General features: G+C 31.8%; 3 protein-coding genes across 13 annotated transcripts; all 3 read left to right on the plus strand.

The window, feature by feature from the left end:
* Nucleotides 1-2,764: 2,764 nt before the first annotated feature.
* Nucleotides 2,765-38,181, plus strand: LOC106643887 (wings up A). 11 transcript variants are annotated; one of them, XM_089590020.1, is made up of 10 exons: nucleotides 2,767-2,880; nucleotides 8,023-8,066; nucleotides 12,557-12,574; nucleotides 12,930-13,058; nucleotides 13,155-13,278; nucleotides 14,972-15,072; nucleotides 30,852-30,895; nucleotides 31,792-31,933; nucleotides 36,809-36,826; nucleotides 37,509-38,181. In XM_089590020.1, exons 2-10 carry the CDS (start codon nucleotides 8,052-8,054, stop codon nucleotides 37,578-37,580), a joined length of 663 nt encoding a protein of 220 aa, XP_089446146.1. In that variant the 5' UTR covers nucleotides 2,767-2,880; nucleotides 8,023-8,051; the 3' UTR covers nucleotides 37,581-38,181. The 11 variants fall into 11 exon arrangements, with proteins under 11 accessions (XP_089446148.1, XP_089446146.1, XP_089446147.1 ...); XM_089590022.1 differs by lacking the exons at nucleotides 36,809-36,826; nucleotides 37,509-38,181 and adding an exon at nucleotides 34,229-34,659 and having other exon boundaries at nucleotides 2,765-2,880; XM_089590021.1 differs by lacking the exons at nucleotides 14,972-15,072; nucleotides 36,809-36,826; nucleotides 37,509-38,181 and adding exons at nucleotides 23,546-23,646; nucleotides 34,229-34,659.
* A 6,225-nt stretch (nucleotides 38,182-44,406) lies between these two features.
* Nucleotides 44,407-54,022, plus strand: LOC106643877 (uncharacterized). The gene is made up of 7 exons (XM_089589990.1): nucleotides 44,407-44,415; nucleotides 44,678-44,798; nucleotides 46,139-46,183; nucleotides 48,945-49,085; nucleotides 50,152-50,397; nucleotides 53,705-53,827; nucleotides 53,934-54,022. The coding sequence occupies exons 1-7, from the start codon at nucleotides 44,407-44,409 to the stop codon at nucleotides 54,020-54,022; spliced, it is 774 nt and encodes a 257-aa protein (XP_089446116.1).
* A 3,425-nt stretch (nucleotides 54,023-57,447) lies between these two features.
* On the plus strand, nucleotides 57,448-59,343 carry LOC149375202 (uncharacterized). Its single transcript, XM_089590065.1, has 4 exons — nucleotides 57,448-57,568; nucleotides 58,369-58,440; nucleotides 58,673-58,768; nucleotides 58,843-59,343. The coding sequence occupies exons 1-4, from the start codon at nucleotides 57,517-57,519 to the stop codon at nucleotides 59,286-59,288; spliced, it is 666 nt and encodes a 221-aa protein (XP_089446191.1). The 5' UTR covers nucleotides 57,448-57,516; the 3' UTR covers nucleotides 59,289-59,343.
* Nucleotides 59,344-60,948: the final 1,605 nt, after the last annotated feature.

Raw genomic sequence — 60,948 nt, forward strand, 5'->3', positions numbered from 1 at the left:
ATGAAATTTATAATTAAAAATTCTTGCCAATATCATTGTTGTATGAGAACTAGTATCAAAATAAACACAAAAGTTTCTACTTTCTGAAAAATTTTTAACTGAATTCTGGCAAAGAATATTTTATAAGGAACAGAAAAAGCCCGAGAACCATTTTTTGGGTATCTCGGAGGGAAGAAAAAATTTTGAGGATTTTTATTTCTTTTGTAATTAGTTGTTTTTTTTACAGTCACAAAATGCAAATGATGGTTAAAGAATTCAGAAATAATAAAGATTAGAACTAATATTCAATATAAGGAAGAACGACTAATTACGGAAAAATTGTAGCTTCTAGCCGAATCTGGACAGAGGGATGTGCCCCAAGAGTGACCAGAATCTATAACAGTAAGAAAAATTTCAAGAGAAAACAGTGTTTATAACATAATAGTGAACGAATTTTAGTCATCAGAAGAAGAAATTCGTGAATAGAACAGAAAAAACAGGATCAAGGTTTTATAGAATTAGGAGGAATGGCATTCAGATATACATTTTGTCATGTATTCTTGAATTACTAATGCCCAAGAGTTATAAAACAAAGAAGTATAAAAAATTTGTAATATCAAATCATGTTTACGCATTATAATATTTTGAATGATTTAATCCTTTCAAACCATCATTAACTTTCTACATAATGATGATTTTTTTTACCCATACATTATTTGTAGGCTCAGTTCTTTGATAATTATTAGTGAATATCAATTCAAACATTAGTTTTTTTTATTAAGTTGAAATATGAAAACAATGTTGATTAAAAAATATTGGAATAATAATATTATGCAATTCCGATGTTAACAAAATTTTTATTTCAACTTTGACGTACTGTAGAGTCGACAGATATAGGCATAATAGCAGTTTTAGTACCTGGTGGTGCATGTTGCCTGGGCAAGCATCGAGGGTCTCTGCGTGCTTGCCCCGGGTGAAAAAATGTTATAGAAAATTTTAGGTCTCTAGACCTCTCTTAATAGGTGTTATCAGTTAATTTTTTTTTTTTTTTTTTTTTTTTTTTTTTTTTTTTAATTTTTTTAATTTTTGCGGTTAAGTAAGTAAAAAATTACAAAAATGCACTTTTCAATAAAAAATTTCAAAAAGTTGAAAAAAAATATTCTAGAAGAAAAACATTTTTTGTGTACAGAGAAAGTTTTTGCTGAACTATGAATTTTTTTTAGATTTTTCAAAAAGGTAGAACAGGTAAAAAATAATAAACAAAACTGCGATTTTGGCACTTTTTGCATTATTACTACAAAAAATAAATGCAAAGCATTTGTAAAACTATAATCACAACTTATTTAAAAATAATTTTACGGACCATTTTGTGCAATTATTAGTCGCAGTGATAAATCAGAAAAATGCCAAAAATTGCCGTTCTAAATTTTTTTCGACCTGTTCCACTACTTGTAAGAAACTGAAAAATTCATGGCAACACAAAAAAATAAGTGCTGTGTTAAAAAAAATGTATCCGTTATTCTACTTGAAACAAGGTTTTATCTTGAATTTTTTAAAAACGTCTTGAACAAATTTTCGAACGTCTCTGAAAATTTGAATTTAGCACCAGCATTTGAAAAAAATTTGTTATTTAATTTTCATATAAAAGTGCGTTTTAAAAATTTTTCTAGATTTTTTTGCTCACTACCTAGTCAAGAAAAAAAACAAAAAAAACAAGAAAAATGAAAAACACGTTTTGACCGTTCACACTTACCTTGAGACATCTAGAGACATGGAATTTGGCATAAGAACACTATTGTATAGTACCTTTCAATCCACAAGATTAAAAATCTTTTGAGAACGCTGATCCTTCCCCCCTCTCCTATTCGACTGGATCGTTTACTTGTTAAAAAACACTCTCAGTTTAACAAATCATTAAAAATTATATAGTTAGAGTCCCTCCTTTAAGAATATGTATTAATGAATTTTTATACATGGTAAATCATAACAGATCTTTATTATACGTAACGATAAAAATAAGTTTATTGCTGATTATTCTGATTTAACACTGGAAAAGGTCTAGTCTTCAAATGCCGTTAGAAGCTAAGTTTGCTATTTATGCGTGAAAGATCATCTATAAGGGAGAATCCATTACAACACCATTTATTGGTGCTGAAGCGTGATGGCCAGCTTTGAAAAAAATAAAAAAATTTTCATTCATTTGCAGATGAATCAAACAAAATCACAGGTTTTAAAATCAACTGTAATAAACGTGACACTTATTTTATGAAATACGAATGCATGCATGATAAAAGCTATTATTACGATGTGCAATTGGAGTAGTGCAATGATTGTTTTGATTACCCAAGTAGATCGGTCTTGCCAACCAAATTTCTAAACTTAATACCATATCATAACAAGTCATAACGTGTTATATCATAATGTATGTTGATACGTCATGATAACGTACGGCTGATGGTTCAATCTCTCTACATAGTCCCCGTATAATCTCACTTCCAACAGCGGTAATAATTTTCCCCCGAGAGAAAAAAAAAAAAAAAAAAAATTTCTCAACTCGCATTTTTGGATCTTAGTGGACCAGCCGCGTGCAAACTCGAGCCAGCCTACTCGCTCCCGTGGTTATCCCCATCACCTTGTCTCCGTCCGCTGGCGCTGTTACGTTTCGAGATCGGCTATTTTTGATCCAAGCGAGTAAACCAACGGAGCAAGGGAGAGAGGGGACTAGGGATCACCAGAGCCTAAAATCGTCGCAGCCAATCGTCGTGGTCGGCGCCGTTCCCTCCTCGTCCGACTTCCGAGCACCAGTGCCAGGCGCCGCTAGCCACTGACTTTTGCAGTCAGCTGCGGAAGGCCCGGGTCGACTAGTCACACGCAGCCAGTAGTTCGGCTTACATCTTTGAGGTAAGCGAGAGGCAGCCACTGAACCGATCCTCTCTTTGATTAGGTAGCGTTAATTGGCTATACCCAGCCTAGTGTGATAAGAGTGCGAGCAAGTGGTTGCGGACGCCTGGGTGGGGGATGATAACCAGCTGTGCACCTTAGGACGATTATTACGCAAGAACACCATTACGGACTAGCCTGTGTCCCTTCTTCTTCTTCTTCTTCTTCTCTCTGTTACTCTTTGGTATTTCGCCGATCTTGCGCGTATGGCCTCTGAAGTTTGTCTTAACTCGCTAGCTACCAAGGCTCCTCGGATGATGGTTGGGAATTTATGTTGGTTTCGCGACTTGGTAATGTTATACGTTTTTTCACAGACATTTGTTTAGTTTACTATCTTTCACAGTTTGATACACGACTTTTTTTTTGAACCTCGAGTTTGGTATGGATGATGGATATTTATCCATATTTGATTAACAAACGTGATTTTCTAGCCCACCATGATAAGTTGTCGCACATCGTTCATCTGAAATCATTTTTTCTGTAACTGCATACGTAACCTCGTTCAAATAATTATCATAAAATTCCGCCGTGAAACTAAAGCGTATTTGTGCGGACGCCCCGTTGGTTCATTCCTTGCCAGTGGTTCTAATAATAGTCCCCGTTACACGCCACTCGGTCGTTTTATATTTAGCTGGTTACGATTCTCCGCGGAATTCTTTTTACCCGACGGTTCCTTCTCCAAGCCGATTTTCATGATTTGCCGTAAAACACCTATTTTTAGCACCAGCTAAGCTATTGACTTTTTGACCATCATTGCTGACCTCAAAAGTGCTCAGGGTTCAAGCCAAAAGCCGATCCATCGCGCAATTCGCGTAAGTGTCGCAATTATCGAAAAAGCGCGCCAATCAATCAATGGATCCTCGAACCGCCAACGGTTCCGGATTCGCAATCCATCTCTTGGGTATGTAGATCGAATGGCATTAGGGATGCGAAATCGCGTGATTGGGACGCGAAACAAATATTTATCAACATAAGCATCAATTGCCAATACTGTCACTTTGCAGCGTTTGCCAATAGGTTGATTGCCAGACTTTTCAGCAGGTATTTATAAAACTCAAGTCGTAGAACAGACGAGACATTTCAACCCATCGAGTTATTGATCTTATACGCTGAATAATAAATCTGGATGATTTGAAGTGGTCTGAAGATTCGGTTGAAAGAAAAATCGATTTTTACTGCGATAGTGAGCGGAAAATCGGTACGATGGTTATTTAGTCAACCCTGGATTTGCATTTGTGCCTATAAATAGCGACCCCGATTGCTCGTTTGTTTTTTTTACTGCTCAAATGAATTTTTGTGGCACTCAGAAGTCAGAAGATTACTTTATTCTTCATTTAAAATTTGTGTAAGAATTATACCAAACAAATTAATTCCCAATCTGTTAAGGTTAGATGAAAATTCGATACTTATACGTAATTTTGTAATAAAAATCTAAAAATTAATACGAATTTTTCAATCTGAAAACATTGCTATGCTATAAGCATTCGTTGATATCTTTTTGAATATTTGGTAATGATTTTTTTATAGTACAGTAAACGTCACAAGTATCGAGTTTTAGGCTCAAAAGTAATTGTCATCCCTAACATGACTCTAATGAATAGTAGTGTAGAAAAAATAACACAAAAGTGAATTAACAACGGAGTCAGTATATTATAATTTCAAAATCCCTTATCTCAAAGCCAACAGTACATTTTACGGTTGGAAGACATTAATAGAACGGATATTTATATTATTGCTTGAGAATTTTTCATATACAACTCAGAGCCTTAGGTATTTTTAAAAGTTCCGACAAAAAAAAAAAAAAAAAAAACAATCTCTATTCACATTAAATCTCCAAAAATTGTATTTCTACGGCAGAGCTAACTTTGTAGCACCACGACTCAATGGTTGTACCATATGATTTATCCATACCAAGTAATCTAAATCAGAAAAATTATAAAATTCATTAGTTTCCCCTATTTTCATGGGAAAAACTCTTCTGCCCCCGAAAACGCCGAGTGCGCTCCAGAGTTCTTCTACTCTCCACTATTCCGAGCCCCGGATGTACCCGCCCGTCCCAGGTGGACGGTAGTATTTCAGCCTCCATCCTCCCGCGCTCCCATCTCCCGGTAAGCGTCAGCGGCCGATGCTATACTTAGGCGGGCGGATCGGCCCGTTAAAAATAAAAGTCCCGAGCGAGAGAGCCGCGCGCAACGGCTGCGGGATGGAGCTCTGACGCTGCTGATCATTGTTTACGGGAAGCCGCGGCCGTAATTCGATAGGTTGGCGTTGAGTTTTTTTCTTTTCCTCGTTGTTTGCGATGCCGATGATGATGATGATGTCAGCCGTTACTTTGGATCCATTTTTTTCATTTTCAACGTAGGCTGTTTTTGACGAAATTTACTTTCTTTCGACGGTATAATTTCGCTGATTTCCCTCCTGAATTTGAGAACTTGGGATGTTAACAAGTAAAGATGGAATTTTGAAAAAGCTTAAGCTGGATAGTATCCCTCAAAAATGATGTAAAACAGTGAACAACGTAGAGGCAGTAATCAAGTTTTGCGCAACGAAGTAGTATCTTTTCGCCGTTGTCTTACCGTATCAGACCGTTTCTACTTGCCACTACCAAGTGATTAAAACCTTATGTGCGCGCATTTTAAATTCTATTTTTTCCACTTTAATTTAAGAACCTGAACACTCAATAAAATAATACAGGAATTGTTGTTTGTGTTATTGCAAATTTGAAAAAATTCTCTTGGACAATTATTATAAACAGTTACAAATAGATGGATGAAGAAAAAGTATAACATACTGAGATAGAGCAAAATATATTTCGTTTTGTTAGTACGTTTTCCAATATTTTGAGTCAAAAGCAGAATATTCCCGCACCCTCGTCTCGCTCACAAAGTTTGCTCTAAACGAACAACCCACTCTTGTCTTGTCTTCTGTCCTTAAAAACCAACGTGAAGAATTCCAAATTGTAGTATTATTACTGTTATATTAGCTAATTAATTAGTACAGTTATGTTTGTAACTCAGAAAGGACTTTTTCTACACTTTGCTGCTAAAATTACAATGTCTACCCAGATAGTAGGCTAAATGCTTGATTTCCGCATTAGTGTGCAAAATAACCGTTTTGCACTTTGCTTTTTTGCGCCCAAGTGCGCAAAGTAATTATTTCTCACACTTATCTCGAGTTGAGTACAAAAGTGGTTACTTCTACACTGTAGTGCGCGAAAATTTACTATCAATACAAGTATGGAAATAAAGCACTTTGCACACTTTAAACAAACATATGAAATTGGATTTCACGTATACAGTGCTGACGAATGATTTACGCAATGTACTATTTCCGACGTACAATATTTTTTTTCGTTAACACAACAAAAATTTCGACCACCCCAGAAAACAAAATCATTGCATACTCGTTTTTTGACTCAATAAAAATAGTATTTTGGTAGTGATATGTATATTTTTCTGGATGAAATATACAGTAAAAACAATTTTGGATCAGTCAAACAAATTTCTTTTGTAAATATGCTTTTGTTGTTGAACGGAAGCACATACCTTGATTGCCAAATATTCTGCGATCACCTTCAGCGTGTAAAAATCTTTTGAAACTAGTGTTTTCAGTAATAATATAAGGATTAACAAAAATTAATGCTTTGACTAGCTCATATGTAATATGATTAGATAAAAAAGTAGAATTTAACAGTATACACAAACAGTAATGAGTATTCCGTCTTTTATATTGCAAATTGAAAGGACTTTTTTGGTGCATATTCTTGCCCAAAAATGTTGTCGCATAAATTCATAAACATTGCATCTCTAATCCACGTGTTTGAACTTTTAAAGATTTGTAAGAGTGGCTTTTGCAGGCAAAAAGGCAAGTAATATCTATTCATAAATTGACAATAACGCAAATTGTCTACCAGTAACCAATTACTTAGTAATAATCATCATTTTCATGAGAAATAAAACTTGCTGGTATTTTTTAACCGAATAGGTAGGAAAAAATGTACTTTTGATAGTTTTCAGTTACATGTGTATAAGAGGACGTACAAATGGTTCTATGAAAGAATGAAATAAATGATACAAACGGAATGAAAATTTATGTCCTTTGAGCCCCTTTATAAATGTAGGAGGAAAACAATAAAAATTAAAAATAATAAAACTTGTGAATAATCAAACATATGTACTTAAAAACGAATAAAAATTTTGTCTTGAGTAATCATAAAAGTGTCATTCCAGCAGCAAAGACGCGTTGTACGGAGGCGTGGTTGGGACGCGCTGCCTCCGTAACCAAATTTGGATCCCGATGCAGTCACTGTTAGCAGAGTAGCGCTTTTGAGAGCTGTAATGGTGTTTGAGTATGCAGAGAGAGGAGGGGTGCGTGTGTGCGTGACTTATTTTTGAGCGAACCGGATATTTCGTACGATCAGGTCCACAGCTGATTTATGCTGCGTGATTTTTCGCGCCCACGTTATCTTCTTTCCATCTACTTCTCTTTTAACTTTTTCGTTCATCGTTTGCCTGTGGTCTCGAAGTGGATCATTTCACAGAGTAAGGTGTCGACTTTTTTTTTAACGGGAAACGAAATATTTTTCAATCCAGGGACCTCTCAAGTAAAAGGGTTTGAAAAACACTGGCTAATGTTATTTTTCATTCTATTTTTTATGCAACTTTTAGTAAAAAATTTAGTTTGTGTATAAAAACATCAAGGTTGTTGGAAAAGGGTTTTTCGAAAAATAAAGACATCAGGTAGGAGTCGAGCTATTTTTATAACTTGTACCATAATTTCTGTCGCATGGTAAAATTTTAGTCCTGACAGCACTGAGTGACAAGATTTCCTGCATTATTAGATGAGAATTTTCCTAAAGGTTACCGCATATTTTAAGTGGAAAAAACTTAACAGAGGCATACGATGGTGGGGAAAAAAATCTTCCTGAGAGTAGACTACATAGTTTTTAGACTCTAATTAATATGTGTATGAATTGTTTTATATTAAGGCTGGTGCAAAAATAAAAAAAAAATTTTTTAATTTCAAATTAAATAGTATAGAGTAATTATTTATAAGACATATATACATTTTTCAAATGATAAAAATACAATTCCATTTTTACAGGAAGAAGTTCATAACAACCACATATCAAAATGGCTGACGATGAGGTTAGGTATGTATCGATCGATAAGTCAGATCTTTGAATTTGAATAGTTACAAGCTTAAATATTTATTTTGTATGAAGTATTTATCTCATGTCTTTCACTTTGCAGGTCAGAAAAAGGTCTTAAAACATGCAATATAATTATTTAAAAATACAAAATCTTTTTCGTAGTGCTTTACATTTACCGTAGATTTTTTATGTCCCAATCATAACTGAAAAAAAATTTGATTTTTGCACACAGTTCAAACTATTTTCACTTGTCGTATGAATTAAAAAAGTTCTACCAGTAGATAGAGTCTCAAAGTATTAAAATTATTATTTGGATAATTTTGGGTACCTTAGTGTAATGAAAAATTTATATTTATAAAAATTTTTGCTGATCCACCTATTGCAACAGTGTTTATTTTGATTGTTATTTTTTTTTTACTTTTAATAAGTTACCTTAAAAAATCAAGTAAATAATTTAAATACGTTCATATTATGTTGAAAACCAAGATCTACTTTTAAAATTTTTATTTTATTCCAAATAATAACAATTAACAATTCGTACGCGTTATATTGACTGGGATTTTAATGAAAAAATTTTTGTGAGGCACACCCTTGACACCAGACTCGTTTTACTCGTAATGTCATGTATGTTAAGAAAGAATTTTTATCACGGATTTCAATGAGACTGACACCCTTTTTCCGCGATTTACATGTTAAAATTATATTGATTTCATGAGCTATGTATAGATATAATAATAGCATGTAAATCAGGAAAAAAAGGTATCACACTCACTGAAACCCATTTTTAAAACATTTTCCTCACAGTACATGACATTACGGGCAAAATGAGCCCCATTTCGAAAGTGTGCTTCAAAACGATTTTTTTTTATCCAAATGGGGGACAAAAGTAGGATAATTTTTGTGAATTCGATCGTATATTTCAGTACAATATTAAAGATTCACTGATTTACAATTGAAACTCTAATTAATGCCACTCCATCTATTTGTTGAATCATTATGTGATCGATTAAAGACACTACAAGATCGATATGGTTTTTTTTTTTTTTAAACGAATATACGACAAAAAAGGATCATTTTGAACATATAGAACCCAATTAAGAATCACCAAGTACTTTTGATTTATCTTACAAAACGACCGAAGACAAGGGAGGAAAAAAGGATAAAACAACTAATTTCTCTACGTTTCGCTTTTTTCATGTTCCCGTGGATACTTCACACCCTCCCTATCGTCACTATCCACCGAAACCATCGACCGATGTATCAACGAAATTCTCTAATCCTGCAACACTTGACACCGGCAGTATGCAAATGATTAACAGGTACGTTGCTTCGCTTCGGCTTTTTGCCCATCCACCCCTTCCCCTCCGCAAAAGCTCGTGATCTCTTGACGTGCAACGCGTGCATTGTGTACACACAAGGAGATATATTCCTCCTCCTCCACCACAGCTCTTCTTCTGGCTCCGGGTAACTCTTTGAACTCTCCCTGACACGCATATACAAACGTGTCGTGCTCGTGAGTCTCGAACACGTATAAATACCGGGACCGAAGGGACACTATCACTTTGCGCCACCGCGGGGCAGAATCTACGACCCACAAAGTGTTTGTTGTTGGCTGTATATGGTAACAACGAGTTATCGCTCTGCATGGCCGGTACTCTCGCTTACTTTTTTCCATCAATTGTCTGACTTTCGAATGCATATGGCTTTGGGATCACGCAAGTATTTCCAAACACTTTGGTTGTTACACGTAAAAGTAACGACCGCATCAATCATTATAATTTTAGACAAAGACACACCGACAGCATTTGTCTTCAATGTAAGTATCCACGTAATTATCGGGTACGCGTCCTTCGGTAACAAAGGGTGGAGTTTCTACGGTATCAATGTCCACAATGCATCAAACAAACATCCGCGAAAAAGCGATGCATTGGCTTTTTTTGTCAATCTGGTCATACTCCGCGTTAATATGGGGGCTGGGCGTGTACTCACTAACGAGAGATGGCGATAAAAGGTATCTCTAGAGACACGAACACTTCCTACCGCTTAAAGCTGACTTGGACAACGAGTATAGTCTCAACTTGAGTTGTAGTCCGGCCGAGCTTGCGAGTTTAACCCAGTAAACGGATTTAGACCATCCGCACACCTACATCTACGTTGTTTCCGCGTCTTCGCGATTTTTATACCAAACTCATGTACACCCGGAGATGTAACGAAGATCACGCGTGGCCAGTGGAGAGAAAAAAGAGAAGGACAGAAGAGCTCCTTGGTGCTTACAGTAAACACATACATATGAATATTCGACGACTGAATGTATGTACACTTACACATGCACGTATCGTCCAGAGATCACGGGAGGCGTAGGTGTGTATCTTTAGAAGGTATCACCGGCTCTCTCTGGTGTATAAGTGTACATAGGTATATATATATATATATATATATATATATATATATATATATTACGTGGTTGGAAGCAAAGGTAGTCTTAGCCGATGCTCACCCACTTTTGTGCTTTTTATAACTTACGAGGGAGACCGGGCCAGAGAATATCGTACTTTGGACTCTCTTTCTCTTTTTTTTGTTTTTTCTCTTTCGGGAGGCTCGTGCGTAAAAGCGACGACCTCCATGTTTCTAAGTTTATATTTCTGACTGAAAAAATGTACAGAAATAGATTCCTTTTTTTTTTGTTTTTTTGTTGTTTTTTTTTTTTCTGAGAAAAAAGTCTGGAAACGACTCTTAATTTCATTTTAAATTTCTCCTTTCGGTTGCTGTACGTATATCTGTATACAACTGAGTTTATGAATCTCACTCTATTTGTCACTTCTTTCTATTTGTTGTCTGTACTTTCTTCTGTGTTTATTCACTACGTAGGCACGACACCTTATGCGAATTCCCATGGATTTCGATTTACAATATCCCGACAATTGTGTGTCGGTTCGGATTACATTTTTTTTGAAAATTTCCATAGGAATTCGTGCGCCAAATACTACGTACATGTATATAGATAATGTGGTTTATCCGTTGCAGAATACGAAAACTACTATTCTTCACACCTTTGCAATTAGTATACATATCGATGTAGTTTTTTAATACTAATTTATTTTTTTTTTACTTTATGTAAATACAGTTGAAGCACCTGTATCTGTGAATAATTATTGTACTCTACTGTAAATATCTCATATGTGTAATTAATGAACACTTCTATTACAAGACCATACAGCTCAAAAAAACCAAAGTACTTTACGCAAAAAACGTTTAAGTTTCAGTCTTATTTCATTCGTTTTTATTGTTATTTCTGTGTATGACGCTCGAAAGTGTTTAGAAAAAAAAATAATTGTGTCGCTAAACACTTTTTTTTAAATGTGATTTTAAAGATTCTAATGAAGGGAATCATTACACAAAAATTAAAAAAAAAAAAAAAATTTTTTCAAATTTTCTTTCTACAAAGTAACTTTTGATACCATTGAATAAAGAAAATAAACAAAATGCCAAAAGTAGCAAGTATAAAAAAGCAGTTTAATAAAAAAAATAAACAGTACTTTTTTGGTTGAGATAATTTAAATGGAGAGTCAATGGGTGGGGGGTAACACAAAAAAAAATTACTCAATCAACATCAGCCCCCAGGATGACACTGTGGTAAAGTACACACTCAACTCACGATGTACACCTAAAGTTATGTAAGCTCTGCACGCCACCACTGCACATATCAAACCTCCTGCTCACGCTAATTTACAAAGCAACAAAGCTGCGAGGCAAATTTTACTAATGCTAATGCTGTTATACACAACTTTGACAAATTAATGTGTATGTGCTTTGCCTCATTTGCAAATGTCGCTCTTCTCGCTTGCTATGATGTAATTCTCTAACTTGAAACAAATTTGTTTATTTTTTTTTCAATGAAATGTTTTACTCTTGTGTGACACTCACGTGAATTATGGTACAAAACAATTGAATTTTCAAGATGATGTTAGATTAAAGCGATATTTTTTCGTGCCAAAATTCCTTTCTTAACGCTATTATATGACTCTGTCGTTGGATTATTCCGTTCTGATCTTTATATATAACTAAAATATTGAAATAAAAATAAATTAATAATATAGTCCAAGTATAAGACCATTCAGAGGATGCTCTCGTTGGTAGAAAAATGCTTTAGGCAATATTTAATCATTTTATCAGAATTTGGATATCAAAAAATGTAAATAAAACCATAATCTTGACTTCATAGATTTAGTCGATGCAAAATAATGATTATAACAATGATAACAATAATAATAATAATAATAACAATAATAGTGATTATAGTCATAACAATATTAATATTAGTCATAATGAAATAATAATAAAAAAAACAATGATAATATTAATAAATGTGGGATTCGAAAGTTGATGTCAGAATTGATGCATCACGAAAATAATCGAATTTCACTCCATATTAATTTTTATTATTACTTTACAATATTCTGATTTTTTCCGTTTTTTTCTTTACAGAGGAAGCGCTTGGAGGATGTACGTAAAGTGGGCGGACTACGCTTAAGGATAATTTCAACTGAACATTTGATAACACTTTTAACACTTGACACTATTATAATTAACTGATTATCATATCACTACAAATACAGCTAAAAAAATGAATTTTTACGTTTGGATGAATTAATGTTTATAAATTTTAATTTTAAAAAAAATTTTTAAATACATATATTTTTTTTATTAATGTTACGATTCGAGTTTAGCATGCATAAAAAATTGTATCTTCAAAACCTAAAAAAATTTTTTGACACTTGGGCTTAAATTCGTGAAAATTTTAGCATTTACTTAAGATGGTTTGCAAATTAAAACAAATTTTACACGCTGCGACATGTAGGAAAAGAAGAGGAAACAGGCCGAGACCGACCGGAAAAGGGCCGAAGTCCGCGCTCGCCTCGAGGAAGCGAGCAAAGCTAAGAAAGCCAAGAAGGGTTTTATGACCCCCGACCGCAAGAAGAAGCTCAGGGTAAGTGCATCCAGTGAATTACCTTAAAAATTTACCGCAAACAAAACGACATGGGATGAAACTTGGAGGATTGTTATTTTAAAATTTTTCATGTAGCTCTTGTTGCGTAAAAAAGCTGCTGAGGAATTGAAGAAGGAACAGGAGAGAAAAGCCGCCGAAAGGAGGCGTATCATCGAGGAGCGCTGCGGAAAGGCTAAGGACGTCGACAACGCTAATGAAGGTATATTTCCGTGTCTGACATTTTTTGACCGCGCATTTCTCTCGATTCTATTATTTTCAGAGTCTTTTCATTTTCCATAATCTCATTTATTTTCAGAAACTTTTGTAATTCTCAAGTAAACTTCATTTTTATAATTTTCTATTGTATGAGTTATTTACAAATTAAGAATTATTTTATCAAGTTGTAAAAATTTTTTTCCCAAAAAAAAAAAAAAAAAAAAAATGAACTTTACTTGTGGGGCTACAGTTAGGTTCGGGGTTACATTTGCCTTTAGCAATTTTAAAGTTTTTTTATAGAGAACTGAAGTCGATTACTAAAAGATTCTCTTTTGCTAAATTGCAGATTCCAGTTTATTTCTTTACTTTAAAAAGTCATTTTTAGCTGTTTCATCAATCTCGTTGGGTTTTTAAATTTTCTAAATACTCATTAAGATGTATTTGTAGGTTGAATACATGCCTAAGCTGTTTGTAGCTATAATTTCATGAAAATAATGGAAAAAATATATATTCCGATTAAAAATCAAAATTTAAAAACTACATATTTAAGACGAATTTTCCGTTGAATTTAAGAAATGTTTTTGATATCACATGAAACGCAACAACATCAATGAAAATGTTGAAAAGTGATTTTAATTTTTAAAGATACAATCTTTTAGTATTTTATTTTTCTAAAACAATTTTTATAAGATTTTGAAACGTACACTTTAAAAAATCTTAAAAAATCTTATCTCATAATTTAGACTTTTTAACTCAATTTAACTTAAGCATTGTAGGTTTTACAGCTATTAATAAGGGTTGAAATTCTGAAAAAAACGCCCATTTACTTTCACACGGTAAGCATTTGGAAATCTGAGATTTAGTAAGAGAGCATCTTTATATAATATTTTTTGATTTTCCAAAACAAATGTTTAAGCCTGTTAAAGTAGACAAGCCTATTTTTTAACCAGGCAATATGTTTTTAATTTTTAAAAAATTTCCACTTTAATTAATTAAGACTGTAGCCTATTATTTATTAACATTATAACTAGTAGATCCATGGAATTTGCATCATCATTTTGTAACTTTTAATATTTTTGGGTAGTTTTATGGAGGTAAAATTTTTAACTCATTTTTATTTTTACATTAAAATTTTTTAGTTGCCAAACATTGAACTATAAGTTTTTTTTTAGCAATCTATTTTAGTTAAGAAAAATTGTTTAGTATTTTAAGTATAATACACGGCGGAAACGACTTTTGAACGACATTTAAAATTAAACCGTGAATAGGAACAGTACACTAAAATTCAATTAAATCATTTTTTTTCTTAATTTGCTTTATTCTCTATCATAAAGTGCATCACATTTTTAAAAATACACATATTTTCTTGTCCTCCATACAACAATAGTGCACACTGCATTGGATAAAGTTTATTTCAATTTTTTACAAACTCAAACTATTCTCACACTGTTGAACGTGTAGGTAACCAAAAAACAACTTTTTAAATTGAATAAATTGATTTTTTAAAATCACAAGAATATAATAAATAAGACCCCTTTATCGACACAACGACAACACAAAAAGTATCTCTAAAAACGTTTATAAGTACCATAACATTTTTTGAGATCAAGTGGTTCAAAACAAAAAAGAAAAAGAAATGAAAAAAAAAAAAAAAAACACGATAAACAAAAACATACACTTTCCCCATGAATGCCCAGAGCAAGTCAAGCGGGTGCTACGCGAGTACCACGATAGGATCGCCAAGTTGGAGGATAAGAAATTTGACATCGAGTATATTGTGAAGAAGAAGGACTTTGAGGTACATTTTGTCAACATGTGCTGCTTTCCTTTCGTGCCGTTTACACGTGTCTTTGTTAAAAAATACTCTCTCTCTCTCTCTTTCGCTCTTTGTTTAGTTCTTTGTCTGTTTGATTAAAATTTCTTTAATCTCTCATTTTCCGTTTTAAATCTTATTTTCATACTTAAACACAAAATCTATTTGTTCTTTGTCATACGTTCTCTACGTGGTGTTTTCGTGAAAGAACTATCGTAATTAACGCGTTATGTCTGGATTGCATATTTTTGAGTTTCTCTTGGCTCTAAAATTAATCTCTCATACTTTCGTTACTGTGATAGCTTTGCGTTCAACTTCTTAACAACACTTTCTTCGAAATCCTCTTGTCTCTTCGGTTTTTGTTGTCTATGCTTGTTGGGAAGCAATTTATTTTGACAGCCATTGTTTTAGTACATGGTTAATCAATTTAACTAGTTATATTTCATTGAGTAGTCGTTAAAATTGTTCTTTTTTTCTTAGTTTCCGGATCAACTTGAATTTTTGCAAAACAACCATTGCTTTAGAAAAAAAAACTTTATCTGCAAAATTACATACACCCAATCACGCACACGTTAACTCCTTTACATACGTGCATTCGGAAGTATACTATTTGAAATAAATTAGCTTCTCAACATGGACTATTTTGTGAAGTGTTTTCGTGTATGTCTACTCATTTACACAGAAATACACTGCGATTATTAATACAATCTTACAACACTCAAAACGATACAAAATTGTAACTAACAGGCAAAAAAAAAAAAAAAACACATTTTCTTCCAAACAATTCTCGTCCTCCAACTATTATGTACTTTGTAAAGATTCTCAGACGTCTACTTACTTACTTCCGCTGCTGCATGTTGGTCTTACCATTTTCCGACTTTCTTGTTCGCAAGGAAAAAAAAGTCTCGTGAAAAAGCAACAGAGTGATGCACTTTCTTCGAGTGCTCGTCCAAATTAAGCTTCCTTGTCTGGCCATCTCTGCGCCATGTTTGTTTCACGACTGTTTAGAGGATTGTTCACAGCACACTCACACTCACACATCCATATGAAACATATTATTCGCTGTATGCAAGTGTTAAAAAAAGGGTTTTATTTCAAAACTTTGATATGTTAGAAAAGAGATTGTAATGAAGTTGTAGACACGTTTCACCATCGCTAAAAATGCTCACTACTTTTTGGGACTCATAACCTCTTTTGGATCTCTATGTAGGGACAAACTGATGTCACCATCTGAATAATAACAATTAGAATTATTTTACCGGAGTTGACTTGTGATGGTTTTCTGAAATGATGATATAATGAGTTATTCATTAGAATGATTATAGTAAAACTACTATAAAACGATTGTGACTCCTACTTTACATCATCCGGATGGTAACACAATTGTCATGTCATTTAAATGCTAATCAAAGCATAGCAACTCTTGGTTATAAAAAGCAGCAGAAATTTCAGACGTTTTTACAACAAAGTCTAATGTAATACGTTATTAGTAGAGTTTAAAAAAAAATGTCTCTCCCACGTTTAAATTTTTTGTGTGCTCTAAGGGCAGTTTGAAGACAGAATAGTGTAAACTTGAAGAAATTTTGAGGACCCAATGCATTGTGGGTCGAAAACGACACAAGGTTTTTGATTAATAATTATATTAAATTTGAACAATCACAATAACAACTAACATCGCACTTGCAATTTAGTAACATAAAATACTGGGAAATTACTTGTCACTCACGTTATTCTATCCACTACCATTTATCCATTTTTTCGTTAACCATAGTTGGCTTTTCAAAATTTTTAAAACCTACACTTGTTATAATTATTTTTAATGTTTTTACATCTGGTAACTTAAAAAGACTGAAAAATGTATATGTACAATCAATAATTATGCATTGAGTCTTTAAAAATTCTACAACCTTACACTTTGCTGACAGCACGAGGGCTCCGGTTATATCTCCTTATCACTTGCATGCAGCGAATTGGGAATCAAAAACTTTCCGTCAATTGTACAAGTTATATTTTGGTGTACATAATTGAAAAATAAAAATAAAATACATTACGATAAGTTCGCGTAAGACTCAGTGGTGTGGAATTGTAACCGTTTATCGCTGGTATTCCTCGTTTCTCGCGGCACGCCGCGACTTTTTCTTTAATTGGCAAGAATTTCAGCCACCGCGCGACCGCGTGGGGCTCAATAACACAGTTTCGATTTCAAAGCAATTAATTGGGCGTCGTGATTTACGAGCACCAAAACGTGGCCTGGAATTTCGGCCCACCGTGGAATTTCACGTATGCTTTGACGGTGGCTTTTAATTGACCACGGGATTCTTAATGCGCGAATCGCGTAATGACTAACAACTCCAGGGATGAGTCAAGTTGTTGTTAATTGGAACGAGTTTTAACAAAACAGTTTTGATTGAGAGACACAAAAATAGATAATGAATTAACAACAATACCGTAAAATGATGAAATCATGGCTGGACTGATGAGGCCATTTTACATTCGACAGCAACCGTGAAGTCAATCGTAAAAGAGTATCATAAGAGGATCAGCGTCCTCGAGGAGCAGAAGTACGACCTTGAGTACGAAGTGTCCAGAAAGGATTTTGAGGTCATTTTTGTTTTTTCAAGCTGTATTCAAGGGCTCGTTAGTTAAAAGCAGTGTAGAAAAAAAAAAAATTAAATTTGATTACGCATAATCTCGCGATGGGTAGTGCAATTAATGCTCGGCAATCGTAGTTTCTAATTATTCTATTGTCTCTTTACAGCGACTATCTAATTGTGATGTTCTTTCTTCGCACGAGCATACATAGAGCGATTACTTCGACGCTAGAAATTTCTTTAACACGAGTTTACCAACTATTGCACGTTAAATAATCTCAGTTAAAGGGATGTCGTAGCTGCGTGGTTTAACTTTAAGCTGTTTCTCATACTTATACCTGCTTCTGGCTTATCAAATAGATGTCAAAAAATTTATGAAAATATGAAATTAGTCACAAAATTGAATTAAACTTTTGAACCATATTGAAACACCAAGTGTAGTTCGGAATGGTCATTATTTATTTTTTTTTTTTTAATTTTTCTGATATCAAGAGCTAAAGGTTAAATTTAAATATAGTTTTATTTAGTTCATTCTACACGTAAAGTTGTACAAATCAAATGAAATGAGATAAGTCAAGGTGGTAAGGCAGCTTCGGCATCCCCTTAAGAGGAGACTAGCAGCGTATTTTCGAGCTTCGAATCATACTTTCATCCATATAAGCGTAGCATTGCAGCAACAGCAAGCAGTATTTATAACATACAAAGTCGGTCCTCAGTATTGCAGTACATAATACTCCGTAGTATCACACCGTAGTATGACTTGCACACCACCATGGCTGTCGCTCACACCATCCACAGTATAATTTTTACACGAGCGCCTTTAATCTCTCTTACTTTCTTCTCTCTCTCTCTCTCTCTCTCTCTCTCTTTTTCTCTAATCGTACATAATTGTTATTTTTCTCTCTGTATTTCTCTACTTTTTGCACTATCTTTATTTTCTTGGCTCTTCTCTGTACGTGCATTTGCGATATATTTTTGCACTCACAGCTCAAACCATCACTAGCTCCATCGTATCCAAAGCTGAACGATTGGCTTACGCAGTTGCGTAGCTCTTATTTCGCGCTTTTCTCTCTGTCTGCCATACACTATTAGATTATAAATCCATACTCTCTTCAATCCATCAAATCTCTTTCAAATTTAAAAAAATTTTAATTTTCGATGAATCTAATGGTAAGACTTTAAAGGTGGTCCGATGAGACTAAAAGGAAAAAAAATGAAACACGGTAAGAACCCTTTAGATATCATGAATAAGGTGCTATCACTGTTGAAAATTTATTTTTTAGATCTAGGTTCATACAAACACTACACTTTATATTCCTGTACAGTTTATTGATCAATGATCTTATGAGGGTTTTTATAAAAAATTTCGACAAATTGTATAATTAATTTAATTGGAGTCATACGTATTTTTAATAGATTATTTTTCCACTGACTTCCACATAACCTGTAAAAGTCAGCACAAAATGCACAGAAACAGATTTTGTTATCAGAAATCAAAAAAACGTTGGTATAGAAGAAAAAAATTCAAGGAACGTAGCGTTATATTTGTACGACTAATCGATGTGCAAGTTAACCTAAAAAATTTGAAAAAGTCGAAAAAACGTTTTTTTTTGCGATGAAAAAAAAAAATTATCCGTTAATCTCCAATGCAAAAAAGTTAAATAAAGTAGTTGTAGATTTTAAAAAAGCCTATTTGTGTTCGGTGAATTGTATTCTAATGCGTTGGTGCTGAGGAAACTGGAAAAAAATCAGCAAAAACAGTAGTTTTTTTGTTTGTTCATAACTTTTTTCACTTGTGAATTTTGAGATGATACTAAGTGGAATTATGAGTTATAGTTAATAAACCATCAGTAATTTTTTCAGCAAAAAATATTAAACTTTTTTTTTAAATATCGTGTTTTTCTGAAAAAAATTACTCATGGTTTATTAACTATAACTCATAATTTCACTAAGTATCATCTCAAAATTCACAAGTGAAAAAAGTTATGAACAAATAAAAAAACTACGGTTTTGGCTAATTTTTTTCCAGTTTCCTCAGCACCAACGCATTAGAATTCAATTCACCGAAAAAAACTGATAGACTTTTTTAAAATCTACAACTACTTTATTTAACTTTTTTGCATTGGAGATTAACGGATAATTTTTTTTTTTTCATCGCAAAAAAAACGTTTTTTCGATTTTTCCAAATTTTTCAGGTTAACTTCTACATCTATTAGTCGTACAAATAGAACGCTACATTCATTAGATTTTTCTCTTTTATACCAACGTTTTTTTGATTTCTGAAGAATTTGGTAAAATTTAACATTCGGCCGTTGTAGATTGATTAGAGACAATTATGTCGTGTAATCGGTGACATAACCTTCTTTTAGTGGAATTGAATAGCCAATCTTCCTAATTGACAGACACCTATCTTACTGATAAAGTATTTTATTTTAATTAAATCAATGTCATTTAAAATAATCTTTAAAAACGCTAGTACACATGTACTGAAAGTACTGTCTGGTAAAGTTTTGAGTGAATGTATGAGTGGTAGCTCACGTTATTTATCTAAAAGTATACACTTTTTTACATCACTTTTGGGCCTTTTACTTTTAAGGCTTATGTTAAAATATTTCCTCAAAATTCCACCGTATTTTAGGTTAAAGTCTCAATACATCACTCTTGTAGGCACTCAAATTCTGTAAAACTGACTCTGATATTTTCTCGTTCATAAATGTAAATGATAAAAAAAAATTCTGTCAGTAAGATGGATTTCTGCTTTATTAATTGATCAAAACACACAATCACCACTGTACGCCCTGTATAATTGTACTTACTTCCAGTACAAGAAAAAATTAAACTTGCTCCTACTTCTATTTCATATTCGATAAATTCCCATAATCTGTGCGATATGGTAAAGAATCCACGCACGCACGAGAATTTTAACCTCCCTCCTTTTCTCCCAAGTATGCGGCAAGGACCACCCATGCTCGTGCATACCATATTCACGGGCGAATCTCCGGCTTACAGTGTACGCTAAGTTTGTTGCAGCTCAGAACCAAACCAGAGTCACGTCGACCCGTCTCCGCAACTTTCGCGTTTCTCGCTCGAAACTTCCGCACGTGCGAAACAAAACGTTTCATCATGCCTCTTTTCCTCCCAAAAAATCTTGCAAGCATTTATCCAACTTCCCCCGCCCAAACGGCGAGGGCGGTACACTTTCAAGATTTACGAGCGTTTTGTGATACATTACACGGCGTGTCGAGTCTTTTAGCGACGATTTCTCTTCCCCGCGGACGTGGACGCGAGTCACCGCTTGTTAATGTGATTTTCAAACGGGACATGTTGCAGATTACATTTTCGGCTGATTGTTTTTTGGTTCGCGCTTTTTTGGAGTAATTTACTGATGGGTTTTTGCCATATGGACTTTTATATTCAATCAAGGGATTAAGAGTTTTTAAGTTTTCGGTGAATGGGGGCACTTCATTTTAACTTCACCACGCGGATGGTATCGGAATTACGGTTACGATTCAAGATAAACTGTTTGCGTACGTTTTATTGCAGTTTTTTATGGAACATGAAAAGTTCAAGTGGTTAATAAGCTTTCAAAGTTATCACTTTTAATTACAATTGATCCACTTTTTTTGGCTTAACCACTAACAATAAGTACACACATTCCTACACACACACACACACATGTGCGCGCGAGAAAATCTAATTTTAAGTATCCCGTATTGTCACCGATTTTTAAATAAAAATTACATTACAGAAAAAGGGTGTCACCCTCACTGAAGTTCGTGTTCATGATTTTTCCCTCATAGTACATGACATTGCGAGCAAAATGAGCCCTATCTCGAAGGTGCGCCTCAATAACAATTTTTATTTAAAAATTGGGGACAAAAGTGAGATGTTTTTTGTGGATTTCCTTGCAAATGTTATTGAATTAAGCAGTATACGAAGAGTTGGATAATTTTGAATCTGTCTGGACTGGTGCAAAACTGTCGTCTTCTACGGCAGAAAGCAGTCACAAGTTCTTGCAATACATGTGAGAGTATGGAATTAGTATTGTGAAAGAATAATTTATTGATATTGTTAAACAATCAATGTATTCACAAACAGCAATATATGACAAAGCTTGTTATGTTATTAATGACAAAATTATTTTTTTCTTGATTAAAAACAACGTCCAATGGTGTTACTGTCATATTTTCTTATTTATTAGAAAACAAAAAACAACGTTTCCGCAGTTTGGACAACATCCCGGTCTTCATCAGGTACAAAAAGCTCTGACTCTAGAGTAAGGGATATAAAATCGTAATGTGATTATGATTACGATTACGATATTTACGTCCCTTTCGTAAGAGTCAGAGCTTTTTATACCTGATGAGGGCTGGGACGTTGTCCAAACGGCCGAAACGTTGTTTTTATTATTTAATAAATACAAAAATATGACAGTACCATGAGTGGACGTTGTTTTCAATTATTTACCAATTGTTATTAGACGACCTATTTGATAATTTTTTTCTTGTACATTAAACATCTTAAAATTTCTTAGTAATGGCTCTAAAGATCATTTGTATTGTTTTATATTGTAGAAGATATGTAGATATGTTTTTATTAATGTAGGTCTCACCCTTATCACGACTACATTAAATTTTGAGCATAAAAAACGTATCAAGGGAAATCGTTAAATATGTTGCATGTTCAGAGAGTTAAAGAGGTAAAAGCAAAAGGAATAGATGATAATTGGTTGTTGAATCAGTACTATCAGGACAACGAGTATCATCCTTACCGAGTGAATTTATAGATGAACATTGTAAGAAATAAACGATGGGCTTATTTTAAAAAATAAAGCTCTTCATAGTTATTTTTAAATCACGTTTAATAGTTAATATTAAGCAAATGCAAGATGTTCCTGTATAAGGATATATTATGAGGCGAGATATTCACTTAGTAACCATACTTGCTGAAACTTATTATACTTACAAGTTGCCGTGATAAAACAATCTAAAATGTCTATTCTTTTCACTTTTATCTCTAAAATTTTTTAAATATGTGAAAGATATAAATTTTTCTCTTTAATACGTTTTTTACGCTCATAATTTATTGTATGCAAGGTTAGAGGAGGTCTAAATGAAGAAATACACGTTTTATCTGATTCAAATAATCGTTAAGGACAAAATTGGATAATGTATGACATTTTAACGAGAAAAAAAATTTTTTTTAGTACTATTAAGGTTAAAAATTTAATTATAAATTACCGATTGTGTACCCACAAAACCCAACACATGTTATACACTCAAATCTATTGCAAAGAACTTTTAAATTTTGACTGCTTTCTGCTACAGATGGCTCTACTCCCATGATGGCTTAAAGCGAATGCAACTACCCATTATATGATGAAATCAACATTTTAGTCTATAATTAATTTCCAATGTTAATAAATATTTATTGCGGTGAATGAACCTCACGTAAACAAATCAGGAATTTTATTATAAATCCAAAAGTGTACATTCATACCTTAGGTGGATCTGCTTTTTTATTCTGCATGAGGCATGACAACAATGGTTGTGTCCATTAGAGAAATAACTAAAAGGGCATTTTGTCGTTTAAGTATGTATTTATAAAGAGTTAAACAATTATTATTTTATTGTCGATTGACCAGATGTACAAAATTGCCATCACATCGTTTGTACCATTGTGCTGTATTGAGCAAACGCGTAAAAATAAGAATGATGCTTACACTTGGATTTATAATGTAGAAAATTTATGAATAGCGATCAACATACAATTAGGCAAGTACACGCGAGTAGATCCTAATAAGGGGGTCGTGTGTAAATTCTTCAGTTTCGTCAAATTTTTTGTTCGTGAATTTTTTGTTTTTTTAGCCGAGCTGCAGACGATTTGCCAAACTTACTGGCAACGAATGTACGATCTCGAGGGTGATAAGTTTGATCTCGAGCGACAAAGTACATTGAGAGCTTTCGAGGTAATTAGACCCCTTGTGAACTAAGAGAAAAAAAAAGAAATTATAAAAATACCACCAACCAACCGAATCCCACAAGTGAAGAGTCCAGAACTGACAAGTGTCCCTCACTGAAATTTTTAAGAAACAAGATGAAATTTGCAATGGCTTTAGTCCATCCGAATATGAATAGAATGTAGAAGCATTTTTTGTACAAACCACTACAGTATTATATCGGAAACTTAGCCAATAGCAAGTCTCACCAATCGTTGTACTTTCGATCTTTTGAATAACCACTGATTTTATAATTTTGTGATTATTACATGATATATATCCAAAAACTCAAGAAAAAAAATACTTTTTTCCACCCGACTCACGTTTTTCATGTTTTTTTTTTTGGGATTGACCTCACAAGAACGTTATCGTGTTTTTTTCTGTCTCATCCCTCTGTATCTGACAATTTTTTATGTTCCTCATTAATTTTTGTTACGATTTTTCACCACCGAGCTCGCCAGTAGTTTGTAGCAAGGGCGACTGATGCAGTCGCCCTGTGACCTATTCCCAGTTTTTGACGACCTTTTTTTTTCTTTCTTTAATACACAGCTCAATGGTGCACGCCTGCATTACTTTTTTTTTTTTTTTTGGAGGAAATTTCAGTCACTAAGCACTAAATGCACGATAAAAAGAACCACACACAAACATACTTATCCACATTGCCCTGTGATGACCCCTGTTTTTTTTTACCCGTCCGATACCCTGGAAGAGAGAATTTTCAGAGCAGCCCGCGTTTGTTTTTTGTTACATTTTGTTTTTCCTAGTGAACCAAACGTGTAAACAAATCCATCATTTTTTTCATTAAATCTTGTTTCTACATAAATTGTATATGATGTGAAATTCCAAAGCAAGTGGTAACAAAATATTGTCTCTTGCGTGTGGAAAGCTTTAAGGTTGTGCGATAAGGTGATAAGTTATTTCGCCAATAAAATAGCGTCTGGGTAATCATCTTAACGATGTTTTATAATGTTGAAAGTGACAATAAAGAAAATGTAAAATTATTAAGAAAAAACAAAAGATTACAAATCATTAGTCTCGTCTCTCTCCTTATATTCTTTGTAGCCGAATTGAAGCGGATTTGCACACAGTATCATGAGCGCGTCTACATTTGTGAGGGTCAGAAGTGGGATTTGGAGCGTGAAGTTCGAAAAAGGGACTACGAGGTATATTATATAACTGACAAGCAAAGCAACGCGTGCATTTTTACATATATCTGTGTAAAAAGAAAAAAAAGCAGAATCAGCAAAAAAGGGTTTTTAAACAACTGTACAAGGTTTTTCGCTCTCGTCACCTCAAAAACCAAAATTCCTCTTTTCCTCCTATAAACTTTTTTTTCCAAAGATAATGTAAGGATCTGCTGCCTTTTATTATAAAGAATATTAATAAAATTCCGTTAAGTAATATCCTTACATTCTTTTTGAGAATAATGATGAATATTAATTATTTTCCATAAATAATCCCTTCAAGGAGAGACAACGAGCTTACCTTATCTCCATGCCGAGCTAGTTTTTACCCGATTTTAAACCGATAGTAACACTTTTTTTGTTTTTACCAAGAGTACAATGACAGGTTTCCTTGTATTCTTGGTGAACAATATAATCTCTGAAACTTACAGAATAATGAATCTCCAAATAACCGAAAATTAGTTCTATTTTTTTCAATTATCAAACCTCGTGTGAAAGTTTGGCGATGAAGAATAAGATAATATTTGATGATGAATAAAATAATTATCGATTTTATGAAGATGAAAATCCACAAAATATCAGAATTTCAAATGTACATAAAATAGTAGTTTTTTGCTACACGGACGTAAAGTTTGATTTTACTCACGGGTGGTGACAGCATCTAATAATAATTGCCACTGGATCGCACGAGTAAATGAAACGCCTGAATAATAAACTGTGAGTACGGAATACGAGTTCGCAGAAAATAATTCACTACAGTGATAGTTTTAGTGAAAGTGTTCTTAAAATGTTACAAATTTTAATTTACATTCGAAAATAGAACATAATAAATATCTCATTCATCGAAAACTGTACATAAATTATTTGGCACTTTTTCTCTATAAATTGTACGTAGAAGATAGTATTTATGGTAACGTATAATTTTTACTTTAGATACTAAAGACAGTAAAGAAAGTGTTTTCTTACTTGTACTTTTGTAAAATATGTTTTACGCAAAACAACCGTACGTAAAGTAAAATTTTACTCTCTGGGTGGCAAAATCAACAACCATAGAGAACCTTCAAGATAATAGTGTTAATTTTTCAGAGCAACTTCTAATATAATTATTCTTTACATTACATAAACAGTTCGGCTAGATGGGGTTATATTTTTTTTTGTTTTTAATTGAAACCAACTAAAGGTCCGTATCTTTTGAAACCTGTATTAACTAATAATTATTAGTACGTAAAATAACTATTAATTTTATGAGAAAATTACTATAAAATATATTAAACTACATAAGCACGAGTCGAATGCTAGAATAAAAAATCATCTATAAGTTTTTTTCTTGATGAGCTCAAAACCTTCGACCTGATAAAGACTTGGGCTCTCATGAGGTTCCTACGGTATGCAAACTTAGTATAGATGGCGTACTGGAGCTAAGAGAAAAATTACTTTACATTGACAAAAATGTTAAGATGTACTATCCATGCATGATTTCCTAACGTCAGCGTGACGGAGATGAGGTCACAAAAGTACGTCCACATTACCGTATATTGTCGTCACTTATAGTAAAAGTGTGTCAATAACGCCATTTTTCTCTTAGCTACAGTACGCCATCTATACTGAGATTACTGACCGTAAGGACCTCATTTGTTTGCTAGTTAGTAAAGTACTTACGTCTGCGAATGATTAATCTAGCAATGGGTACAGTTTAATTTCTGGGAAAATAATGATAGAGAGGTGATTCTATTAAAACTTGTCTGTATACTGCAAAAATAGCTCTCTGATTTTTGGTGGACATCTTCAAGTATGTATATCATACACACACTATAAACTTGGTCAGTCCTGCCACACTGTCATTTAGTATTTCATTGGTTGTTTATATATTTAAATGCATTAAAATAGGTTGAGGGTGCGCGAATCTGAAGTAGTTCGATTTTTATCACGAATCATATGAAGTGCCGTTACTTTTTATTTTTTCTAGCTATCTTTCTTTAACGCTACTTATAGTCAATACACATGTTATTTTTGCTGCATTTTTTTAATATTTGAAAGATGTTTTTTTTTCAATATCTTTACCACTATCATTTATTTATGCTATTTCTTTCTCTCTCTCTCTTCCTCTCTCTCTCTCTTTCTGTCTTTTACTTGCCATCATTATTTTAATTTTTTTTTTACGATGTATATTTTTGAAATTTTTTTATTATTTTTTTTTTTATTGCATCATGCCGCTGAATTTTTCAGCTTTATACTAACTTATTAAGAGGAGGCTGAAACGATAAACAAGTAAACTTTTTTTTCATCAGGGCTGAGCAAGCTTATAGTTGATATTACGAAGCTTTCAGTAGTGGCGAAAGCAGAGACTGTTTCTTTCTTGCTTATTTTTGCCAAGCACATGTGTTTCGAATTTACTCTATTTATTTAAATGAACACAAACCTGAAACAGAAAATATGAAGTTATATTTTGACACGTCATTCATAGAAAAATAAAGGCAAGTACTTGCACACGTTAAAAAAAAAATTTCTTGCAATAATTCAAAAAGTATTCTTTATCGTGCTTTCACCTATTAATGATTTAGCTGTTTTTATCATGATAATGTAAATTTATAAAATGCGAACATTATTTGTTAATGCAGTAGTAATTGATCAATATATTCAGAAAAAAGAGATCAAATTTTCGGTTGCGAGGATCAAACTACGTTATGGGTGTATTGTGTGTACGCGGTGCAAAATCGTAATTAATATACATGGAATCACTGATTATTCAAATTATTGCTCAAATGAACCATTTCTACAGAGAATTGATAAATATTTTATTGCTCAGATGAAATATTGCTTCTTTGCTTCAGCTAACATTTGCATGGCTTGTACAAATAATGCTTCGTCGGCAAAGATGAAAAGTAAAAAAAAACAATGAAACGAAAACGACACACTTATTATATGCTAAAAACCATGAGACGCATGTTTGTCAGCGAGCAAGTTAAATTTATGTTCAAAACGTCAATCAAGTAATGATCGACTTTTTAACGAAAAAAAAAAAAATAGTTTGAGCAAAATGGTATTCTTAACAAAATGCATGGCCAACAAACGTAAGGTACGTCGGAATCGCCAAAGTTCAACGCTGCCATATTATCATTTTGCTCGAAACGCTTCTTTTCGGCAACCGGAATGGACTAAAGTACTACGCCAAAGGTATTAAGTATGGCACTTCATATATTCGTCGTTAAGGAAGCACCATCGTGATGTGGTATTGCTGTTATATTCTGCTACGTATTGGAAGATAAGAAGATTTGAAAAAAGAAAAAAAAAAAAAAAGATATTGTATGAAGCCGAATGCACCAAATGATTACGTGGTAAAGAAAGGAAAAAGAATGTTGCAATAAAAGATTTAAAAAAAATTGAGCTACAAGTACTAATTAATTAATTGCTTACATGAATAGCACTATATTGCTAAGCTAGTCGAGAGACGAAATTGCATACAAGAATCACATTCGTGCTGTTATGATACGCGAAAAATGCACTTAAGACTCTCACAAAAATGGACGCGTCTGTTATTTGTTAAGATTGTTGACTTTAATATGATAATATTGCTCATCGTGACTTGTGACGCGGTAAAGAAGTGCCATGCTGTGAAATTCTCTGTCATCCGGACAACTGCCGTCCAGGCGTGATGCGTCCTCGGCTTACACAAACTCAGATGCGGACCCGATCGATCGACATCATCGTAAAATCGTCAATGGCATTGTATTTTTCGGGTGTTGGCTTTGTTGCTAAATATCATTACCAAGTATCGATTGATCTTCGACTATGTTGTTGTCGTTATTTTACGATGGTACGATTACATGCAAGCAAAAAAGCAAAGCAAGAATAATAATGATAATAACAATAATAATAATAATTTAATAAAAAAATTCAACACAAGAGTTTTTTAATCAAGACTTTATGATAAAAACGTGCAAAGATAAAAAGCGCAAGGAGAAAAACATCCTGATTTATGACTTGATGCCTTAAAAATAGTTTTTCATATTTTACTATTTTTTTGTTCCTTACTTTCAAAATCGATTTTGCACCGATCCGCACGCCACCAATTGTAAATGTGTTTTCGTGTTGATTAACCGGTCTGACAAACAAAGAATAAATCGATCCTTTTCTAGATACAAGCGAGACTTTGCTCTCAAAAAAACTAAGAAACTGAAATGTGCTGTGGTTTTTGTCACCCAATCATGTAATTGAACTCGCTGTATCGAAAAAATTCAAGAGCAGGTTTTCATTTTTCGATAGATCTTTGCACAACCATTGATCGTAATGATGATGAGAAACATTCAATCAAACGTGCTAGAAGAAATAGACAAAAACAATTTTAATCACAGCAAGACAATAAAAAAATGAAACTAACTAATGCCAAAGGGAATGTTGAAAAATGAAAACTCGCGTCCTGTACAGTGGCCATTTATGCAAATCCAATGGAATATTTTCACAGCTGATCACGACCAGTCGGTTTGACTCTCTCTTTCTCTCTCTCTCTCTCTCTCTCTCTCTCTCTCTCTCTCTCTCTGTCTCTCACTATACCACGTCTGACTTCGTGAAAGCCATCATCATTCACCATTCGCTACCCCCAACCGCCCCTCTACTTGACGTCTTTACCAGTGACGCTTTTTCGATTCACCCCAGCTGGTGTGGACCAGCAACTTCCCTCGCCCTAGCCCCAAACCCTTAGCCCCATGTGCGAGAAAATTAGAAAATAAAAACCAATTCATATTTGACAGCGTGGACTCGATTGTGTCGGGCTCGAGGCATTTACTAAAATTTCTGTTCACGAAATAGATAATCTATTCCACGCTTTTAATTCCAAACCACCATGACCCTGACCTTACTTTTTAATGACATGAAAGCTTACCCTTAACACTTTTATAGATTAAGCTCCAAGCATGGGTTATTCCATGGGGGTTTTCTTAATTGTTAACGATGTTATAAAACATATCGATCGTTTATTTATGTGACTGAAGCGTAAAAGGAGTGTCGAATCTTTTAAGTATTTTTGTTTTATCTTACCATTTAGTAAGTGTTCTACGGTTGTTTAAAGCAGAGTGTTTTTCTTGTTCTTTCGTGTTTACATTTTTTTTTTTTTTTTTTTTTTTTTTTATGTTGATACCCATATTTACCTGTCATCCCGATGATTTATGTTGGCAAAGATTATTTTGTTATTTGTTTGTAGAGAAAAATCAAGTACTACGAAGAGTCGTTGTGACAGTGACTCAATCGATATACCTGTTGATGATAAGTGTACATTTATGTAGCCAACAGTCAGCTATACTTCAATGTCGCATCCATATCGTTGGTCTACGTCACTGATCGTTCATATACTATTTTATTACTTCGTTCACGAATGGCTATAAAGTTCATGTCGTACAATCCTATCCCATTTTTCGTACATCCAGTACTACTTTCATGATTTTTCGCAACCAAGACATTATCTGCTCATAATATCCATTCTTACTCTCATTATTTCTTTTACTCATTGTAACCCTGCACTGTCGCACTCTTTTGCCTGACAATTTCTCGAAAAAAGCTGCTTTGAGTACCTGCAGAGGCAGAGTGAAAAGAAAAAAACATGCTTGTTGTGCTTTGATCTTTTTTCTATGTACGGCTACGTTTGTGAGATTTATGTGTTCCTTTTTTTTCTACTAACCATAAATACCACTTTTATGTATTATATAAAATCAACACCTTGTTGTAGTGAACAAATGTAATTCGTGTTCCGCTTCAGCCTTGAAAAAAAATACATCCCTGAATATGATTACAATAAGATGCTTTGACGTTTTATTTTTTTTTTTATTCCTCAATAGCCGATTTTAGTGTAGAGCACTTTACAATTTCCAAATTTCCAAATCAACTTGAATGCTTATCAACCTTACAATATTCCAATCAGCTTTGAAATATGGTAGATTGGCTTCGCTGCTCATCGTCAATGAACCAAGATCACATAATGACATATTTCTTTATTTGTAGATCGCAGACTTAAACAGTCAGGTCAATGACCTTCGAGGAAAATTGTGAGTATTACATACTGTTATTACAAATTTTTTCTACCAAGCTATGTGAAAATCGTATTTTTTTCTTATCAATCTTTTAAACTCATTACGAGTGTCATGATCTCAAAATGAACCAAGAAAACTATGTTACAAGCTTTAACTCGTGAATTTAAAAGATTGATGACAAAGTTGTTGCTTACGAAAAGAACTTTTAAAAGTCCTTAAAAAAAAAAAACTGTCTTATGCTCTGAGGTAATAAAAATTTTCTAAATGTTAATTGAAAGAATTAAAGAAAATGGGTAAATTGGAGTGTCTTGTAAAATCTTTTCGATTGTCTTAATAAGCTAGTAACAATACATTCTATGTATACATATTTAATACATGTCGTATGTGGTTTGGAATGTAAAGTAAGTTGTCCCCATTGTTTTTAGGCCAATGGCAGTAGAAAATTTATACACTGTAATACAAAAAGGTAGAGCTATACAGATCAGCATCTCTCAAGGGATGTTAAACGAAAGATAATGAAGTATACTGATTCTTTAAAATGTTTATTAAGGTATACAGGTTTTCCTTAAACATAAAAACCGTGACAATAGTCACACATCAAACATTTGTTTACGCGTATGTCACAGACTGTGTACCATATTCTTGGAGTGATAAGATATTTGAGTACAAAAAAACCTTAAATTATGGGAGCAGCATCGCGACAACTTTAGAAAGGAGCTTCTTTTCTTGACTTAATTAAAAAAAAGAATCCTTCTGTTGTACAAATTGTATAAAAACAATGACACTAAAAAATTGCTCGAGTACTCGCATCTCTTGTCTTAGTTTAACGCCTTCTCCTGTTGTGACTGTACTTTTAATTTTTACTACCATAACTTTTCATAAATACCCCCATCCTTTTTGTTTCACTGTAGCATGAAGCCAACTTTGAAGAAGGTCTCAAAGTACGAGAACAAGTTCGCTAAGCTGCAGAAGAAGGCGGCTGAATTCAACTTCCGCAACCAGCTCAAGCAGGTCAAGAAGAAGGAATTTACCCTTGAGGAGGAAGATAAGGAGGTAAGGATGATGCAAATTCATTTTCATTTCATACCTTTCACACAGTCAACACTGTGTACTTATGTACATTTTCATCGTACATACTTTTCCTTCAATTTAGTACTTTTTTTCCTTTGATTCTCTGACACGTCGTATTCTCTTTCTTTGTGGAAAGAGAAGAGGCTCTTGGTTCTCAAAGAGATCCTCTCAAGCGCGCTCTTTTTTCTGCCCTTCCGTACTTCAGACAAACGGAAATGTCGCACCGAGAGACTCTGGAATATAAATTTTATCGATCAACTAGAGAATATTATTTTTTGTTTCTCTGCTTTATTTACTTTCTATTCTTAAGTGGCATAATTTCTGTGATATTTCAGTAAATTTTTTTTTAGTTTCAAGATTAAAATACTTTTGAATAATGTGGTGGCGTAAAAAATGAGTTTTGTGGGTGTAGATTAAATTCGCATACATATGATTTTAAATATGTAAACCAGATTAGATATCACGCAGAAAAGAATTACAGGAATTTTTACCGTAAAAGCAACGGTAATGTTGTGATAATTTGTCATTACGTAAATTTTTACCATAGATGTTCATGAATTTTTACCGTAGTTTACAGTAATTTTTATGGTAACTGTAAAATTTATCCAAAATTTACTATGATTTTTACTCTACGGCAACGGTAAAATTTCCCCTGAAAGTGAATATAGCTATAGGCTGCAGGGTCACGTGGGCTGTAGAGAAGGGCTGACCAGATGTCTCTGTTGTAGTGGGCTATATAACCCGTATGAGAGAACGAGATAGACGTAACATCTGTATTACCGAAATCAACGTATAGATGAAAGTACGGGTATCTTTTATGAATGGCTATAAGCGAAGGAGTACTGCATCATGTGTCCAACAATTCGTTAAGTACCAATTCTATTAATGCAAATATCCGCACAGGTCTACAATTTGTAGGTTAGTCCGCGCTTTAGCAGACAATTGATCAGAGGTGTTCGGCCTTCCCCTCCAGCTAACGTGACCCTGTAGCCTATAGCTATATATACTCTTTTAGGGGAAATTTTACCGTTGCCGTACAGTAAAAATTATAGTGAATTTGGATTAAATTTTACAGTTACCATAAAAATTACTGTAAACTACCGTAAAAATTCATAAACATCTACGGTAAAAAAATTTACGTAATGACAAATTTTCACAGGATTACCGTTGCTTTTACGGTAAAAATTCCTGTAATACTTTTCTCCGATAGATGGGAAATGTATGATAAAACTTCATTGATTACAGATGCAAACCAAAAGCGTAAATTGTAGACAGACTTATATTTCTCGGTCTCTCGGTGATTCAGATAATTGTTTTTTGTGTTCATTTTTTTTAAAAACGTAGGATTGACTCACAAATTTTTATATTTTGTGTTTATCCGTATTTGTTACTTCTCACAGTTCTAAAGAGGATCAATTTTTTACAAGAAAGATCTCTCATTAAATGTTGGTAACATGTTTAATACTTTCTGGCCTTTTTAAGGAATCGCTCGAATACAACTGTGATATTAAAATTTTTTTTGCATCTAATGTAAAAAAAAGTATGAGTTAGCAAATAATTTAAAATTATTGGTGTAATTTAAGTTTTAATTTTTTTATCATTGTATGAGATTGTCATACTATTCGCTAAACTATTTTGAATATATTTTCTTTTATAGTAAGCGAAAATATACATACTCATAAGCGATAGCAACAACCCCCTTGATCACAAAGAGTTTTTGTTTTTCTTTTGTTCCCTTATTTTTTTTTTTACTTATAATTTCTTTCTGTCTCTCTTTTATTTAATTCATACCTTTTTTACTTATGTTTATTCCGTCACTTCTACTCTCCATTTGTTTCTCTCCTTTCTCTTTCTCTCTTCTTCCCTCTTTTTTTTGCTACTTCTTTCTTTCTCTCTTTATCTCTCTCTTTTTCCGTTTTCTTCTTTTCTCTCTCTTCAATTTTTTTCCTACCTTTCTCACTCTTTCTCTCTCCACACACACACACCCATCTTTATCTCTCTTTCTTCACTTCTCTCTTTTTCTTCTCCATGTTAATATTTTTCTTCTGATTTTTTCTCATGTTTCTCTTTTCTTTTCTTTATTCATACACTTTCTATCTCCTTACATTTTGTACATGATTTTAGAGATTTCCTTTCACTTACTATAAACGGAAATTCTTTAAGAAAATCTAAAGAATGTAAGAGAAATGATGAAATAATTAACCTTCAAAAGGCTGCACATCAATAAATACAAGTAGGATAGTTTTAGTTTACTAGGCAATGTGTTATTCTCCACAGCCCAAGAAGTCCGAGAAGGCAGAATGGCAGACGAAGAAGTAGATTACAAACAAACAACCTCAGATCACTCGAAAATAATTTATTTAAAAAAAAGTAATCGAAAAAAAAAAGGAAAAAGAATTTTCGAGTTGAGTGATGTTACAAAATCATCCAAAAACGTCAACACTCACTCACACGTATACAATACTCAAGTTAATCACACGCTGGATCCATATATTTTTATTACGTTTTTTCCTCCAGTATCGTGTGTTTCTATTAATTTTTACACACTACAATGTTGTCGCGATTTAAACAATATTGAATAAATAAGTGTAATTTTTGTTGAACCAGAAAAAAGAAGTCGTATATAAATGTTACGTTATAAATTTTGATAATAGTCAAACTGTCATCTCGAATATTAAATAAGAATAAATTTAATACATATTACTTCAGCACTATTTACATTTTATTGGTATTAATATTTTTGTAAATGTATGAAAACAGCGTTTTCTTTTTTTGTAGATGATATTAGAATTTTTATTTTTGCTTAATTTTTTGACGTTTTTTTTTTTTTCTTCAGGAATACATTTTTTGACATTTTTACAGCCTTCGTGAACATGCCAATCTGCCAGGATTTATATGTGTATTTTTGTAGTTTTTGACAATATTTTTGTTCAACTGTTCGTAAATTTTTTTATGTTTAACCATCTTTTTTCTACTACTTGTATTTTTTCAATTAAAATTCGTGGTTTTTGCCTGGTAAGAAAGTTTTTACTTGTTCGTATTTTTGTGAAGAATAAGTGTATCCCTTGTTCTTTCCACGTCTACATACTACTTTTTATCTGTTGCTCTAATATATGTACTTAATTAATCATTTTTAATTAATGCAAAATCAAAATCAATCTTTAGTTGTTTTTCTGTTTTCAAACTTTATCTAACAATTTTCGTCAACGTCTAAACTTTTTTCTGTTCTTTTCGTTAACAATAAATAAAAAAAGTTTTGATCCATCTTATTTATCTGAAATGAGAAAAAACTTTGAAAGAGATAAAGTGCCGGTAAAAAGGTGAGATTTACATTGCAGTGCATTTAACTTATTTAAGTATTACGCGCTCCATCTTACAAATTAAAAAAAATAATCACAGACGCGCTTAGCTCACTCTTGCTTTTCTTTTATACACTCTCTTGTATCTGAATGATAACTTTATTTACGATCATTTTTAATCTAGTTCAACTTCATTTGGATTAAAAAAAAACGTACCACTTCTTGAATATTTTCAGTTCCAGAACCAAGTAAAATTTATTTGTTTTATTTGCCTTGATTTTCATATTTCAATTCAGGAAATATAGGTTATGTTGTATTTACCACAAAAACCTTTTAAAAAATGTACAACTTTGGCAAATATTTGAGAAATTCAAAGTCAAACTAAATTGAGTAGAAAAAGATCGTGAACAAAGCTATCTTTTTTGCGCGTGCGCGCAATTTCAAAGCTGAAAAGAATCAAAATTTCGACAAAAATGACATAACACCAATACTAACGGCACAACCGTAGCAGATCTTAGTTTATCAATTATGTACACGTGCAAACACCAACTCCATACACGGAAATTTTTTTTTTCTTTTCACTATACGTGTAACCAGATAATTCATATTACTTTTCAGTGTACTCTGTTGCCAAGTTTTTCGACCATATGTGAGGAAATCAACAAAAAATATTCCATTTTTGTCTCCTATTTTAATAAAAAAATATTTTTTAAGCACAGCCTTTTAACCAGGGTCATTTCAATCGTAGTATCATGTACTATGAGGAAAACATTTTGAACACGGGCGTCAGTAAGGGTGACACCTTTTTTCTGCGATTTACATGTTAAAACTATATCTGTACTGATGATTTGCAATTATATAATTTAACATACAAATCTTGGAAAAAGGGTGCCACCCTCACTGATGCCCGTATTCAAAATTTTTTCCACATAGTATATGACATTACGAGTAAAATGAGCCCTGTCACGAAGGTGTGCTCCAAAAAAATTTTTTTTATTAAAGTGGGAGACAAAAACGGGATATTTTTTGTGGCTTTCGTTGTACATGTGTGCTGAAATTTCATCCTGATCATCTTTACATATAAATTAAAATACTTTGTCAGGGAATAAATTTTATAGATATAGAAATTGCAATCTTACTTAGGTCAAATACTATCTCTATATAACTTGGAAATATCAGGTTAGATTTTCTTGTCACGCTTTAGTATGTGTATGAATTTTTATTTATGAAATTACATATATGTTGTATTATAAGTATAAAATATGTACAACATCAATTCAATACTAATGTAACTGTAAAAGAAATTTCTAGAAACAATTTTTTAATTTAACAGTCCCCCAAGTACTGTACTTTTCTAATAATCATGATAAAGATGTATTCATGATCCTGTATAGTTATAGATTTAGATGATACTAAATAAATCACGGAGTTTTTGATGGCGCATAAAAACATCAAAGAAAGCTGCAATCACTTCTCCGTTGAATTTAAAAGCTTTGTAAAATAAAAAAAAAATTTCCTGTCTTGTCTGACGTCAACTAATGTTGCTTAATGTTTGCAGAATGCATCGAAAGATAAGGTAAAAACCTAAAACAGAAGATTTTTAGATAAAAAAAATTCAGCTAGTCGGTCGATTAGGCGCGAATGTCTGCTTGCTTGTATAGCTTAAGCGCTTTGTAAAATATAGCTGTGTTGTGATAATGTGTCTCTGTCTTTTTGTAATATTAATCGTACACGATTACACGTTCCTTTTGTTATTCCCACAAGTTTTAACAAAACTAACACTAGTTGAGGTTGACTTTATTGTAGATTCCTCTCAACTTACATGAATATTTGAACTTTATTTCTATACTTTTTATCAACACCAATATACTTACGTTTCTGTTGTTCTTTACTCTCACGATTTATGCCAATTACAGATTGATCTATACACTAACTATAAAATTTGTAGTTACCAACTCAAAATATCAAAATAATAAATATTTACCAAAAATAAAAAAGAATGATTTGAAATCTTTATCAATTTCTTTACGTAGCTTTTTAGTACCTGCGAAAGAAAATGGTTCTGATAAATGCAAATCACTCAATATGCATTTATTGTGTTGATTTAGTTATAGAAGCCCCAGTTGTTTTATTAGTACTATAACTCAATTTAGATACACTTAAAACAGATTTAGAATAATTAGTTGCAACACACACGAAAAACATATGATTGGTAATAAAAAATTCGAAACTAATGCTCGTTCGATTTGCATTTGCAGAAAAAGCCCGAATGGTCCAAAAAGGGAGACGAAAAGAAGGTAAAGGAAGAGGAAGCGGCGGTTGAGGCATGAGAACCGTGCTACCCAGCATCCAACTTATACCTCGAACACACAAAATCACACAGACACACAGATCACAAACCGTTCCATTTGCAACCGAAAACCAGATGTTGGAGCGATGGTCACACTTTTTATAACCTATTGCACGGATCGGTCCCTTTTATCAATTTTTATTTTCAGACTATACCAAAGAAAACTATCGCTAACCATGATATTTTGTTTAATACTACACTCTGATTCTGTAACCAAACAAACAAACGAACCAAACTTTTACTTGTTTTTGATTTTTCCCTGGACTATTTTTGAGCTGTTTTTTTCCAGCTAAAATTTTTTCGTTTCTCTACTAAAATTCCCCACGAGAATGTATTTTATTTTTTTATGTCACCTTGAATTAATATTTTTAATAAACGAAAAAATATTCCATACACACCTTGAAACCTTTGTCTGTAACTATCAAAAGAATGTATGGTGAAAATAACCTAAAGATTTTCGGTTCAGATCCTGCTTGCGATCGCGTGTTTCGTAAGTGCATCAGAAGGAATGATATTTAAGTTTTATTGTAATTTTGAATGAAATAATAATTGACAATGAACAATGCTTTGTATAAATGTAATCTTCCACAGTGTTATTTATTATTTTCAACCTGAAATTGTGTCCTGTATACCCATCATCAAAACAATAAATAAATCTTGTCTATTTTTAATACTCCATAATTTTCTAAAAATATTCCTTTGAACTTTTGAGTGTTTACTCCTAAAATTTAAATGATTTTATATCGATAAAAACTAATGCATATGCTGTTTATCTTTCAAAATGATTACTCCTTACTCTAGAGACCATGAACTGAAACATCGAGCGTTCGAATATTATATTTTCAGAAGAATCCTTTAATCGACCTTTTTTTAAAGCTTAATTTTTTTCAGTATATGTAACAAATCTATTTGAAAATAGTTTTGAAAATTTTCTTAGTATTTTTGGGAAACTTATTACAGGAAGTTTTGCGAAACAATTTGGATTTTAAAGAAAGAATGAAACGTTGTTTTAAAGTGAAGAAAAAAGGGTAAATTAAGTTCAGCTAAGTATATAAGTAGTGTTAAGAATTATCTACTTTCAAACAACACCAAATTATTTTCTTTATGAGAGCCTCTAAATTGTTCCACAAAAATTCCAAGATATCTCTTAAAAAAAATTAAAATTTTTATTTAAATTATCTACACATTTGCTCATTAAAAGTAAGTATTAGTAAGTAAAAATAGTTAAGCTCAAGAAAAGGCTTAATTCGGAAATTTTTTTCAAGCAGTACATGTCATTCTGAGTTTCTAGGTTTCAAGGGTAATCTTCTTTGAATGTAAGCTCATTTCTAAATTATTATTAACATTTAACTATTTATTTTAATTTTAGGAGCAAGTATTCTTAGGTACTCTTTTTTATGTCAGTGAACGGTAAGATGTATTAGTAAATTTGCAATTGTATAGTTTTCGAAAGATTCATCATAAATCGGATTCTCTCAGACTATTTATATTAATAGCATGAATAACAATAATTTTTTATGGGCAAACACAAAATTAATGCCAAAAAAAGGAGGATCCTTACAGAAAAATTTGTCATCTTACAATTCACAAAAAAATACTTTGCAAAATGTTATAAAATGAACTTTAAACTTTAAAAACCAATTATATTCCAAATAAACTGCATGGACCAATGTTTTTTTATTTAAAAGGTAAGTGAGACATTTTTTAAAATTACGAATTAAAAATTTTTATTAAATAATTTCCTACAAAAAAAATTATAACGGCAAGTATGTAAATGTTGAATATTGCTGTCAGTATACTATTATAGCAAAAACAAATAATCCAACTGTTTATTTTCTCGTTTTAATATAAAAAACTAAAAAAAAAGGAGGAATAAGACATTATCTACCTTTGGACAAGAAAGGAAAAAATTTATATTAATGATTTTCATATGGCAGACTACATTACATTTTTAACTCTAAAGTTAAAAAAATCTGATTTTGGTGAAGATTAAAAAAATTATAGATAAAAAAATTTTTATACTAAACCAAAAATCGTTCCATTACTTGTAGAAAAAAGAAAAGGTATTTTTAGTCATTAAATTGTAAAATACTACATTCGTAATTAAACTTTTTTCTATTTTTTTAAACTATACCTGTAATTGTAATAGTATGTTTAAAATATAAACTTATAATAATATAAATACTAAATTAAATTGAAGCAAGTTAACGTTCTAGAGGTTAAATAATGTTTACTATTATTACAGAACAGTTATTATCGACAAATTTTTTGTTACAACTATATTAATCAAATACATACTAATAGAAGTAAAATACATATTCATTTAATGTTAAAATTATTCATTATTCCCTAAATTTATAGTATTAAAAATATAAAAAAAATACAAACTTTATTCTTCGATTGAACATGTTGTAAATATTTATAAAATTCATCTACCATTCGGTTTCGACGAATCAGATAAGAATAGTTGTTCAGAAGACTTATGAAACATCCTTTTTTTATTTTTAGTAATAAAAAAACATTTATAAGCTCAATACTTATACGTATTGTGCTTCTCATTAGATTTATTGTCATTTAATAATTTATTATATACTACGATTTTTACGATAAGTAGGCATTGACTTGCACGTGTAGCTTAAGATACTGGGAGTAAATGCCAGTTTATACCGCAAGTGCTAAGTTTTGTCATGAAAATATATATCCTTCTATATTATATAGTTAAATGTGTGGGATATTCCACATAACCCTCACTGCACTGCAGTACCCCTGTATTGCCCCTCATCGCCCCTCAACTGTCCCTCTACACGATTTTTCTTGGCCTCCCACCCCCACTGCCTTCCCACACGATTTTTCTACGGTTTCAATGCATCACCATCGTTGGTGTAGAATGGATAAAAAAGGATGGATAATAAACATGCCTGAAGTAAACATATGTACTAAAAGTAGTTTTAGTAAAAGTACAGGGGCTCTCTCTGTAATGAGCTAATTTAAATGTGAATATTGCCCATTTGTGTTTAGAAATATGGAAAAATTAAAAATTCATAAAAAAGAACGTAACAACAAATTTTTTTCATGTAGTGTATGAAATACAGTTGTAAAAAAACATTACTTACGCCACGTAAGAGAGCATACGTACGGTAAAATTATACATTGACTTATCTGTAACCAAAAATGTAAAAGAGCAATACATTTACGACGTCATTTACATGTACATAACTTGGAGCACAATGAATTCAGTAAATATTGTGGAAGAAAATTTTTAAGAAAAAATGCATAAAAATGGCATTACAACAAAGTTTATAAATGAGAAAATAAAAAATTTCAATAACATGTTAGTAATTATCAACCATTGTAGTAATGTTTTCTGTATAATTATCTTACTTTGTTAAGAAAACACATTAAACTAATTTAAATGGAAGATTAAATATCAATGTGTACCCATCAATATATTAAAATATTTTTATAAATTAAAAAGAAAATAAGTAAAAAATAAAAAATAATATTTATTGTAAAAATATCTCAAAGACTATGCTAAGATTTTTTTTATTTAGTTAAATAATTGTGTTTCGTTTACTTCAACTATGAATCGTTCTTGATTTTTTACTATAGACCAACTGAAGCTGATTTTTTTATAACAACCATACTTAACTTATGTGAGGGATATGTATGATATCTTTGTTATTATTATCATTACTTATACAATTCATGTTTTTCAATTGAAAAACATTTTTTTTATTGAAGACATTTGGTCTCCTACCTCAAAGCCTATGTGAAGGATTATAATACATTAAGGGGGTTGGTACGCGAAGCGCACAGGGGGCGGAGCCCAACTAGTATATATATGCATAAAAAATTTTGAAGATAATTTAAGTTAAGGTTTTCATATAGCTGGTGTGTGCCTGATTTTACATAGCCTAGCCAGTGTGAATTTCAACCTTTACTTTATCTCTTCAACTTTTAAGAATTTATCTTTTCAATTTTCGTGTTTCAACAGAAGCCAAATGGTTCTCAAATCAGAAGCCATGTCCCCATTACTAAGTAAGTGATCAATTCATAGTATATCTAAGGTACTTTTACACTATAATGCACTGAAAGTTTTGTACACATATCTATACATTTATAGTGGTAAAAGAACATTGCAAAGCCAAAAGAGATGACAATCTTGCAGCAGTTGTCGAAAAAAAAAAAAAATTTTATTTGTAAATCTTAGATTTTTTATAATTTATCAAATTATTAAATTAGTTTCCAACTCCACGACAAAGATTTTCTACGTTTTTTATGAGTACGTATTCAACAAAGAAAATGTTGTATCTAAACAAAAACGAAGTGTCTTATATTTTAATACATAATTATTCGTATAATTCAATATAATATAAGTATAATTAATTGTCTTATGACTAAAAATTTTTTAACGAATAAAATATTTATGAAGTTGAATATATTATGGATTTATTGCCTTTAAGTATCCAACAGAAAAGAAATTATTTACATTAAAATTTGCTTTATTAATAGAATAGCGTAATTTAAGAAACGGAAGAGTATCATATTCCATGCATTTGTTTCAATAATTATCAAAACAACAAAATCACCCGAAAAATTTTTTATCTTAAAATACATTTTCAAAAATAATTAGTATGATAATTGCATTTATTCATGATAGATTTCTTTGACGTTGTTAACAGTTTATTATTAAACAAAATTACAAAATAATTTATTTTTGCTTAAGATACTATTTTTTTTGCTAAAGTTAAACTCTGTTTAAGTGCGTTTTTTTTTTTTTTAATCAGCAATGGATGCATATACTTATGATTTCATTATGTATTGCACTCATTATTTAAAAAGAAAAAAAAGAACAAACATAAAATAATCTAAAATTAAAAAAATTTTAAGTAGTATGTCTGTGCCAAAATTTTAAAAATAAAATGCATGTTACAAAATATCATTAATTGGGGTAAGAAAAAAAATTAAAAGTATACCTAAAAAGTGATACCTGAATAAAATTTATCTACAAAACGGTTAAAAAATAAAACGAACAGTTTGAGGGGTTGTAAATTCTATTTTTTTTTTAATTTTCTTGTAAAAAAGAAGTGAGATGCAAATTTTGTACGAACATATGATTTTTGACAATAATTGAAGCATTTTCAAGCATGGCAAAAAATTGTTTAATGGGTCTTAGTCTATTAAAAAAAAAAAAAAAAAAAAAAAAAAAAAAAAAAAACTATGTACAACACCTAAACTGACATCCCACTGTCATATTTTTAAAAATAATTTTTTTGTTTTTAAATCTTTTCTTTTTAATTCATTAGAACTTTCTTCTGTTGCGTACGGCTTTTCATTTTAAAAAGCTCATGAGTTTGAGGTTTGAGCAGTTGCTTATTGTAAATAATTTATATTTGGAAAAAATGTTACTTTTAAATAAACTTTTTATTTCGAAAAATATAATTCTAAAAGCTAGTTATGTGATTCGACCATATCAATGTATCGTCTGATTATTTAAAACTGTTAACTTAGTTTGTACAATGCTGGGTAATTGTGAGTAAGTGATTTTACACATTCACTTTACCCATTAACTTTTTTACCGATACTACTTTTTTTTCATTTTTTTTTCCTATTTTTGTAAATGTATTTATTCAAATTTTTATATTATTGGTTTACGTGGAAAAAATCATTGATTCATTCATTGTAGCAATCATTACCCATACCAGTCTTATTGGGTATAACAGTTTTAACATGTTTAACTCGTATTGTTAAGAAAATGACCTAAAATATCTTGATGAAAATTGATAAAGTATAAATCGAAAAGCTCTGGAATTTTTTTGTTCTAAAAATATGGATTATGTGCTTGCAAAAGTAGTGATAAGTAATTAAATCAATAAAAGCGCCATTTTTGGAGTACATCATAGAATAGGCGGTTGTCCTAGTAGCAGCGTTATAAAATGTGTTGCAGCGCCGCAAGTCTCTCAAGCCCGAAGAAAAGGAGAAAAAGCTTTTAGAAAATAACATTTGATACACACTTTTTTTCCAATACATAGTTTAGTCAATATATACATTGTTTTTTTTTTCTTTTCGCAATCATTATCGATGACTACCGAAATCGCATGTTACTAATAGCGCATCATAACTAAAATACAATTCAAATCATAATACTGGTGTATATGATAACAAGTTAAATCATTTTCTAGGGTAATAACTCTACTTACATTACACAAAACGTATTTTTATTTATTGTTTAAGTATAAAATAACGAATTTTATGTATACAATTAGTGATAGTATTGTATGTTATGTTTCAAGAGCGTACTACGTTTAATATAGTTTTATAAACAATACGAGTCTAAAAATTTAAAATCAGTCCCAAAATTAATAATAACGTTGGAATATTATATTTATAATTATTATACATTGTAAAGGAATAAATAATCGTATACAAAAATATTTTTAAAAAGTTGTTAACGTAAAAATTAGTACGTTTATTATAATAAAAAAATTCTTCAAGTAAATTACCTTAATCTATGAGACCGGTAGTAATTAAAAAATTTTTTAATTAGTAGTCAATAAAGAAAAGTTTAATTATATTTATTGATTTAATTTGATTCAGAAATGAAAAAAGATACTATTTTTTCCTCAATCTGTTAGATGGTCGTAATTAAAATACTTTTCAGAATAGTGCTCAATAAAGAAAAGTTTGATTGTACTTATTCATTTAATGTGATTGAGAAATGAAAATATTACTTTTTCAAATTTTTTTTTCATCAGCTATAACGTCTCTAATGTTTTAATAATATTTGTAATATTTTGCATTTAAAAATGTTGGATGTAATATTATAACCACAAATGAATAATGTAGTTAATTTCATGATAAAAAAACCGGTTTCAAGTAACGATCAACTAGCAACTCATCAGTTACACTATCTACGATAACTATACTGTTCAACTTCAAGCATTAGCTTTTATTAAATAAAATTCAGTATTTGTCTTGCTGTTTTGCAGCGATTGTCTTATATTTGTGACATTTACATACGGGTTTTTATTTTGAAAAGTTGTTGATTTCAACCTTCATGAAAATACTTTATCCTAGGAGGATCTAGCAGCAGATGCGGCTAGCGAAACTACAACGGAATCAGAAGCTACCTCTACCGAGCCAACACCAACACCACCAATTCAGACACCAGAACCACCTCCACCTGAGCCAGAACCAGGTAACGAGATTGTTCAATTATAACGTTTTTTAAACATCGAATAATTTTTTTTAATATCAGTGTACTTCGGTATGTATTTAATTGAGCACTAACATGATCAAGTAGGTGGAAAAAAAGGTTTCTTTCGCTATTTTTGTATCACAGTCTCATTGAGAGTACAAGTAATATAGTAATTAAAAGAATTTTAAATTAGAATTGCATTTTAAGCATGCCATGCAACCTAAACAAGAACCTGAATATTTCATAAATATTTTACATGAGAATTGTAAAACATAGTAATGATGAAAATATAGAAAGTGATTTGATTTAAAACAATGCCCGAAAACAAGTCGTCAAAAAATATATGTTATAAGTCTAGTGCAACACATTGTTATTCAATGAAGTTAATTTGCTCTTTTATCTTATTATATCTTAATATGTTTTTAACACTGCTTCGACAAATTTTTTATTACATGGCAATGCTTCTACTCATAGTTAAATATTAGATAGAATTGTAACAAATAACCATTTTTTTAATTTCTCATATACTTAAGGTATTTTATTTAAATAAACAAACGATTCTCACAACAGCTTGAATAGTGAAAAATTATTGAAAGGCTTCATCGGCATTTGCTATTGAATCTATTGAAAAAAAAGTTTTGCTTTGCTTTTTTGATAGCCTCGTCACATCTAAAAAGTTTTAATACATGGTCATGTAATAACTAATCAATATGATTGATTAAAATTAATAACAAGTGATTAAAATTCTTCGACAAACCAAAAGTATAATCCAATCACATAAGTTTGTAAAATTGTTTTGTTTATGTTTGAATCGGATAATGATTGTCTAAAAGGAAAGCATTGTGTGTTTTTTTTTTTTTTTTTTTTAAACAGATTGAGCTGCAAATAACATTGAAGTCTTCCTATAATTTTTGAAGATTGAAAAATACATGCTCCTATAGCATTTCAATTTCTTGCTATGTATGAAACTATCTTAGCTATCTTTTCAGAAATTTTAGCATACAAAATGCAAAAGGGTCACTTCCATATTAGAGAACACGTTAAAGACAGTGATCTTAACCTAATACTTTGACTCATACGAAATGGATTGTTTTTAAATGTGGATAAAATTCATTTTTAAATTTTTTTACACTTTAATATTTAGTTTAACACCCCTTCAAGTTTTTTTTCTTTTTTCATCCTCTAAAACCATCTTGAAAAAAGGAAATTACCATTATTAGAGTATGTATTTGCCAATAAATACGTCGGTAGTTGTAAAATGATCAAATTGACTTATTTAATCATATATATGTGAATGTTGTTGATTTTAAACTGAATAATAATACATAATTTTTCAACAGAACCAGAACCAGTGATTGAAGAAGCGAAATCTCCTATTCCAAAAGGTAGTTACGAATTGACTTCAGTACTTATTGCACAGTCTAACAAATTGTTTCAAACCACTGTTTCATAAATTTTGTCTTTAAATATTTATAGACGATTGTGTTAGTATTTCGGATGCTCATATTATGTTCTCTTTGTGTTAGTAAAATTAGTTACTTATATGTGTACATGGTTAATCTGTTTCTTGTTTTTTGGTTCGTAATGAACATTTGCATTTACATTTGTGGAACATAAATTTTTTCGATAAATTACTTTTTACTTTTTTACTGATAAATGTACGTGAAGCTTAATGTAGAAATTCAGGTCCATAATTATGATTTTTTACCTTTTTGTTTGATTTTACTGGAAACAGATATCGTAACATTGTAAAGTGGATTTGTTAATTATTATGTGTGAAACAAAAAATTTTTTCATGTTATTGGAATATTGTAAATTTTTTTGTATCCACTTTAAATATTGTCTTCAAAACTTTTTACCAATTTTATATGAATTCGATTTACATTTCAATCATTCTGAGTGACATAAGTATTTTTAAGTGTCCGTACAATTAATATAAAAACGGCGTTCTTACTTTTAAAATTTGTCTAATATATTCGCTTATTAGAGCTATCCATGTTTATTAATCATGTTTATGTTCTATAGTGACTTACAATAGTTGCTTAAAATGAAATTTATAAGTTTTTTGTTAAATTAATACCTTCAGATCAATATGTTATTAATAAAATGACAAATATCTTTAAAAATTACTAAAATGGAAAAAAATTATAAATATTTTTTTTTTTTTCGTATTAAAATAGTTTATTCTTTATAAAAAATTTACATTAACACAAATTTTATACATCCAAGCGAAATTACATCAATTAATATTTGTTTCAAAAAATAAAGAAAAAGATCAATTAATACATGCTCACGAAGGTGACACCAATATTGTCTGAAGGTTTAATAATGATAGTATCATGTATTTGAATATTTAACTATGTGTATCCAATATATGTATCCTATAAAAATAACAATTTGATGTATTATTTAATAAAACCTATCCTTATTAAATAGGTTCTACCTACCTATCCTTATTAAATATGAAAAAATAATGTCCTGTGACCTCGTTCACGTAAAACTTACCTTTAAATTAATGTTTTGAGCATAACTTAGTACTGACAGTAGTATTCAAAGTGATTTTTGGATAGAAAAACAAAAGGTGAAATTAAAATAAATAAAACAAATAAAAAAGTCAGATTTGTTGATCCTAATTTTTTAAATGTTTTTTGAAACTGTACTTTTACAACTGTGAAATTAAATATTATAATTCACCAGTTTTTCATATGATCACACATTAAATTTGTCTGTTTTTAAAAATTAACTCCTTAAAATATTGTAGCTGAGTTATTAAGTTATTACTACGAAACATTCACGTACCTTCAAAGTTTAAATTGAAAACTTGAGAAGCTATGTCATATGAGTGTAACCAGAATTTAAAAAAAAAATTGTTGGAACGTTACTGGTAGGCCAGGTGGTTTTAGGGCTATTTTATAGGCTAAGTTTATATCGTGGCTGCGCTTGTGAGGTGTGTGTATATATGCATTTCTAACAAATATTATTAAAAAATCAAGTTCAAAGGAAACGCAACAGTAAGCAAAATATTATTTTTCTCACAAGCACAAATATATTATTTTCGAGGGGAAAAAGACCAAAAAATATCTTTTACTGATAATCCAGTCTCGGCCAAAAAAAAAACTTTTTCTTACAATTATATGTCTCTGACCTGTAGCAGTACTTCTCAAGCATGAGCGTACAATTGAAATCAAAGAGAACGGTACAAGGTATCGGAAGACGTGAAAAAAAAGTCTCGTGGTCGTCAACCTCGATGCGAGCGGGCGTCGCCTTTGGCAACTTAGACTTTGATTTGTCACTACTACTTTGGCACTAGTTGTGTCATCAATTACGTCACCTTTGTCATTGCGCAACTTAAAAAACGATGGGTGCTATGCGCCGAGCTCGCGCGATCATTCTAAAGCAAGACACCATCGGAAGCGGGTTGTTGCTAATTTAAGGGTACATCACTCGTGAATGAGTACATTGTTGTGCTTATAATATTGCATTCAAGTGTATTAAGTTTTTGTAAAAGCGATTGTAAGAAAAATGACTATCACACTGCCAATGCCTGAAAAGAATGACCGTAAGTTTCTTGTTTACCATTCAATATTCGATATTTAGGCTTATTGTTCGCATCGAAGATAAAAATTACGATTAGGGGGTTCTTGAATAATTTAAATTATTTTTCAATACTAAATGATCAACTATCAACTGTGATGAATCTGGCGTACGGAATATTACTTTTTAAATTCATTGACGGTAATAGAAATATTATTTTTTCGTATGTTAGAAATCGACGCGTTCTGTAATTTAAGTAGTCAAACTTGTGTCAAATTGCTTCGATAATTATTTATTTTAAGTATTGTTCAATACTAAGAAACGCACTAACAAATTTTTAATTTATTTATTTACGTTTTTTGTTACATATTTCCCTGTTTACTTATTTTTTGTTTTTCATACCCAAAAATGTTTCTTGTTATGTGCTGTTATTGTCCATGATTCCCAAAGTATTTATACTGAACACCTGCCACCTTCTAAGAACTTGAACAAACTTTTCAATAAGAACAACTAGTGAATTTAAAAAAATTTTTTTTTAAATAAAAATTGTATTGTTTTAAGAATTCATTTCATAGAGACTTGTAAAAGCGTTGAATGATTATAAATTTCTAGAACCACCACCACCAAATCCGGTGAACGTGCTTAATTTGCTCCTTTCGAAACTTAAGGCCATGGAAGGAACGGAACCTTCAACAGAGATATCTGAAGTGGACATCGAACTGTGTAACAAGATTTACCACATCCTCAATCCCTGTAAGGATAATTTGGAAATTTTTTTCTTGTGTGTCTCATTTTAAAATTACCAGTTTCTTCTTTAAAAATTAGAAAATAATCCCAATAATTATCTTACCGTGCGCTATGTAAAGATACTGTGATTCTAGTTATTTTATAAAAATCATTTTAGTCTCCTATTTCTATTTAAAAACCTTTTAGTAATTTTTTGGCTATTTTTACAGTGGTTGTGTCTTATTTTTTTTTTTGTATGCTACATTCGGTGGATGGCAAGCATTGCTTGCCTTAGGAAGTGCATTCACCAAGTTATTTTTAGTTACTGATACAATCAAAAAAATGTTTTGTTGATCCTTTGTTTCTACTGAAAATTTATATTTGATAACAAAAACAAAATTTAAATCATTTTCTGCAAAGTTACGTAAAAGATTTGTAATACACAGTACTACAATAATTTTTTTCAATTTATGAAAATTGACTAATTTTTTAATTTAATCATGTGAACGGATCTTTTTTCAACCAGGTTTATACATGGGTTAATTATTTAAGCAATTAGTCGAATTGTTCCAATCTCTTTATAAATATTATATAGTGAGATAAAAAATTAAAAAGCATTAAATTGAAAACTTTATGAACTAAGTCATAAAATATAACTGTTTTTTGTAATGATAGTACTAAATAAAACTACATATGATTGGGATGAGTAATCAGCTTAACAAAAAAACTTCTATCCTCAGTCAGTTAAAGTTTGATCTTAGAAAATTGAAAGATATCACGTCGAGATCCTCCCATATCTAATTGCAGCTTCTGAGAGGTCTTTGGCTTAGTTTTTACTTCAAGAGCTGTAAAATGAGCCTAAAAATAGTTATCTCAAAAACTCTCTTAACATAAAAAAATTAATCGTTTGTCGTCAAAATGAGACGCGTGCATTGTTGCGCCGAATTAAACATTTGTACGCTGAGTATAACCTACTGGAGGATAAATTCGTTAATACCTTCTCATATTATACAAACATTGCCATTAAAGGACAGCTACCAATTTTCCGTAACAAAATAATTCTCGATAAAACCGTATAATCTCTAATGAATAGCTGAACCAGTCGAGGGAGAGGCACCAGTTGACGGAGCCCCATCAGCGGAAGGAGCGACCCCAGCGGAAGGTGCAGGACCACCAGCCGAGGGAGAAGTACCGGCCGAAGGAGCTCCACCAGCCGAAGGAGGCGGCGATGCGGCCCCACCTGCTGAGGGAGCACCAGCATCCGACGCACCTCCGGCTGATGCACCTCCGGCTGATGCTGCCCCAGCCGAAGCTGCGCCTGCTGCGCCCGTTGTCGAAGGTACGCATGTATACGTTTTAGGTGAATCTCTTTTTTTCTTCCTCAATGTGATACGTCGAAGGTTAGGATTTTACCAGAGCAAACAGTATACCTACAACCACATGCGTATGAGTGGAGAAGATTTTTTAAAATTTATTAATACTTGCAACATTACATCAGATGTCAGCTATTATTTAGATCAGTTAGACAATGATTATCTTATTTTAGATGTAAACGCAAATCACACAAATGTAGAATAAGATTAATAACATTCCTCAACCTAATATCAATCTAAAACATAATCTGAAGCAAAAGAACAGATTATTTTCACGTTGCATGCAGCAAGTCTTAAAAAAAATGTATAAATCCTTAAAAAAATTCTCTTTTTTTCAAGATTTGTAACTTTCGTATTCAGAGCTTTGTTTTATCATGTTTACTTTATACTATAATGGGGTGAAAACCTGTTTTTTAATTGTTTTTAAATGTTTATTGACTTCCACACTTTGAGTTAATTAAAACTGTATAGAATGAACCAAAAATAGGTGATTTTTTCATACTCTCCGATTTCTTTTTTAACTTTTAAGTATGATAAAGGTATTAAAAAAATTATTAAAAATATTTAAAAAATATAGTTTTTGAAGTATACGATTTTCTTTTTGACACCAAAATTGCAAGTCATTAAATTTTCAAGATATGTCCAGAAACTGAGTTTTTTAACCTGTGTAGATAACTTTTTTGACTATGAAGGTATAAAAATATCTTTTTTTAATGTGTACGATATTTTATGTAATTATCAATTTAATTATTATTCTTCATTTATAGATTACAGGTAAACTTACTGTATTGAACAACATTCAACTAGAAATTTGCCACAACGTTTCTTCTCATTTGATACTTAATAGTATAAAATTAATAGTACATCTCGTTCATAATGTTTTATTTAATTATCAAATAGATTGTATTTTTATGGATTGAATTAATTATAAAGTATTAAAAGTAATTTTTCAAACAAAAAATAAATATTAATTTTTTTTTTTTTTTATTGACATCAAAATAAACGTCATTATGTAATAAATGTTAAATTAAAAATTTGATTGATTAAATATTAATTGTATGGTTAACTTTGAAAATAATTTTCAATTATGTAAAATTTTATTTTTAATTTTATTAAATTATAAAATAATTCTAAATTTAATGTGTTTTTGTTATTAATAATTGAAATTTTCAAAGTTTGATTTGGTTTTCAAATTTTTATTGATATTGAGTACGTATGTAAGTAGAGTATGAGTAAGTAGTTCAAAGTTTTATTTATTTGAGATCTAGATTGTTTCTCGACTGCATGTGGACCTAAAATGTTTAAAAAAAGAGTTACATACGAAAAACTGATTTTCATTTCTCTGACTTATGTAATTTTAGGGCTGGTAAAATTTTCAGATTTTAGACCGTCAAGTTGTCGCAGATAACGCTACAAACCAAAATTGAGTTTATTGGGATGTGCAGTTTTGAATACAGTCGATTTACATGTATTCACAAGTGATAGGTACACTTTTTGCTCTGGTAAAAATATAAGGCACGTCTGTGAAGGTGTCACTTCGAATAACACTGATATTTCTCATCTTATGAAATATTAAAAAATTATAGTTAAGAAAATTTATAGTTAATAATTGTATTTTCTCAGACTCGTTGGTTTTATCGGGATTCCTAATCAACTCTACACTTGTAGCTAAAATTACCAACTCTTAACATCATATTTAATATTCATGCACTGAGAAACCCACGTAACACAGATAAAATATATGTATACATATTTAATATTTAATCCGTAAAACATTATTCTCAAGTCTTTGCGTTTCATGAAAATATTTGTACTTATATTTATATGCACCTTAATGTTGGGTTTGAAATAAATTTGCATCGTCGCAGCAAGCTTTACTTTCACACATCTGTAATTTTAAAAAATAATCTAAATCTATTTTCCCTTCAACTAACATTCACTTTCACATTATTTTAGCTTTTACTTTTTTTTTTATTTCAAACTACTCTTCGATTGAAGTGTGATATTATTTCAACAAATTTAGCTCAACCTACATTTCCGTCTCCAGTTGAATATTAACCGATCGCTCAAGTCGTCAAATAATGTCTAAAAGTGTTTGACATAAAAATAAAGTGTTTAAAATTTTTCTCTTAGTTTTTATCTCTTTTATAATGATTTATGTGTAAATAGAGCTAGTTTGATGGTAGATTACGGATGATTTAATGAATTGTCAAACACTTGTAAACATTGCCGTGCTGCATTTTTTGTAACGTTCGTAAATTTAACTGACACTCAGACTCAAAAAATATTATATGCACAGTAAAATATATATCAGAAAAAAGGGTGGGCGGCGCGCGTTGATGCCACCACTCGAAATTTGAAATTCCAATCGCGCGATCCATTACACACGCTCGGAGTAAAAAAAATGCAGACAAGCGCAGTCCCGCATGCTTTATTTAGCCGCGATTTCTTCTGGCACACGATCCTCAAGCTACCGGAGCACAGTATATATATATACCTATACTCTGCGCTTGGCTTATCTCAACGGGCGATCTGCCGCCAATGCTCTGGAAATTCTTGTTTCGGGAGTCCTAATTTTTGTAAATTGGCCGAGAAGTAGATCGATGGTGGCGCATATTTCGGTAGCAGGTCCTTTTTGTGGCTTCGGTCGGCTCAACCTGTATTTTATAAACTATACATTCGCACATTCGATTTAAAGGAGGGCATATACACCAATACAAAGCACGCTCGTGGTATCGATTCCAGACACTTGAAATCGAAAAATATGAAAGATGAAGTCCACAAAAATTGCATTGTTTTATTTGTTTAAATAAAAATTAGTTCATCATTCGTGCAAAGCGTTCATGAAAATGTGCTGATGAAATTTTACTATTTTCAGCTGCTGCGTAATCGTGAGCCATCGAGGGATGATGAATGTGTGGGCCCTCCACCACTGCCACACATTAAATTTTTTTTCACCTGCTGACGTCACTAGATTGCACGAGCACACGTGCACACAACCTTTAAAACCGACCCTACCCGCTCCCATCATGTGAAATAAAACGGAGGACCTCATGTGCGAGTTTCATGTTTTGGCGTATCGGAGTCAGCAGTTGATTTGTACTTGTGCGGTGGACGTCCACGAAAGTGGCGTGAGAAAGAAAACATCTTCCAATGAAAGGGTGAAAAGCGTTTGTTGATCCACCAGAGCGTATATTGTGCAGGTAGTCGAAAAGTTGTAGGGGCGAAAAAAGCGCATTAGCTTCGTTACAAAGGTACGAAATTTCGTCGAAGAAAGTGGAAAAGAGTTCCCTAACTCGCTGAACAGAGTTGAAATCAGTTTGTTCTCTCTGTTGGTCAAACATTTGACTCTGACTCGTGAACACGCGGATCTGGAGATGGGAAGAATGTCGGGAGGTTGGGAGAGAGAAAGAAAAAAATAACTGGGAAATGTACGGGTGCTGGAGTTTCATACTCACCCGAGCGGATGGAATTTTATTTGACGAGCACTTGATGTCCGTAGGATGGTCGGCCCGAGCTTGTGCGACCTGTGTGCGCGAGTGTTTGCGCGGTCGAGTGACGGAGGTTGGAAAAAAGAATGGAAAAATTTAAACTAGGAAATAAAAATAAAAAAAATAAATAAACAGAATGGATGACCATCAACACTCTGTGGTCTCGCTGGGGAGGCGGAGAATCGTTGCGTCGTATAATCGTTCGTGGTATGCTCAAATAGAAACGGAAGGCGGAAGAAAAAGTTTATCCAGAGTGTGGAAGGAGCTTTCTTTTGCTCAATTTTTGGCATGGTATACGTTTGATTGTTAACTTTTGTTTTTTTCTTCTTTTTTTGCATGAAATTTTTATGAAAAATTTGTTGTCGACGCGAGCCTAAATCATCAAGATTTTGGTTATTTTTTTTTTGTTTCATTTAAACGAATGCCATTGCGTCAAAACGAGCAACACTTCAAGATGTAAATGTAAGACTTGCGATTCAGTGACTTTTCGAGTTATTGTCGTGTCAATGAGTTGTGAACTAATTGCAGTTATTGAAATGCTTTTAAAATTCGCACTATTGAAAAAAAAAAAAGTCATTTGTATAATTTCTCATGATGATCACCTCATCGATATGACTGTTTGATCCATAACTGTAATTCAATTTCTCAAAATTTTGATCAGCGTATCAAACGTCTGTGTCTCTAAAATGTAAATATACATGGTGAAAAACACAAAACATAATGTTCCAATAGTCACACAATCAGACTACTAAAAAAAACTGTTTGTTCGATCATTAACTCATTACTCGTTAGTTTTAGGTGATTTTATTAAGACAACTGTATTTAATTCTAATAAAGTGTTGATGTACACGAAGATTAAAGTGAGTACCGTACAACCATAGATCCTTTTGTATTATTCCCTGTAATGGCTTTTATGTTGCATTTCATGAGCTGGAGAATTAACTGACTTTAAATTTATAAAATATATCCTGAAGGACTCGACATTATGTTTTCTTTTGAATGAATTCATGTAAATAAGTGATTGTAAAAGTACCTCATGCACCTCATTCTCTTATTACACGAAATCGAGGTTTATGCAAGAGTAGCAATCATCATGCATGCAAACCTATACTACACGATAAAATTATCTAGTAGACGCAAGAAAATCAATGAAAGCAAATAAAAGTGTATATTTTTAAACATTGAAAAAAGGATTACCTAAAATCCTTCGATGACTTTCGAAAGTGGAATGTCATGCGTAATTGACTATGACTCAACAAATGGTAACGAGGTAAGTATCTTTTCAAAGAAAATTTTGACTTTTAATTTAGTTAACGACTTAGATAAAACAGTTATTTTTTTCTGAGTACAATTTGTCATCAATGATTAATTTATAAGAGAAACATAATGCTAAACGACTTAAAATATCAATGACAGGCTATACATACATATCTATACCTACGACTTTACAGAGTTTTGGTAATTCGTAAGTTAGTCGTCTATGACGAAACGACTCGAAAAAAACACATTTATTTTGGTAAGAGAGTCTTTTACAACAACTAGTTTTTCTTTCATTTTTTTTGCTATAATTTTATTTTTATCATAAGAAAGTAATAAATTATATCATCAGTTGTAGAGCTGATTATTACCACTTGCCAAGTGAATCGAATTGAGAATCCACCGATGCTGGTATGATTTAATTGTACACCTTCAATTCGGCCAAGGCAAATTGAATGCACTAATGAATCCTTGAATAATGATAAAACCGATAGGCCTACAATAACTACAAGACCTTTTTTCTAACCGTAGTTATCTATCCTGTTATCCATAAATCGACACAACTTTGCACGAGAATTTCGAGGTTCACAAGTGGACAAATGGGCTCCTAACAAACAAAATTTTGCTGGTATTCGCACAGAAAGGACCGCAGCCAGGATGGCAGTCTATTTCATGTGTACATATATACATATTTCTCTCGACGAAGAGTAGAGTGAGAGGGTACGAAAAGGTGTGGGAGGGACTGGAGGTCTATTGTTCCGAAATTATTGCTGAGTGGGTTGGTACAGTATAGGTATGCACGTGCGTACATATACATATATATGTGTGTGTTCACGTATCACACAAATCTTCCAAAACCGCGATCTCGGACTATCACCTGCCATCTTCTTCTCCCCTTCGACATACAAAGCTGCGTAGCAGGTATTCAATACTCGATGTGTCACTGTCCGTCTCCTTCTTTCTTCCTTCTCTTCCTCACTTGTATAGTTTTTGTTATTCCTCCTCCCCCTTTGCCCTGTACGCCAAGCGCGATTGTAATTTAGGCAACTGCTGTGCCAGGCTTTCCTTATACCTGCTACAACCTCTCAAAAGGCTTTATTGTTTTATTGAGATGGACCTTCGCTTTATTTTTTATCTGATTTGGATGGTTAGACGTTGGACAATTGATACAAGTGGAAACTGATACTTTGTACCTCACTTAGACAGAAAATATTTTTATGAAGAATTTTTAATGTCTCACAGTACTTATTTAAAATTTAACATTAAGACTTTATTTATCGTACAAGAATTATGTTTAACTGTACTAAAATTTGAACTACACATATACACATATTCATTGATATCACTGAGCACCCGATTTCTTGAAAAAAAATTTTTTTCTTACTCTAAAATGTTTTTTTTAATTTAAGTCAATGGGAAGAGATATGTTATTCCGTGACGTAAATATTTACTTTAAACACTAAAAAAAATTTTTTGAAAAAAACAATTACTGAAGTACATGCAATAGTTCTCTGTTAATGAACTTTAATTTAAAAACAAATTAAACAAAATAAAAGTAGAGTGATATTTTTTGTTGAAAAAAAAGCTCGTTTAGTAATATAAACAACAACCGTTGCATTACTCAATTTCTTGTAATGTATATACATAAATTTAAATTAACTTCTTTTTGAATCATATATAGGCACCAAAAAACTGTGACCGCATTAAAAATAGTGAAATTGTAAGGTGTATTGTTATAAGTCGGGTCAAAAAAGTAATCAGGAACACCATAACTTGATTTTAAGTAATATTTTTCACTTTGTACGTCAATAGAACCTCTGAGGCCATCCAGAAAGTTAATACAAGCTGAAAGAAAAACGACAAAATGCGAGACCGATTGAAATAAGCTGGAAGGCATGGATTTTTAGTAATTGGGATTGGTATTTTTGGATAAGATAATGCGTGACGTCGTTTTAAGCTGTTTCCTGGCCTGTGGCTTTTTTATGATTAGCCATATCTCTTTCACCACTTAAGTCGCACCCTTGGTCGTATCACTTTCAAAGTAACCACGTACACATTTGTGTATGAAATTTCCCGGTGTTTCTATACTATTTCAGTTTTTACTGCCGAAGGAGCTGTACATTTGTTGTATCCAACAAAAGCCATTCACTGTATTGAAGGTTTTCATAGCAGATCAAATTGTTTTGTTTGATAAAAAATAATTTACAGCAGAAAAAAAACAGTGTTTTATTGTTCCAATATATTTAGTTTGTGCATCTTATAGATACGTAAGGTACACAAATCTGTCACTTTGTCACTTGATCTGTGTCCATACACAACTAGAGGTGTAGTGCTGCCATGAAGCTCAAACTGTGGCTATCATTTACGTTTATCATCATCCTTGTACAATGTAAGTATTCTTTGGATATTAAAAGTTTTGTAAGAATGCATACACAATCGTTTTAATTCCGTAAACCTTTGAATCATCTTTTTATTTTTTTGAATCGTCTTTTTTTTGGTGGACAATTATAGCAAGTATTTCGTTTTTTTTGTTGATTTCCCTCAAAAAAATTAACTGATAGAGTTTCTCGTATTCGAAATGGAAATATTATAAAAGTAAAAATGTACGGTAATAAAACCCAGAAGAAGAAGAAACAGTCAGTGTTGCAATGTACATTATAGATATTTTATTGGATTTAACAATTATGTAAATCTTATCATCAGAAATATTATATGTCCACAATATAATAAAATTGCACTTAGTAGGATTAAAAAAAATGAGAACTATTAAAAACTTGTAACAACATTTACATGAATTTCATTCACATACAAGATTTAAGCCAAGATTTAAGCTACAAGGAAAAAAATACTGAAATGTTATTTTCTACAACGTTAAGTAAATCATAGAAATTTAAATAAACAATTACCAGATTCGAATAGAGTTTAAAAAAAATAGTACTTAATAAAGATGAAAAATATCCCTCTTTTTAAAATAAACTTAACTACTACTGTTACATTATTCAGTTTTAACAAATATACCAAATATCTCGGAATGCTAGTTTGAAATAATTAGACTTAAAAAGTAAGCTTAGCCATAACTTTCTTATTGTCGTAATGTATATATAATGTACAACCTTATTTCCTTAATTGACAATATTCATCAAATATTAAAATATCCCTTATCATGGTTATTACTTATTTTTTTATCAGGTTTTAGTGTTATTGCGAAAATAAGAACATCACCAACACTTTTTCACAGGAATCAACATTCAGTCCATAATTGTAAGTAGTGTGATTAAAATAATTGTATGATATTTTGGTTCAAATTATTGTATTTTATATTGTTCGTTTTTACAATAAATGATATAATGATGTATAATGATAATAGGCAACTATACTCCATTAGTTGCGTAATGATTTTCTGATTTTGACTTTCAAATAACGTACATTATTCTTACTTGTCATGCATGAATACTTATAAGTGCGATTTTAAAAAAGCCACTCTTTTCCTCAGTTCATCCAGCATCTCATATTTCAAACGGGAATCCTCCACAAAGTCATGTGTATTTAACCGCACAACAAAGTCAAGCCCATGGACTACCAGCTATGAGTGAGTCGAGCTACTAGTAATAAATAGTTATTTATATTAGCAGTATCTCCAAAAATTCAAATTATTTTTCCTAGCTCATCCAACATCTCATATTTTAAACGGGAATCCTCCGCAAAGTCATGTGAATATAAACGTACACCAAAGTCAAGCCCCCGCACAACCAGTGAACGGCAACGGTCCCAGCATGGCGAAAACGTTCATTGCAGCAGCTGGTGGTGGAATGGTGGGCAGTGCGGTAGGTTCTGCGATTGGGAGCGCAATAAATAGTCATAGTGGAGGGGTCAATCCTAATCCTAGTCCAGTCAATAGCTATCCTATCAACGCTGGAGCTTCGAGTTCAAATTCTAATCCTAGTTCAGTCAACAACTATCCTAATAATGCTGGTACCACTACCACAAACATTACCTCATCCGCACCAACATCATCCATTTCGGGTAAAACAATAGCTATTATAGTTGTTGTTCTGCTTTTAATAGTAATCTCCCTAGTACTTTTAGTACTATATATAATTTTGAATTAAATTAACTGATTTCACCTTAATTATATTTTGTGCCAAACATTAAAGCCAAAAAATACTAGAGTTTCTATAATCAAGAATATGTTATAATAACCTTATCTTGTAATTGGTCAATGTTTTATGCAAACAAGAACTATTCTTGAGAAACATGTTTTTCTGCAATCATTCAAAGGATTGTTCTGAATAAATTATTCAAAAAAACTAACAACTCCTGATTCCATCAATAATGTATGTGAAAAGTTATTCTTCCTAATTCTGTTTTAATAATCACAGCGTATATTTAGAATATTTTTATGTCTTATGATTTGATACCTAAGTCTAACAAATCAAACTAAGGTAAACATTAAAACACGAATGAGCTGTTAAAAGATAGACTTGTGGGGTAGCAGAAGTGAACTCACCCAGTCTATCGTTCGATGGGTGACTGTTAACTGCTAGTTTTCGGGGACACCGCGTCCTTTTGTTAGGAGTAGTAGACCTGTGTCACACGCTAGCTCAAAAAATGGGCAGGAACGCTTATCGCGGGAAAATCGTGAGAAAAGACAATAGCTGAAAATCTACAATTGGCTAGAGCTGCTCTAGTTTAGCCACTCAAAAATTAGCACTTTCCACACCCCACCTGTTCTCCCATAGGCGTCAAGGGAAGGAAAAGTGATTCAGTTACTCGTGTTCTTCCTTTGTATTTTACATCCAGATTTTACAGATTTTTCCTCGTAACTTAATATTAACATTAAGATAAAATATTACTTATATTTATTAATGCTAGGCACTATTTGTTAATTCAATCAAACTTATCGCATAAAGAGTGGCAAAAAAAATAATAATAATTATAATAATAATACTACGCCCGTCGCGAGTTAACATAATTAGATTTGCGGGCAGTTTTGACTGATTATAATGTTGCAAAAATAATTCAGAATGTCTGGTAGAATTTCGGTCAACTTATTTTTGATTGCTAGTCGTCAGAGAGGAAGTTGGTTCAACGTACCTTGAGGATTCCGAAATTCTGTTACCTATGTTGGAGGCAGAAGGACGGACTCTCTCTTGACATCTCTGAATCAGGAAAAGGTGAAAGGGCTATGACTTTTCCGTTTTCCTTTATATTTGAAAAAGTAACAAAATTTAACCAGATTACGAATTAGGCTATTTCAAATGGTTTACGAAATCGGTGGTACAATAAAAAGGGGTTACTCGGTAAATCATGCGTCTGCGAAAATAAACAGTAAAAATCGGAAAATTTCTTGAAAGTTAATAATGTTGCTCTGTTAGGTTTACCGTAGTTAGCTCTTCTGCAGGTATATTATATGTAGCTATTGCTTACTGCAGGTGTAGCAGGTATGTGTTTGTTTTTGTATATTAACTATAGTTTTATTTTATCTTAGTCTATACGTTTTAATTCTAAGTAATTATATTCTTTAATATTATTTCTCAGGGTAGCTATTACCATCTAAACTTTTGTATTTATTGGTTTCTGAAGTTTATTTTATTTATTTGCATATGAGATATTAGTTCTTTTTTATTTCTGGTCAGCGTAAGCCACCAGCGTCCCTGTGTTATTCTTTGTAGTTGGATAAATATTGAGTACAGTAAAATTTTTTGGCAAATAATGAATTATTTTTAACCAGTTTTTCATAATTCATACGAGCACTTAACTTTTTTAAAC

Source organism: Copidosoma floridanum, unplaced genomic scaffold (genome assembly GCF_036245765.1).
Source record: "Copidosoma floridanum isolate Cflo_tuat_1 unplaced genomic scaffold, Cflo_Japanese_pri ptg000011l, whole genome shotgun sequence".
NCBI classification, from domain to species: Eukaryota; Metazoa; Arthropoda; class Insecta; order Hymenoptera; family Encyrtidae; genus Copidosoma; species Copidosoma floridanum.

Coding starts and splice junctions, on each gene's coding strand:
- LOC149375202 (XM_089590065.1), top strand. CDS start 57,517: ATGAAGCTCAAACTGTGGCTATCATTTACGTTTATCATCATCCTTGTA. Junction 57,569..58,368: donor TATCATCATCCTTGTACAAT/GTAAGTATTCTT, acceptor TTTTTTTATCAG/GTTTTAGTGTTATTGCGAAA. Junction 58,441..58,672: donor TCAACATTCAGTCCATAATT/GTAAGTAGTGTG, acceptor TCTTTTCCTCAG/TTCATCCAGCATCTCATATT.
- LOC106643877 (XM_089589990.1), top strand. Junction 46,184..48,944: donor GAAATCTCCTATTCCAAAAG/GTAGTTACGAAT, acceptor ATAAATTTCTAG/AACCACCACCACCAAATCCG. Junction 50,398..53,704: donor TGCTGCGCCCGTTGTCGAAG/GTACGCATGTAT, acceptor ATTTCGTCGAAG/AAAGTGGAAAAGAGTTCCCT.
- LOC106643887 (XM_089590020.1), top strand. Junction 13,059..13,154: donor ACCGCAAGAAGAAGCTCAGG/GTAAGTGCATCC, acceptor TTTTTCATGTAG/CTCTTGTTGCGTAAAAAAGC. Junction 30,896..31,791: donor AATGACCTTCGAGGAAAATT/GTGAGTATTACA, acceptor GTTTCACTGTAG/CATGAAGCCAACTTTGAAGA.